The sequence below is a fragment of the Lolium perenne genome, chromosome 3, assembly GCF_019359855.2.
Source record: "Lolium perenne isolate Kyuss_39 chromosome 3, Kyuss_2.0, whole genome shotgun sequence".
Classification (NCBI taxonomy): domain Eukaryota; kingdom Viridiplantae; phylum Streptophyta; class Magnoliopsida; order Poales; family Poaceae; genus Lolium; species Lolium perenne.
Window position 1 is genome coordinate 177,117,208 of NC_067246.2, and position 72,089 is coordinate 177,189,296.

Sequence of the window (72,089 nt, forward strand, 5' to 3'; positions counted from 1 at the left end):
GCTCTGGAAGGTTTCTCGTACCGTGGCTTTTTCGTCTCGAGGTTTTAGGTCGAGGGCCCTTATATAGGCGAAGAGGCGGCGTCAGAAGGTCGAAGGGGCGCCGACACTATAGGGCGGCGCGGCCAGGGCCTGGGCCGCGCCGGCCTATGGTCTGGGGGCCCAGTGCCCCCCCTCTGGTCCTTCTCGTGTGTTCTGGATGCTTCCAGGTAAAATAGGAACCTGGGAGTTGATTTCGTCCAATTCCGAGAATATTCCGTTACTAGGATTTCTGAAACCAAAAACAGCAGAAAACAGCAACTGGCACTTCGGCATCTTGTTAATAGGTTAGTTCCAGAAAACGCATAAATATGACATAAAATGTGCATATAACATGTAGATATCATCAATAATGTGGCATGGAACATAAGAAATTATCGATACGTCGGAGACGTATCAGCATCCCCAAGCTTAGTTTCTGCTCGTCCCGAGCAGGTAAACGATAAACAAAGATAATTTCTGGAGTGACATGCCATCATAACCTTGATCATACTATTTGTAAAGCATATGTAGTGAATGCAGCGATCAAAACAATGTATATGACATGAGTAAACAAGTGAATCATATAGCAAAGACTTTTCATGAATAGTACTTCAAGACAAGCATCAATAAGTCTCGCATAAGAGTTAACTCATAAGGCAATAATTCATAGTAAAGACATTGAAGCAACACAAAGGAAGATTAAGTTTCAGCGGTTGCTTTCAACTTGTAACATGTATATCTCATGGATAGTTGTCAATGCAAAGTAATATAATAAGTGCAATATGCAAGTATGTAGGAATCAATGCACAGTTCACACAAGTGTTTGCTTCTTGAGGTGGAGAGAAATAGGTGAACTGACTCAACAATAAAAGTAAAAGAAAGGTCCTTCAAAGAGGAAAGCATCGATTGCTATATTTGTGCTAGAGCTTTGATTTTGAAAACAAGAAACAATTTTGTCAACGGTAGTAATAAAGCATATGTATCATGTAAATTATATCTTACAAGTTGCAAGCCTCATGCATAGTATACTAATAGTGCCCGCACCTTGTCCTAATTAGCTTGGACTACCGGGATTATCGCAATGCACATGTTTTAACCAAGTGTCACAAAGGGGTACCTCTATGCCGCATGTACAAAGGTCTAAGGAGAAAGCTCGCATTGGATTTCTCGCTATTGATTATTCTCAACTTAGACATCCATACCGGGACAACATAGACAACAGATAGTGGACTCCTCTTTTATGCATAAGCATGTAGCAACAATTATTTTTCTCATATGAGATTGAGGATATATGTCCAAAACTGAAACTTCCACCATGGATCATGGCTTTAGTTAGCGGCCCAATGTTCTTCTCTAACAATATGCACGCTCTAACCATAAGGTAGTAGATCGCTCTTACTTCAGACAAGACGAACATGCATAGCAACTCACATGAAATTCAACAAAAGGTAGTTGATGGCGTCCCCAGTGAACATGGTTATCGCACAACGAGCAACTTAATAAGAGATAAAGTGCATAAGTACATATTCAATACCACAATAGTTTTTAAGCTATTTGTCCCATGAGCTATATATTGTAAAGATGAAGAATGGAAATTTAAAGGTAGCACTCAAGCAATTTACTTTGGAATGGCGGAGAAATACCATGTAGTAGGTAGGTATGGTGGACACAAATGGCATAGTGGTTGGCTCAAGTATTTTGAATGCATGAGAAGTATTCCCTCTCGATACAAGGTTTAGACTAGCAAGGCTATTTGAAACAAACACAAGGATGAACCGGTGCAGCAAAACTCACATAAAAGACATATTGAAAACATTATAAGACTCTACACCGTCTTCCTTGTTGTTCAAACTCAATACTAGAAATTATCTAGACCTTAGAGAGACCAAATATGCAAACCAAATTTTAGCATGCTCTATGTATTTCTTCATTAATGGGTGCAAAGTATATGATGCAAGAGCTTAAACATGAGCACAACAATTGCCAAGTATCACATTATCCAAGACATTTTAGCAATTACTACATGTATCATTTTCCAATTCCAACCATATAACAATTTAACGAAGAAGAAACTTCGCCATGAATACTAAAAGCTAAGAACACATGTGTTCATACGAACCAACGGAGCGTGTCTCTCTCCCACATAAGCATTTATTCAAACAAAAACAAAAATAAAAGCACACAGACGCTCCAAGTAAAGCACATAAGATGTGACCGAATAAAAATATAGTTTCAAGAGAAGGAACCTGATAATTTGTCGATGAAGAAGGGGATGCCTTGGGCATCCCCAAGCTTAGATGCTTGAATCTTCTTGAAATATGCAGGGGTGAATCACCGGGGCATCCCCAAGCTTAGAGCTTTCACTCTTCTTGATCATAGTATATCATCCTCCTCTCTTGACCCTTAAAAACTTTCTTCACACCAAACTTCTCATAAACTTCATTAGAGGGGTTAGTACATAATCAAAAACTCACATGTTCAGAGGTGACACAATCATTCTTAACACTTCTGGACATTGCTCAAAGCTACTGGAAGGTAATGGAACAAAGAAATCCACCCAACACAGCGAAAGAAGCAATGCGAAATAAAAGGCAGAATCTGTCAAAACAGAACAGTCCGTAAAGACGAATTTTTAATAAATACTTCCGTTGCTCAGATCAGAAAACTCAAAACTAATGAAAGTTGCGTACATATCTGAGGAACACACACGTAAATTGGCATATTTTTCTGAGTTACCTACAGAGAAAACAGCCCAGATTCGTGACAGATAGAAATCTGTTTCTGCGCAGAAATCCAAATCTAGTATCAACCTTCGATTAGAGGCTTCACTTGGCACAACAAAACACAAAACTAAGATAAGGAGAGGTTGCTACAGTAGTAAACAACTTCCAAGACACAAATATAAAACAAAGTACTGTAGCAAAATAACACATGGGTTATCTCCCAAGAAGTTCTTTCTTTATAGCCATTAAGATGGGCTCAGCAGTTTTAATGATGCACTCATAAGAAATAGTAGTTGAAGCGAAAGAGAACATTCAGAGGCAAATTCAAAACACATTTAAGTCTAACATGCTTCCTATGCATAGGAATCTTGTAAATAAACAAGTTCATGAAGAGCAAAGTAACAAGCATAGGAAGATAAAACAAGTATAGCTTCAAAAATTTCAGCACATAGAGAGGTGTTTTAGTAACATGAAAATTTCTACAACCATATTTTCCTCTCTCATAATAACTTTCAGTAGCATCATGAGCAAACTCAACAATATAACTATCACATAAAGCATTCTTATCATGAGTCTCATGCATAAAATTATTACTCTCCACATAAGCATAATCAATTTTATTAGTAGTTGTAGTGGGAGCAAATTCAACAAAGTAGCTATCATTCTTATTCTCATCATCAAATATAGGAGGTATAGTATCATCAAAGAAAATTTTCTCCTCAATGCTTGGGGGACTAAAAATATCATGCTCATCAAAGCCAGCTTCCCCAAGCTTAGAATTTTCCATATCATTATCAACAATGGTGTTCAAAGCGTTCATACTAATATCATTGCTACTAGCATGCAAATAAGATTCCATAGGTTTTTTCATTTTCGCATTAAACCATTCATGTCTTGACTCAGGAAATAGAATAAAAAACTCACAGATGTTTTCCATTATGCCTTACTAGTGTAAACAAGAAACAAAAAGTTGCAATTGCAGGATCTAAAGGAAATAGCATTGAGTACTTACGGCGCCGGAAAATAGCTTAGTAGCCGAGATCCGGAGTGTGAGTACCTTTTACCTTTCCTCCCCGGCAACGGCGCCAGAAAATAGCTTGATGTCTACGCCCCCTCCTTTTCCTGTAGACAGTGTTGGGCCTCCAAGAGCAGAGGTTTGTAGAACAGCAGCAAGTTTCCCTTAAGTGGATCACCCAAGGTTTATCGAACTCAGGGAGGAAGAGGTCAAAGATATCTCTCTCATGCAACCCTGCAACCACAAAGCAAGAAGTCTCTTGTGTCCCCAACACACCTAATAGGTGCACTAGTTCGGCGAAGAGATAGTGAAATACAGGTGGTATAAATAAGTAGTAGCAACGGCACCAGAAAAGTGCTTTGCCCAGGACAGTAAACAAGCAGTAGTAACACAGCAGTAGTAACGTAGTAAAACAGTAAACAAGCAGCGATAGCAGTATTTAGGAACAAGGCCTAGGGATCATACTTTCACTAGTGGACACTCTCAACATTGATCACATAACAGAATAGATAAATGCATACTCTACACTCTCTTATTGGATGATGAACACATTGTGTAGGATTACACGAACCCTCAATGCCGGAGTTAACAAGCTCCACAATTCAATGTTCATATTTAAATAACCTTAGAGTGTAAGATAGATCAACACAACTAAACCAAGTACTAACGTAGCATGCACACTGTCACCTTCATGCTAAGAAAGGAGGCATAGATCACATCAACACTATCATAGCAATAGTTAACTTCATAATCTACAAGAGATCATAATCATAGCCTACGCCAAGTACTAACACAGATGCACACACTGTCACCATTACACCGTGCAGGAGGAATAGAACTACTTTAATAACATCACTAGAGTAGCACATAGATAAATTGTGATACAAAACACATTGCAATCATAAAGAGATATAAATAAGCACTTCACTATGCCATTCATAACAGTGAATAAGTATTCTGTGAAATATAGCCTAAGAGACCCACACGGTGCACACACTGTCACCTTTACACACGTGGGACAAGGAGTCTCCGGAGATCACATAAGTAAAATTCACTTGACTAGCATAACGACATCTAGATTACAAGCATCATCATATGAATCTCAATCATGTAAAGCAGCTCATGAGATTATTGTATTGAAGTACATAGGAGAGAGATGAACCACATAGCTACCGGTACAGCCCCGAGCCTTGATGGAGAACTACTCCCTCCTCATGGGAGACAGCAGCGTTGATGGAGATGGCGGTGGTGTCGATGGAGGAGCCTTCCGGGGGCACTTCCCCGTCCCGGCGGCGTGCCGGAACAGAGACTCCTGTCCCCCAGATCTTGGCTTCGCGATGGCGGCGGCTCTGGAAGGTTTCTCGTACCGTGGCTTTTTCGTCTCGAGGTTTTAGGTCGAGGGCCCTTATATAGGCGAAGAGGCGGCGTCAGAAGGTCGAAGGGGCGCCGACACTATAGGGCGGCGCGGCCAGGGCCTGGGCCGCGCTGGCCTATGGTCTAGGGGCCCAGTGCCCCCCCTCTGGTCCTTCTCGTGTGTTCTGGATGCTTCCGGGCAAAATAGGAACCTGGGAGTTGATTTCGTCCAATTCCGAGAATATTCCGTTACTAGGATTTCTGAAACCAAAAACAGCAGAAAACAGCAACTGGCACTTCGGCATCTTGTTAATAGGTTAGTTCCAGAAAACGCATAAATATGACATAAAATGTGCATATAACATGTAGATATCATCAATAATGTGGCATGGAACATAAGAAATTATCGATACGTCGGAGACGTATCACCGACGTCAACGCCCCTGGGTCGCCGAGGACCACCTGGCCGCCCTCTACTCCCGCTTCTCCCACATGAAGGTTGTTGACTGGCACCATGGCGAGTTGCCGGTGGTCGCGCTGAAGATTTTCAAGTGCCTCTGGCCCGGGGAACCGGTGCCGGATGACCTCAGCGGCCTCATGGAGCGACTCGAGGGTGCCGGCAGGCGGCTCAGCGAGTGGCGGCATTCCGCGGTGCGAGCTGGAGCTAACGCAGCGCTCCGGTTTTCATGATCTTAGTACGAAGATCTGGACTTGGACGCCCTGCAAAGCATGCGCGAGGACGCTCCTACTGACAAAGTCCCTGAGAAAACTGCCGCACGCCACGACCGTGCTTACCGGATCGCCAATTACGCCTCCTCCAGCACCTTCATCCCTCCTCCAGCCGATCTGGAAGAAGAATTTACTGATGACGAAGAGGAGGAAGAGGAAGAGGCCGGAGATGGCGAGGCTAGAGAAGAAGCCGCTCCAGATGCCCCAGAAGAACCAGCTGCCGGTAACCCCGCGCAAGCTCGTGACGCCCCTCTTGCCCCAGAACAAGCCCCTGAAGCAACCGCTGCCCCTAAACCATCCCCGGAGAGCACATCTTCGCTTTATCTGTGAACTCTGGTCCTGCCTTACCATAAACAATCATCGTAAAATTTCCCACGGTATGCCGGGGTGGGAAATGTAATATACAGTTTAAGTCATTTCTCGTTGTGGTGAACTACGTAGCTGATAGGTTTGCATGCTTTACTCTTTAAGCTTATATGCTAAAACCGGTAACTTTGTGTGATTGAAACCTTTTTGGTTCGTTTTGGTTTTATCTTGCATGGTGAAGATTCCGGATTCATTCCCGAATTCAATCCGATGCACGCTTGGTTATTTTACTTTGCCTCTGTCAACCTCTTTTGGGTGTTTGACGTATGAGGCTCAAAGTTCTTTTGCCAAGCAAGCATTTTCTCGAACTTAGAGAAAAAACTCGAAATTTTTCACAAAAATCTGGTATGACCGGGGTTAGTTAAACTTTCTTAGGATTGTTTGTTTTCGGTTTCTTTTTCATTTTTCACGTGCTCAAATCCTTCTGGTTTGTCTTGCTTGCCATGAAGCCGGGTTGCGGACAGCGGCTAAGTCGAAGATTCACCTTTAGGTTTAGCACGTTACTAAACCGGAAAGGAAAGTTTCCAACAATCAAACCGGTATGCAGGAAAAAATAAACACATTGCATGCGATTCCGGTAGACGCAGTCCCCGAGATACATTCGAGGTGCCGGCATTTTATTGATAGAAAATAAGTTACAAAAAGGAACTCCTTACATCACATCTTCAGGAATAGAAAGGGCGAAGCAAAGCTATGTTCCACGGGCGCTTGATTTCCTCTCCTGACCTGTCCTTCTTTCCTTCCTTCGGTTCCTGTGCGTCAATCAAATAGTAGGCATCATTGTGTAGAGCCTTGCTCACAATGAAAGGCCCTTCCCATGGAGTTGAGAGTTTGTGCCGTCCTTCAGTGCGCTGCACTAGACGTAGCACCAGGTCTCCTTCCCGGAATACCCTCGGGTTTACCTTCCGGCTATGATAGCGTCTGAGGTTTTGTTGATATATGGCCGATCTTGCCAGGACCAGCTCTCTTTGTTCCTGGAGCAAATCAACATCATTTTCTCGGGCCTCTTTTACCTCTTCTTCGGTGTAGAGTTGGACTCGTGGTGAGTCATGGATGATGTCGGTTGGTATGACCGATTCTGCTCCAGATACCATGAAAAATGGTGTATATCCGGTAGACTGGTTTGGTGTGGTTCTTATGCTCCACAGCACTGATGGTAACTCATCAAGCCAACATCCTGACATTTTTTCGAGTGGCTCAATAAGCCTCGGTTTGATACCGGAAAGCACAAACGTGTTTGTTCTTTCCACTTGCCCATTTGCATGCGGGTGTGCCACCGAGGATACATCCAACCGGATATTGTTATCATCGTAGAACCACTTGAACTCTCCTTGAGAAAAGTTCGTTCTGTTGTCAGTGATGATGTTGTGCGGGTAACCATACCGCAAGATGACATCTTTCAAGAATTTCACATCTATGTGCCCATCACACTTCCCGATTGGCTTAACCTCAAGCCACTTGGTAAACTTATCGACCATCACCAGGAGGTGAGTCATGTTCCCTCTCGCCGTTTTAAACGGTCCAACCATGTCCAGGAACCATACAGCAAATGGCCAAGTTATCGGTATGGTTTTTAAACCGGATGCTGGGGTATGATTTTTCTTGGCATACCTCTAGCACCAATTGCATTTCCGGACTAAGTCCTCAGCATCCTCTAGAGCCGTGGGCCAGTAAAATCCGTGCCGGAATACCTTTGCCACCAATGCCCTGGATGAGGCATGGTGACCACATTCTCCTTGGTGGATTTCTAGGAGCATCTCTTTTCCTTCTTCTGGTTCCACACATCGTTGGAGGACACCGGTAACGCCTCTCTTGTACATCTCACCGTTGATAATGGTGTACACCTTGGACCTCCTTTGGATCCTTCTCGATTCAGTTTCATCAGCTGGCAGGCCGCCATTGAATAGGAATTCCTTAATAGGTTTTACCCAGGTTGGAGCTTCCCGAACCAGAAAAACTGGCACGTCAATCTCCATGTAATCCACCATCATAGTTTCTTCCGGTTTTGATCCCGAAGTCCCTGGGTTAGATGGAGCAGTCCCCGAGTTTTCTTCATCGATGTCCATCGGCACCACATGGGATTCCGGTACGAAAATTGACTCGGATTCTGGACTCGGTTTAATTGATGGTTTCCTCAGGTGAGCCAAGGCTATTCCGGAAGGAATTTCTTTCCTGGATGAGCCTAGCTTGGACAATGTGTCCGCGACTTCATTTTCTGCACGCGGTACGTGGTGAAATTCGCACCCCTCGAAGAATCCGGCAATCTTCTGCACATGAAACCGGTATGCGACCATGTTGGCATCTTTCGCATCCCAATCTCCGTAACATTTCTGCACCACGAGATCTGAATCGCGGTAGCAAATGATCCGGTGAACGCCGATTTATTTTGCGACCTTGAGCCCATGGACCAAAGCTTCGTACTCAGCGACATTGTTTGATACCCTGAAGTGTATCTGCAGCACGTATCTCAAGTGATCCCCTTTTGGTGAGGTGAGAACCACTCCTGCACCGAGATCCTCTTTGAGTTTGGATCTGTCAAAGTGCATCCTCCAGTAATCCACTTCCGGTTTGGGCGGCTTGTATTGCATCTCAGCCCAGTCAACCAGGAAATCCACCAAAGCTTGTGATTTTATGGCATCCCTTCTTTCGTAGGTGGGTACGTAGGGTGACAGCTGAATCGCCCATTTGGCAATCCGGTGGCTGGCATCTTTATTGCCAATGATTTCCGAGATAGGTGCCTCGCTCACCACTTTCATCGGGTGCTCTTCGAAGTAGTGCTTGAGCTTAGTGGCGGCCATGAACACGCCGTAGGTAATTTTTTGGAAGTGCGGGTAGTTTTGCTTTGAGAGGGAGAGCACCTCGCTTAGGTAGTATACCGGCCTTTGCACGGTGATAACCCGTAAGTATAGGGGATGCAATAGTCTTCGCGGGAAGTAAAACCCAATTTATTGATTCGACACAAGGGGAGACAAAGAATACTTGAAAGCCTTAACAGCGGAGTTGTCAATTCAGCTGCACCTGGAAACAGACTTGCTCGCAAGAGTTTATCAGTAGTAACAGTTTTATAGCAGTAGCAGTAGCGAAATAACAGCAGCAGAGTAACAGAGACAGCAGTAGTGATTATAGTAAACAGCAGGATTAAAATACTGTAGGCACAGGGATGGATGACGGGTGTTGCATGGATGAGAGAAACTCATGTAACAATCAAAGCAGGGCATTTGCAGATAATAATAAAACGGTGTCCAAGTACAAAGCAATCCATAGGCATGTGTTCCGTATATAGTCGTACGTGCTCGCAATGAGAAACTTGCACAACATCTTTTGTCCTACCAGCCGGTGGCAGCCGGGCCTCTAGGGAATCTACTGGATATTAAGGTACTCCTTTTAATAGAGTACCGGAGCAAAGCATTAACACTCCGTGAACACATGTGATCCTCACATCACCGCCATCCCCTCCGGTTGTCCCAATTTCTGTCACTTCGGGGCCTTTGGTTCCGGACAGCGACATGTGTATACAACTTGCAGGTAAGATCATAAAACAATGCATATCATGATGAAACAATAACATGTTCAGATCTGAGATCATGGCACTCGGGCCCTAGTGACAAGCATTAAGCATAACAAGTTGCAACAATATCATCAAAGTACCAATTACAGACACTAGGCACTATGCCCTAACAATCTTATGCTATTACATGACCAATCTCATCCAATCCCTACCATCCCCTTCAGCCTACAGCGGGGGTATTACTCACACATGGATGGGGGAAGCATTGCTGGTCGATGGAGAGGCTTCGGTGGTGATGATGGCGATGATCTCCTCCAATTCCCCGTCCCGGCGGAGTGCCAGAACGGAGTTTCTGGTCCCCGAGACGGAGTTTCACGATGTGGCGGCGTACTGGAGGGTTTCTGGCGACTTCTACTTCTCTTCTCGCGTTTTTAGATCGAACCCTTTAAGTAGTCCAGAGGGGGCGTCGGAGGCCAGCCGAGGGGGGCACACACTAGGGCGGCGCGCCCCCCCTGGGCCGCGCCGGCCTGGTGTGTGGGGCCCTCGGGCCTCCACCTGGCTTGCCCTTCTGGCTCCGTGAGTCTTCTGGTAAAATAGGCCCTTTGGTATAAATTCCGAGGATTTTCCCGAAAGTTGAATTTCTGCACAAAAACAAGACACCAAAGCAATTCTGCTGAAAACAGCGTTAGTCCGTGTTAGTTGTATCCAAAATACACAAATTAGAGGCAAAACAATAGCAAAAGTGTTCGGGAAAGTAGATACGTTTTGGACATATCAACTCCCCCCAAGCTTAGCTCATTGCTTGTCCTCAAGCAATTCAGTTAACAACTTTGTGCGATAAAAGAACTTTCACGAACACATTTGCTCATATGATGTAAATATTCTCATGATATGGCTATCACTTAGGCAGTTCATAATAAGGTACATGCAATAAGATGATCTAATAGCTATGTCAATCATGGAAAGGTACCAACAATTAATAATAAGCATCATGAATCATGTCTATAAGCAGGATTGCAATGTTCATAAAAGGGTATGATAAAGTGGTATCTCGCTTGCCCGAATTTGAACAGCAAAACATAAATGCCCAGGCACCTCTGAGGTTCATAGAAAGACTAGAAATAGAGATTGTCAAAGATAAAAGGATCAAAGTTATACCACAGTCAATCATATTTTGGGACAAGCATATTATACTAAGAATGACAGTTGTGCTCTCGAGAAAGTGCTCAAAGAAAGGATGGAGACACAACATAAAAGTAAAAGATTGACCCTTCGCAGAGGGAAGCAGGGATTAACATGCGCTAGAGCTTTTCATTTTTAAAACAGGAGTAAAATCATTTTGAGAGGTGTTTGTTATTGTCAACGAATGGTAATGGGTACACCAACTACCTCGCCAACCAGACTTTCAAGAGCGGCTCCCATGAAGGACGTTATTTCTACCAGCAAGGTAGATCATCCCTCTTCTCTTTTGTTTACACATGTACTTTAGTTTTATTATGGGCGACACTCCCCCCAACCTTTGCTTACACAAGCCATGGCTAACCGAATCCTCGGGTGCCTTCCATCAATCTCATACCATGGAGGAGTGTCCATTTGCAAAATTAAGTTGCTTACTGATGAATCAGAGCAAAACATGTGAAGAGAATTATTAATGAAGTTATTAGTTGGGGCTGGGCACCCCGTTGCCAGCTCTTATTATGAAAGTCCGTCAAAAGTAAATGACAAGGTTGAAAGATAAACACCACATACTTCCTCATGAGCTATAAAACATTTACACAAATTGAGAAGCATTTTGAAGGTTTAAAGGTAGCGCATGAGAATTTACTTGGAATGGTTTGAAATGCCATGCATAGGTATTTATGGTGGACACTTTGGAACAACTTGGTTTTCAGGGGTTTGGAAGCACGAGCAGTGTTCCCGCTCAGTACAAGTGAAGGCTAGCAATAGACTAGGGAGCAACAAATCAAGAGAGCAGTCACTGTCATAATCATGCTTGCGGCAAAATAAATTAACGGAGGCATAAAAGTGATACAAGAACTCTGAAACAATGTAAATCATAGAGGCTTAATTGACTTTTGTTCAGTCATATGCATGCGTGAACATGTGCCAAGTCGATTCAAATGAATTATTCAGAGGAGGATACCACAATGTCATACCTATTTATGAATAAAACAATGCAAGCAAACATCCATGACATGCTACTCATATTAATAAATTGGAGCTAAACATGAGAGATCATGAACTACTAGACTTTCTTAAATGACATATACCTCACATGACCCAATTAAGCATGCTCACATGGATGAGTATATGTACAAAAATGAAAACACATAGAGTTCATACCAGCCTCTCACCACAGTCGAATTGTCGTAGATTGTCATTATTGCCTTTCACTTGTGTAGCTTGGATAATATGAAATGAAAACCATGCTCCAGCCACCGAAGACCATTGAACTCATAATGAACATTACAAAACCAAAGAAGAACAGCAAATATTTTTGGTGTTTTCGAATTGGAAACAAGAACAAAAGAAAACAAGCAAACAAAGCAAAATCTTTTTGGATTTTCTTATAGCAAACCAACGATAGCAAATAAAGCAAAATAAATTCAAAAAACCAAAATAAACAAATGGTGAAGAGAAACAACAGAAATATTTTTGGTCTTTTTTTGTTTTAGGAAAGAAACAAAGCAAAAACAAGAAAATGGAAACTAGAAGAGTCACATAAACACAAAGCAGCAGGAATTCGTCAAACTTGACAGCAGTACAGTAACCGATTTTTAAGAAATACTTCCGCTGCTCAAATCGAAAAGTGTTCAACTAATGAAAGTTAGCTAACAACCTAGGGAACATGCACAAAAATTTTCTTCGCAAAATAACGTTCTGGCTATTTTTGAGAATTTTTTTCGGTAACAGTCCAGAATCTGTTTTCAGGCAGCACTTCCCCCAATATCATCTCCCTCTCATTAGAAAACCACTCAAAGAAACTAAACAAGTATATACAAGTATCCAGCAACCATAATATGCAAAGAATGAGTGATGCCGGTATACCTCCCCCCAAGCTTAGGCTTTTGGCCTAAGTGGAGTTCAATCCCATGGTGCCCATGAAGTAGCACCTCCGTAGTATGAAGACGGATCATATTCCGGGTATGTGCTGGAAGAAGCACCCGGATACGTGACGGTGTAGTCATAGGAGGGCTCGGCGTCCTCGGAGTCATGCTGCTGGTGGAAGCCTTGTATCTTCATTTTCTCCTCCACCTCCTCCTTAGAGCGCGACCATGGTTTCCTGTCAATACTAAACAAATCTGGTTGGGGCAAAGGGATTTCCCTCTCATCCCCGTCAGCAAACAACATTCTATAGACCATATTGTCTGAACTAGAGTCGGCTGTAACAAATTGATGGTTCTTCATAGCAGCAATATCAAGCCTTATAGGAGTTAATGGCACATCGATAGGGTCAAGAGGAAGTTCTAGATATGCTAAAATGCGTGATGCAATAGTTCCTCCAAAAATCGGCCCCTTGTTAGACAAGCGGCGAGCAATAAGAGAACCAAGATGATAAGGTGTCTCTCCAGTAAGTGCAGCAATTAAGAAAGCAAGATGATAGCTAGAAATATTGCTAGTGTTCTCCCTACCAAGAATGCTAGTAGCAATGTAATAGGCAAAATACTTAATGGCGGGGAGTTGGATGTTTCTTATCTTGCCACGCTGAATGGTGCGGCAATCATCATTGGTGATCTCTCGATAGAGCTCCAACAAGGCCCTGGGGTTGTCCTCAATCTTCCTTGCTATACCTACAGGGGCAATACCCAATGCAACACAAAAATCTCCCAATTTCATGGTAATAGGATTACCATAGATCTTGAATGCAACTGTCGGGCGATAGTGCTTGTTGTCGAACTTGAAGCTCTCAACAAAGATTTTGGTGAGCATGAAGTATTGCTCCCTTTCATCTCCTATATAGGCGGTTAAGCCCGCCTTATTAACAAGGGTCAAGAAATCATCCAGCAACCCTGCATTACTCAAAAAGTCATAACATGGGAAAGATGAAGCGTTAGGGACTCCATTGTCTTCTTCGGGCTCGAAGCTTGGCGCGATGACATCCTCATTGTAGGATCGCCTGAATCGAGTGGCGGTCCTAGAGGGCCTTCCCGTGCTGGTCGTCTCTCTCTCAAACACTTCTCCAAAGTTGAAATTATCCATCTTCCTTTTCTGAAATTTTTCAACAAACATTATAAAATTTGATTTGGTGACATATAATTGAGGGAAACTACTATAGGAACTTGCTAGAGTACTAATCATGCATCAAAACTAGTTTATACATCTTAGAACAAGCATGCAAGCTCACTAAACATGTTACCTACAGCAGCAAAATATTCAAGATATACTCAACCAAACAAAATTCTACTTGGATAATCGGAGGAGTCACATACCAGAGAGCAAATGTGCCAAATTTCAGACAGAAATCTGGGCTGACCAAAGAGATCGAGAAATCTTGAGCTCTTGAGCAGAAACGCGAGTGAGAGGAAACTGGTGCGAGTTTTTTCGGGAGAGAGAAGAGTGTGGGAGGAAGAGATGAAAAAGTGGGCCAAAGGGGGACCCACACGCCAGGGTGGCGCGCCCCCCTTGCTGGCCACGCTGGCCTGTGGGGTTCCACCCTGGGGTGCCCCACTGGTCATCCCCAGGTGCTCCCAGGCGCGTCTTCGAAAAATAGGACCAACGGTATAATTTTTGTGAATTTTTGAAAACTTTGAAAAATGCACATTTCTGGGTATTAAGTTTATTATTACTGGACAGAAAAAGATTTTGAAATTTCTATACAACTAAGGAACTTTGCAAATCAAAAGTGCTACAGCAAGTAGAACAAGTGGAGGAAGAAAGAAATGTTGCTTACCTCCTCTATGCATATAAAAAGTATTTGTTAGCAAGGTTGATCAAGTCTTGCCACCAAATAAATTTTACATAGCATAAGAAGAAATAAACCTCAAATCAATCATGTTACCTTGAATTGTATTGATATGGATCCAATCATAAGATTTTGATATCCTTCTTTAGGATCATTTATAGGACAATCAATAGTTCCAACTTTGATAGTACTCACGTTAGAAATGGTATTAACTCCACATACTTTATCAATCCTCTTGGGAAAATAGACGGTATGCTCCTTGTCATCAACATTGAAAGTAACTTTTCCTTTATTGCAATCAATAACAGGCCCTGCGGTGTTAAGAAAAGGTCTCCCAAGAATAATAGACATATTATCATCTTCAGGCATTTCCAACACAACAAAATCAGTTAATATCAAGCAGTTATTAGTAACTTGAACAGGAACATCCTTACATATACCAACAGGAATAGCAGTAGATTTATCAGCCATTTGCAAAGATATATCAGTAGGTATCAACTTATCTAAATAAAGTCTCTTATAAAGAGAAAAAGGCATAACACTAACACCGGCTCCCAAGTCACATAGAGCAGTTCTAACATAATTATTCTTAATAGAACAAGGAATAGTAGGTATACCTGGGTCGCCCAACTTCTTTGGAACCTTGCCATTGAAAGAGTAATTAGCAAGCATAGTGGAAATCTCCTCATTGGGGATTTTCCTTTTGTTAGTGACAATATCTTTCATATATTTTGAATAAGGAGGCAATTTAATAGCATCAGTCAAAGGGATTTGCAAGAATAAAGGTTTCATCCAATCACAAAATTTATTATAGTGTTCTTCCTCCTTTGATTTTAATTTCTTAGCGGGAAAAGGCATTTGTTTTTGCACCCAAGGTTCCCTTTCATTACCATGTTTCTCAGCAATAAAATCTTCTTTAGTATACTTTTTATTCTTGGCATGCTTTTCAGGTTCATCCTCAACCTCTTATTTATCAGAAGCATCATTCTTATCATTATCATTATCATTATCATGTTCATTACCACTTTCAGTTTCAGCATCGAAAATAGAAATACTATTAGGATCATTAACAGGTTCAGAGGATTCTACAACATTTTTATGTTTCTTCTTCTTTTTCTTAGAAGGAGCACTAGTTTCAATTCGTTGAGAATCTTGTTCAACTCTTTTGGGATGCCCTTCAGGATATAGAGGATCCTGGGTAGAGACACCGCCTCTAGTTGTTACTTCATAAGCATGTTTCTCTTTAGAATTATTTTTTAACAAGTCATTTTGCACTTTAGTGAGTTGATCAATTTGAGTTTGAACCATTTGAAAATGTTTAACAAGCATCTTAACATCATTGGAGGTTCTCTCCACAATATCATGCAAATTGCTAATAGCTTGAGAATTTTCCATTAGATGATTCTCTACTCTCATATTAAAATTTTCTTGCTTAACAATGTGATTATCAAACTCATCTAAGCATTGAGCAGGAGGTTTCGGATACGGAATATCTTCCCTAGTAAAGCGTTGAAGGGAGTTTACCTTAATCATGGATGAAGGGGGAATTATCTCACATATATCTTCTATGGGAGGTAGATTCTTCACATCTTCGGATCTAATACCTTTCTCCTTAAGAGACTTCTTGGCTTCCCTCATATCTTCATCATTCAATTTAATTAAACCCATCTTCTTCAATATTGGCGTCGGAGTTGGTTCAGGTGTAGTCCAATCATCATGATTCCGGCCTATTTTAGCCAATAATTCTTCAGCTTCGTCTGGAGTTCTTTTCCTGAAAACACAACCAGCACAACTATCCAAATATGCTCTAGACTCAACGGTTAGTCCACTATAGAATATATCAAGTAAATCATGTTTTTCCAAATCATGTCTAGGTTGAGCCCTGATAAGAGAGCAAAATCTTGCCCATGCTTCAGGCAATTTCTCTCCATCTTCCTGGTCAAAGCTATAAATTTTCTGTAAAGCAGCATGTTGAGCACTAGCAGGAAAGTATTTCCGAAAGAAAACATCAAGCAAATCACCTGGACTTTTAATAGAACCAGGAGGCAAATTATTATACCAAGTTTTAGCATCATCCTTTAATGAGAAAGGGAAAATTTTAGCAACGAAATAAGTACGCATCTTGACATCATCAGAAAACAAGCTACTCATAGAAGAAAGTTCATTCATGTGTTCTACATCACTTTCTTTTTCAGTACCACAAAAGGGTGTTTTCTCAACAATAGCTATATGAGATAGATCAAGAGAAAAATCATAATCTTTATCCTTAATGCATATAGGAGATGTGGCAAATTTAGGATCAGGAGATAACTTATGTCTAACAGTATATTGTGCGAGAAACTTTTTAATTTTTCTTGCATCAGCAGTAGCATTGCATCTATTAATAAAATCATCATTAAGCTCCACATAATCCTCATCAGGATCATCACTAGAATAATCAAGTTCAGGTGAATTAACAGGTGTAGCAGCATTTTCATTAGGAGTTTCAGCATTTTCAATTTGTCTAGACCTATCAATTGTAGCATCTAGAAAGGATCCCAATGAACCACTATTATCAAGCACAGCAGAAACATCATCAATATTATGAGAGTTTTCAGATTCAGCAGAAGTACCAGCAAGTGAAGCTTGCGGTGGTGAAACAAGTTGACTTATCACAGATGGTGAATCAAGAGTAGCAGAGGTACTCAGAGTTGTACCTTTCTTGTAGTGGATGGTAATATGGCGACTTTAGGATCGCGAGATTTACCCATGATGGAGAATTTGCAGCGAACAATATCAATCCAAGTGAACTTCCAAATAAAGCTATGCTCCCCGGCAACGGCGCCAGAAAACAGTCTTGATAACCCACAAGTATAGGGGATCGCAATAGTCTTCGCGGGAAGTAAAACCCAATTTATTGATTCGACACAAGGGGAGACAAACAATACTTGAAAGCCTTAACAGCGGAGTTGTCAATTCAGCTGCACCTGGAAACAGACTTGCTCGCAAGAGTTTATCAGTAGTAACAGTTTTATAGCAGTAGCAGTAGCAGTAGCGAAATAACAGCAGCAGAGTAACAGAGACAACAGTAGTGATTATAGTAAACAGCAGGATTAAAATAATGTAGGCACAGGGATGGATGACGGGCGTTGCATGGATGAGAGAAACTCATGTAACAATCAAAGCAGGGCATTTGCAGATAATAATAAAACGGTGTCCAAGTACAAAGCAATCCATAGGCATGTGTTCCGTATATAGTCGTACGTGCTCGCAATGAGAAACTTGCACAACATCTTTTGTCCTACCAGCCGGTAGCAGCCGGGCCTCTAGGGAATCTCATCGGATATTAAGGTACTCCTTTTAATAGAGTACCGGAGCAAAGCATTAACACTCCGTGAACACATGTGATCCTCACATCACCGCCATCCCCTCCGGTTGTCCCAATTTCTGTCACTTCGGGGCCTTTGGTTCCGGACAGCGACATGTGTATACAACTTGCAGGTAAGATCATAAAACAATGCATATCATGATGAAACAATAACATGTTCAGATCTGAGATCATGGCACTCGGGCCCTAGTGACAAGCATTAAGCATAACAAGTTGCAACAATATCATCAAAGTACCAATTACGGACACTAGGCACTATGCCCTAACAATCTTATGCTATTACATGACCAATCTCATCCAATCCCTACCATCCCCTTCAGCCTACAGCGGGGGGATTACTCACACATGGATGGGGGAAGCATTGCTGGTCGATGGAGAGGCGTCGGTGGTGATGATGGCGATGATCTCCTCCAATTCCCCGTCTCGGCGGAGTGCCAGAACGGAGTTTCTGGTCCCCGAGACGGAGTTTCGCGATGTGGCGGCGTACTGGAGGGTTTCTGGCGACTTCGACTTCTCTTCTCGCGTTTTTAGATCGAACCCTTTAAGTAGTCCAGAGGGGGGCGTCGGAGGCCAGCCGAGGGGGGCACACACTAGGGCGGCGCGCCCCCCCTGGGCCGCGCCGGCCTGGTGTGTGGGGCCCTCGGGCCTCCACCTGGCTTGCCCTTCTGGCTCCGTGAGTCTTCTGGTAAAATAGGCCCTTTGGTATAAATTCCGAGGATTTTCCCGAAAGTTGAATTTATGCACAAAAACAAGACACCAGAGCAATTCTGCTGAAAACAGCGTTAGTCCGTGTTAGTTGTATCCAAAATACACAAATTAGAGGCAAAACAATAGCAAAAGTGTTCGGGAAAGTAGATACGTTTTGGACGTATCACACGGTTTTTCCTTCCTCCTCTCTTTCTACCACAACCACAACACTCACGACCCGGTTCGTTGCTGCTATGTAAAGCAACATGGGTTCCCTTTCCAAATGTGAAGGCAATACCGGGGCTGTGGCTAGCATTTTCTTTAATTCCTTGAACGCCGCGTCTGCCTGCGAGGTCCAGACGAAAGTATCCGATTTTGGCAAAGCTTTCTCGCCCAACCGGCTTATGAACCGGCTTAAAGATGCTAGGCTTCCGGTAAACTTTTGCACATCTTTAAGGCATTGAGGTAGGCCCATACGTTCGATGGCCCGAATTTTTACCGGATTAACCTCGATACCGCCGCTTGACACTAGGAAACCGAGCAGCTTTCCGGCAGGAACGCCGAAAGTGCATTTTGCCGGATTGAGTTTCATCCGGAACCTTCGCAAGTTGTCAAACATTTGCCTCAGATCATCAATCAGAGTATCTTTTAGCTTTGTTTTTATCACGACGTCGTCGACATAGACCTGCACATTTTTACTGATTTGATCGTGAATGCATTTTTGCATACAGCGCTGGTATGTTGCGCCAACGTTTCTCAAACCAAAAGGCATAGAGACATAGCAATAAGCCCCATGCGGGGTAATGAACGCAGTCTTTATTTGATCTTCCTTTTTTAGGGGAATTTGGTGGAAACCGGAATAAGCATCCAGACAATAGTTCACAACCAGCGGTGGAATCGATCACCTGATCAATCCGGGGTAGCGGGAACGGATCCTTAGGACAGGCCTTGTTCAGGTTGGTGTAGTCAATACAACACATGCGCCACGCTTTCGGAGCCTTGGTGTCCTCTTCTTTCTTCTTCTCAACGAGCACCGGATTGGCAGCCATTCGGTGTGCAGTACTTCCACGGTGAAACCGGAAACCAACAACTTTGTTACCTCTTCTCCAATGATCTTCCTCCTATCTTCAGCAAACCGGCGCAAATGTTGTCTCATCGGCTTCGCGTTCTTCCGGACATTCAGAGAGTGCTCAGCTAACTCCCTCGGCACACCCACCAAGTCATCAGTCCGATTCTCACTCAGGTCGGCACCGATACGAACGGTGCGCTCTGGGTAAGCCGGATCCAGCACAATGTCCTTTGTCTCTTTCGTCGGTTTGAAGGCCGGTGCGCCTAGCTGGCCGCAGTTTGCATTCTCCTTTTTTCTTCCGCTATGACCTGCGACTCGACCAGATTTAATCCGACGGATGCGGTTTCCAGCGAAACCTTTACACACAAGCTCCATCACACAGAAATAGGAATACAAAATATACATTTTTTTTGAAGCTATATACAAAATACACTGGTGCATAACTGATGTTATTTCTAAACCGCCAGCCAAATCGGTAGGAGACGGGAGAGAGATGGCTTGGTGCCACCTCCAGCATTGTTCCTCCAGCCGTACATGAAAACGGTACGGTGCCGACGGTTATTGCCATCGGCGTAGCAACGAAAACCGTCGGCATAGGGCTACACCGACGGTGATCCTCGGCACGACATCGTCGGCATCGCTGTCTGCCAGCATAGCCGGAAACCCGTCGATATCGTTTGGCCGTCGGCGCGCCACCGCTAACGGAGCTCATTTAATGGCGGGGAGGAGCTATGCCGACGGTATAACCGCCGGCATAGGGGGCGACGTGGCGGCTCCTGGTGGCCCGCTGCAACCGTCGATGCAGGGCCGTCGGCATAGGGAGGCGACGTGGCGGCTCCTGGCGGCCCGCAGGAACGGTCGATGCCGAGACCTATGCCGACAGGAGCGACGTAGCGGCTCCTGGTAACCCGATACGGTGCACCACAGGGTAATACTTGTTCCATCTTGTTGTTGTTTTGTTGTATGGATTTACTCCTCGTGCCGAAAAGTCTGCCTCTAGGGCCTTATGTGTGGGATGCAGTGAGGTCTGCTCCTTCCTACTTGAGTAACCTCGTGCCTGATCTTCCCAAACCGCCCATATTCTTCCCATTTGGCTGGTTGGTGGTGATTTAACTGGAGGTGTCAGTGGTTCCTCCCATTTGCTTTTTCGTTGTCCTCAACCTCACATCTTTCTTTCTTTTGGCCAGATAATTCAGCTTGTTGAAGCTTCAGATTTGGATGTTATGTGGTTGAATCAGGATGGATTTGGGAAGTATTATGTTTTGCACTCTCTTTCCTGCCGCCATCCTTTTTACGACGAAGGGAATATATTAATATCGCGAAGATACCAATTACACACAACTTTTACAAAGTTATGTTCTAATGGCAATACGGATGTACATAGCCAAAAAAAAAGAGTTACAGAAAAAAAAATCCCGCTACAGTGATCTATTCCTTATAACAGCGGACCAAACGCCACCAAGACAACACCAGAAATCCATCTTCTCCAAAAGCGACGCCTTCAATAATGAAACAGTGCATAAGCGCCGCCATCGCCCTCATTATAGATCATAGGTTTTCAACCAATAGAAAACCCACACTCACTAAACAATGCCTTCAACAAGAACATCGCCAAGCACAACCAATTAAAGCCAGACCTTGGGTTTTCAGCCCGCAAGTTTATACTCTGAATTTCTCCTATGTTGTCGCTCCCACTTGCTGGTATCGCTGCTCCAAGTCACAGATCAGCAAGCAAAAACCTCATCGCCACCAGGACTCGAACCACCATTACTATCCCTCAGATCTCGACTTTCATGCCATTCTCCATGGCTGACTTCACCATGGGACTAAAGACAGGTCCCATAATGGCAACATACTGCGAAGCTTCGGATCGCTCCCTCTAAAACCAGGAAAACATGGTTGCACACGACCGAGTCCCATTTGATTCGGCAATCTCCAGACATGTCGTCCATTATAGATCGCCGGTGAAGCCTTCCGAAACTCGACACTTCGACCAGATCAATGAAAACATGCATCAAGCAGATCTTCGTCATGGCGTGAGAGGGATCCTAGGACCAAACCCCCTTTATTCGAAGAGAGACCGGCAGTCCCCACACCACCGGCCATCATCGGCCGCTAGACCCACCAGAACTAGGCCAGAAGATCAAGGGCGGTGTATCTGGATGGGACCCAAGATCCACATCACCACCTCTTTCCCAAGATCGCACCAAAGTGCATCGTAGAGGAAGTGGATCAGCGCCGCCGCCTCGACCAGAGGACTCCGCCCCGGTCGCCGCGCACGACGGGAGGTGCTTGCGCCGCCCCAGCTGCGCTTGAACGTTGTCGCTGCACATATCATAAGTTTGGAAGGGGGAGACTGAAGCAAAACCTAGAAAAAATCATATTGCTAGAAATTTATTTGTTGAAAATATCCCAGGGAGCCGTCACTAAACAGTTAGTCGACCAAAACGAATCTCTCCGTGACTATGAACCGAAAAGACTAACAATTATTTGTGCAATTCATCCACCGCGTCGACCGACCAGCCCATGAAAACAGCTAGCCTGTGAAGCAGGGAATGGTCCATCCTTGAGCAGGATTATCGCCCAACTCACTCATTAAATGCGAAAGCTCAGTTGTTTAATCGCTAGTCCTGCAAGTAACCTAGAAGCATCAGTGTGGACTTGGACATTCACCCTAACCATACAGAATCAGCCAGCGAGCGAAATAGTAAGACGCAGCATCACCTGATCTCTTCCTTTTCTTTCTCCCTCTGTACATGTATATATATATATATGTGACCCTTTTCCTTCACCCACGGTGCTATACCCAACAAGAACACTTGGCCTCGCACTCCAAACCTCAAACAGACACAAGTAATCCTTTGGTCGAAGCAAAAGCAGCTAGCTGTGTGAGATCATGGGCGCCTTGGATCACCTCGCTGATTTGTGCAGCATGACGGAGACAAGGGAATCCCTCAAGCTCAGGAAGAAGCGGCCACAGCAGGTGAGGTTTGTGGAATTCCAAGGGCACATGATCGAGCTCTCACATATTCTTCCTTTTATATCTTCATCTTGGGAAACAGTTTCAGTTGAAGTATTATCGATCTTGTGCAGAGAGATCTATATGGGGTTTTTTCTGGCCATTTTGTTGAGCTGCTATGTATATAACTGGATTTTTGGTGTGCAGACGGTGAATATCAAGGTGAAGATGGACTGCGAGGGCTGCGAGAGGAGGGTCAAGAACGCCGTCAAATCGATCAGCGGTACTGAGATGATCTTGCAATCGAATTCTCTTGGATTGAATTTTCCTGTAAAAAATGATTGAACGACCATGAACATACAACCGTCGCCTCTGTGGGTGGTACAGGTGTGACGAGCGTGGCCGTGAACCCGAAGATGAGCAAGGTGACGGTGACGGGGTACGTGGAGCCGCGCAAGGTGCTGGAGAAGGTGAAGAGCACTGGGAAGGCGGCAGAGATGTGGCCGTACGTGCCCTACACCATGGCCACCTACCCCTACGTCGGCGGCGCCTACGACAAAAAGGCACCGGCGGGCTTCATCCGGAGCGCGCCGCAGGCCATGGCCGCCCCCGGGGCGCCGGAGGTCCAGTACATGAACATGTTCAACGACGACGACGTCAACGCCTGCACCATCATGTGATCCGATCATGTCCACACCAGCCTTTTTTTACATGATGTCCACACCAGCCTTGATACGCCTACATACATCACACTATCACAGAGCCTGTATCTGTATATATGTGTTCTTGCTGCGGAAAAATGATATGAAGAAGATGAGCTTGTTGTATACCAAGTTACAAAGTGATATACAGAGAAAGACTTTGTTGAATATACTGCGACTATGATCCCTCTCAGTCTCGAGCCTTCTCTTGTTCTATTCTACCTTTTCTTTTCTTTGATAAAGTGATATACAAGGAAAGAGTTTGTTGAATATACTACGGAGTACAACTATACCACTATACTCTCGATCTCGAGCCTTCTCATATCCTATTCCTACCTAATCATCCTTTCGTCGAAGGGACAGCGGGATACCATGGTTTCTGGATGCACACGATTTCAGATGGTCGCTCAGGATATCTTATACCTGGCTCGCTGGCGACATACTAGTAGGCTATGTTGATGTGTAGTCACAATATGTTTGGTTTTTTTCGCTGGTTAATTTTTGTATCAATCCTTGGCGACGCTTGAGTTGTATAACCTACACTAAATCTAATCACTTTTTAATAAATGGTCGTGTGCATCATCGATGCAGAAGCCGGTGTACATCCCCATTTTGAAAAAAAACCTAATCATCCGTTTCTTTCTTCTTCTCTTTTCTTTTTTTCTTTTGCAACGGGAGATTTTCTTTCAGCAAAGGCAACAAAAAGGCAATCAGGCAATACATAAGCAGAATCCACCCTCCTGGAGACCGCCATTTCCCCCTCCTCCTCTCTCTAACTGCTACAGGGTTTGAGAGTCAGCCGTCGGTGGCCGGGCCGCTCCAGGGCCTCCTCCGCCGGAATAGCCGGCCGGAGCTGGTCAGGGAAGGGCGCCGGAGTAGATAGGTGTAGCTGTAGGTTTAGATCTAGGGTTCTTCCCTGTTTTACCCAAGTGAAGTCTAGCGTTATGCCCTTAGGGGCATGGCCACGGCGGAGCTCGAGCTGCTCCCGGTGGCTGGTGGTGGTGTGGCTGCTGTCCGCGGCGCTCCGTCGGGAGGAGCCAGATCTGGACGGATCTGGCCTGGATCCTCCTCTTCATCGCCACCATGGAGGTGGAAACGAAGATGAGATCTTCGTCGGTGCCGTTCTTGGCATATCGCCGGAGGGGCATCCTGGAGCAGCAAGTCCCCTTTCAAGCGCAACACATGGCGACCGAGCTCGTCGCCATGATCCTTGGCCAGCATGGTGGCCCATCTTCAACCTCCAGATCGGAGCCCTCCGATTTTCACGCTGGTGCTCGACGCTTCCAGTAGGCTAAGTGGTGCGTCCCCGGCCTCCTGGTGGTTGCCAACGGCGGAATCTTCTCGCCGGCGTGGAGTATTCGAGCATGCAGCTCTATGAGCTCGGCGGAGACACCTGGAGCTCGCCGGCGACGGGTGGCAGAGGCACTGTCCTTGATTGCTTTTTCTTATGTTTTTACAGGGAGCTATCTGTAAAGTGCAAGGCCCTTACTTCAAATAGTTGGTTTTTTAGGACAAAGGATGACAAAGGGCTTAGCTGCAATATGTACCTTCCACATGTAATTCAATGTAATTGCTCCCCTGGGGTCTTTGACCCCGCTTTGTGTTAAAAAAAAACGAATCCATCCTCCTCCAGCTAAACGGCCAGTATCTGTTTGTTACAGGCAAAATTGAGCAATGCCTCGCTTAGAGAATGTTATTATGGTGAGCTCAAAATTATTTCCGGATGGGATGTTGCTCCTAGTTACATTTGCTTTGAGTATGCAGTTAAAAACTTTGTTGCCACTTTTTAGACGGAAGCCTCGAAGTGAGCCCGACTTTAAATTAACGAAGCCATTAACCAGCTAGGAGTTACACCAAAAATTACAACACACACGCGCCAAGCGCACAACCCAAACCACAACAAAAGACAACACAGAAAAGCAAGCCGAAGCACCATTTGATCCATGAAGAGGGAGCCTTATCTTCTGTTGCACCGGAACGATCGCGACCGTGTCCACACCAACAAACCTCCACCGCACCAAGGCTGCTACTCAAGGGAGAACTCAATGACGGGCTGCCCACCTAGCAGAGCTTGAGGAACCAAAGGAGGGAGGGTCTTGCGGCGACGCCTCCAAGAAGGTGAATGACGCAAGAATGCGTCATCGGCAGAGAAGGACCTGCAAAGTTTTCACCCAAACCCGAGAACCACCACCCATGGAGCTCAGGCTAGGTCTACACCAAACACACAACACCATCCCCTGGCGTTGGGATAGGCACACTGGCAAGAGCTACGACCAGACGCTGACCTAGCAAAGCCCCCCAAGGCGCTAAGAAGGAAATCAGCTACCGCAGCAAACCGTGCAAAAGCAGCCAGCACGATGTTGCAAGAGGGTTGCGACACCAGCGAGAGGTCACACAGTGCTCCACAAGACACTACCAGAGAAGCTTACACGAAGCGAGGCCTCCAAGAGGAGCAGATTGAGGCGGAGGGATGGAGTCTATCATGTCGAACAGGAGGGCCATCATCGGGACGCCTTCAACAAAGGAATGACACCCGCAGGTGACGTCATCGCCGGCACAGGCCAGAGCCATGCTCTGTTTTTGCCGAGGTCCAAACCTTAACAGAAATTCCGGACGCCGTCGCGAGGACGTAGAGCAAACAAGGCGGAGATCACTCCCGCGCCTCCAACCTAAGTCGCACTATGAGCTAGCCCCAACTCGACTCATCAGTAGGAAACACGTGCTGGTTGACAGAGGTTTCGGCCAGACCCAGATCTAGATGTCCAAGACCCTAGATTGGGGGCACCATGATGACCCACAAGTATATGGGGTGTATCGTAGTACTTTCGATAAGTAAGAGTGTCGAACCCAACGAGGAGCAGAAGGTGCTGACAAGCAGTTTCTATGAAGGATTCACTGTAAATGCTCACATACAAGTTTTCAGGAGGTTTTGATATAGCAGATAAATAAAATACAAGTAAGTAAAATGCAAAAATAATAATTGCAGCAAGTGGCCCAATCCTTTTTAGCACAAAGGACAACCCGGTTTGTTTACTTATGATGACCAAACGTTCTTGAGGACACACGGGAATTTAGTCTAGTGCTTTCGCTTCATATAGTTGATTAATCTTCATTATTTTGATAAGTGTTGTGTGGGTGAACCTATGCTAATGCACCGTCCTTCCTAGGACTAATACATACTTGTGATTAAACCTCTTGCAAGCATCCGCAAATACAAGAAAGTAATTAAGATAAATCTAACCACAGCCTTAAACTCTGAGATCCTGCTATCCCTCATGCATCGATATACCAACGGGGGTTCAGGTTGCTGTCACTCCGGCAACCCCACAATTAGCAAACGAATACAAGATGCATTCCCCTAGGCCCATAAAGGTAAAGTATCATGTAGTCGACGTTCACATGACACCACTAGAAGAATAACACAACAACTTAAATATCAAACCATTAAATATTACTCAACATAGTTCACTACTAACATTTAGACTTCACCCATGTCCTCAAGAACCAAACGAACTACTCACAAGACATCATATGGAACATGATCAGAGGTGATATGATGATGGATAACAATCTGAACATAAACCTTGATTCAATGGTTTCACTCAATAGCATCAATAACAAGGAGTAATCAACACCAGGAGAGTTTCCCCTATGAAATAATCAAGATTAAACCCTAGATGTTACAGCGGAGACGAGGTGCAGCGGTGGAGATGACGGTGTCGGTGGTGGAGATTATGATGATGATCCCAATGAAGTCCAGCTCGATGACGGTGACGATGGCGATGATTTCCCCTCTCCGGGAGGGAATTTCCCCGGCAGATTTCGGCATGCCGGAGAGCTCTATTCTCTCTGGTGTTTTCCGCCCCGAGGAGGCGGCTATGACTATCCTCGATGTTCCCCCGCACCTTAGGGTTTCTGGGAGATGAAGTACGCGAAAGGGCGATGGCCGAGGGGGTCGTGGGTCCCTCCCCACGTGGCGGCGCGCCAGCCCTGGTGGCCGCGCCGGCCTATGGGGAGGGCCCATGGAGGCCCTCCTCGGCCTCCCCTTTTGGCTGGCTCCGTCATCTGGAAAAATAGGAGCTTCGGTATATTTTCCGTCAATTGTTGATCTTCAGAAATATTGTATCCTGACGGTGCTTTTTCCAGCATAATTCTGACTCCGGTGAGTAATTCTCCAATAATCATGAAACATGCAAAATAGGTGAAATAACATAAGTATCATCTCTAAATATGAAATATATCAACGAATAATAGTAAATTATGATATAAAATAGTGATGCAAAATGGACATATCAACTCCCCCCAAGCTGAGACCTCGCTTGTCCCCAAGCGAAACTGAACTCAGTAAACAAGACCACATGTTTATGGAGTGAAGAGTCGATAAATAAAATACGGACAAGAAGCATCACATTCATTAATTCACACAAGACATTCTAGTAAACAACTTCCTCATATAACTCAACTTGAGACAAGTAAAGGGAAATCACAAATAAAGGTGCATAGGAAATCATAATTGGTGATGGCAAACTTCATCCTTGGTCAAAGAACAATTAACAGATTGTACTTATCTTTCGAGCAGAGCCTTTATATTAGAGCTTATATGGCAGATCTCACATGCTCAATCATAACAATCTCCTCATAATCATTGATAACCTTCAAAGTCATATTCATTCAGATAAAATTTGTACTAAACAAGGAAGAATAAAAGACATAATTAAATAGATCACAATATAAATGGTTGGATCACAACAACTCAATTGCTTGCTTCAGATAGAGGGAAATAGGTTTACTGACTCAACATAAAGTAAAAGATAGGCCCTTCGCAGAGGGAAGCAGGGATTAAATCGTGTGCTAGAGCTTTTCAAGTTTTGAAATCATATAGAGAGCATAAAAAAAAGTTTTGAGAGGTGTTTGTTGTTGTCAACGAATGGTAGTGGGCACTCTAACCCCCTTGTCAAACAGACTTTCAAAGAGCGGCTCCCATGAAGGACGTTATCTCTACCAGCAAGGTAGATCATCCCTCTTCTCTTTTGTTTACACATGTACTTTAGTTTTATTTATGGATGACACTCCTCCCAAACCTTTTTCTTTCACAAGCCATGGCTAACTGAATCCTCGGGTGCCTTCCAACATTTCACATACCATGGAGGAGTGTCTATTGCAAAATTAAGTTGCTCACTGATAAATCAGGGCAAAACATGTGAAGAGAATTATTAATGAAAGTTATTAATTGGGGCTGGGCACCCCGTTGCCAGCTCTTTTTGCAAAATTATTGGATAAGCGGATGTGCCACTAGTCCATTGATGAAAGTCTGCCCAACAAGATTGAAAGATAAAACACCACATACTTCCTCATGAGCTGTAACACATTGACACAAATAAGAGATAATAACTTTTGAATTGTTTAAAGGTAGCACATAAAGTATTTACTTGGAATGGCAGAAAAATACCACATAATAGGTAGTTATGGTGGACACAAATGGCATGGGTTTGGTTTAAGGTTTTGGATGCACGAGAAGCATTCCCTCTCAGTACAGGTCTTTGGCTAGCAAGGTTGGTTAGCAAGCATAAGAGTTGAGGGAAACAAACAAATATACATGTGATAGAAACAATCATGCATCTTCCTTGTACGCACAAAATATTTTAACTTCAGAATATTAAGCTCATTAGCTAACAAGAAAGAAAGATAATGAAATAATATATCTACATGTATTTCTCTCTTTTCTACTTAAGCTTCAAAGTATTGTTGATGTTGACCAATGCTAAGTTTGCCAAAGCCAAATAGATTTACTTGATGCTCCCAAAGTTATACCAGTACTAACAACAAGATCAATCATATAACAGAAATTGCAAACTAAAATAAGGTGTGCACAACGTAAATGATAAAACTTCTCATTAATATTCCATAACGATAACTCACACCAAGGGATACATAGATAACCAACTAAAAGAGAGATACTTCCACACTGCAACCATCTTATATGATAACTTCCCTACTCATGATATGACACTACTTGATAGTAAAAAGGTAAAAGATAGTGATGATGTGATACCGCGGCACTCCCCCCAAGCTTGGAACAAACCAAGGGGGAGCCAATACCAATGATGAATTACTCCTTCGGTGGTGGTGGTGAATTATTCCCGTCATCAAACTTCCAAGGAAGAGGCTCTCCATCAACAAACGACGTCTTGGTCTCAGGAATCCTGAAACTGGCAGCATAGCTTATGTGTTTAAACCTGTTTTCATACTCACAGTTTTGATTCTGAACATCATAAAGTTGCCCTTGGAGTTTGTTGGTAGTGTTGTGAAGCGAGAGGATATCGTCCCACAGCTTTGTAGTCTCCTTCTCGTGTTCATCAATAAGTTCGGACACAATCTTGTGGAAGATGTCCACTTCACGTTCAGCCATCTTCTTGTAGGTGAAGACCTCTTGTTCTAGCTTCTCCATCCTGTCCTCCAAGCTTCCTTCTCCTTTAGGGCCCCGGACATCTTCTATCTGCAACTCTCCATCTAGGAGCACCAATTCCTTGGGATGCATCTTCAGCTCGTTCATATACGGGTTGACGACGTTCTCAAAGAAGTTGTCCTTCGGAGTTCCCGACGAAGACATGGTGGCTCTAGATCTGAAAACAATATCTGGCAGAAAACAGCTCGAAACAAAACACGACGAGAAGACGATATACGGACCTCGGGGGATCCGGGGGATTATATAACAAAAAAATTCACGACAAAAGGAAAGTACCAGATCGAACTCGAGTGGGAGAGGGACTCCGAGGAGCCGTCCCCATATGGCCCGCGCCACGACGTGGGGACGCGCCCTCGTGCGTCTCCTCCGCTCCGATTCGATCTCGTAATTTTTCATATTTTCTAAAAATAGCAAAAAAAAGTGTTCGGAAAGTTAAACGCGGACTTTTTACTACCAAAACTGTTACCTATTCGAAGTCGAACTCTGCAGAACTATCAATTTGATTTTTGATGAAAGTTTCCGGAGTCACCACTCGAATAACATCAACATCTTCATTATAAGAATCTCTAGAAATATAATGTTTGAGTCTTTGTCCATTCACCACTTGTGTGGCATCACCTTTCAGCGAAGCAATTTTTATTGCCCCTGAATGATACACCTCCACAATGACATATGGTCCTTCCCATTTTGAGAGTAATTTCCCTACAAAAAATCTGAGACGAGACCGATACAATAGGACTTTATCTCCAACATTAAATTCTCTTTTAATAATTCTTCTATCATGCCATTTCTTAACTTTCTCCTTAAAAAGTTTAGCATTTTCATAAGCTTCACTTCTCCACTCATCTAGAGAACTCAATTGTAGCAACCTTTTCTTACCGGCAAGTTTAAAATCTTTATTAAGTTCTCTTACAGCCCAATAAGCTTTGTGCTCTAGTTCTAAAGGTAAATGACAAGCTTTTCCATAAATCATTTTATAAGGAGACATACCCATAGGATTTTTATAAGAAGTTATACAAGCCCACAACGCTTCCTTCAACTTACTAGCCCAATTTTTCCTAGATTTATTAACAGTCTTTTGCAAGATAGATTTAATTTCTCTATTTGATAATTCTACTTGCCCACTAGTTTGGGGATGATAAGCTGAAGCAATTCTATGATTAATACCATATTTAGCAAGAGTTTTTCTAAAACCACCATGAATAAAATGAGAACCTCCATCAGTCATAAGATATCTAGGTACTCCAAACCTAGGAAAAATAACATCTAAAAGCATTCTTAAAGAGGTCTCACCATCAGCACTTTTTGTGGGTATGGCTTCCACCCATTTAGTAACATAATCAATAGCAACAAGTATATGAGTGTTACCTTCTGAAGAAGGGAAAGGACCCATGAAGTCAAATCCCCAACAATCAAATGGTTCAATAACAAGAGTATAATTCATAGGCATTTCATTGCGTCTAGAGATATTACCAACTCTTTGACATTCATCACAAGATAAAATAAACTTTCTTGCATCTTTAAAGAGAGTTCGCCAATAAAAACCTGACTGTAGAACCTTTTGTGCGGTTCTATCTCTGGCGTGATGTCCTCCATAAACACTACCATGACACTTACTCAATATCTCTTGTTGTTCATATTCGGGGACACATCTTCGCATAACACCATCCACTCCTTCTTTATATAAGTGTGGGTCATCCCAAAAATAATGCCTCAAGTCATAAAATAATTTGCTCCTTTGCTGAGCTGAAAAGGTTGGAGGCAAGTACTTGGAAACAATAAAGTTAGCATAATCAGCATACCAAGGACTATCTCGCGAGCTGACCTTTATTGCAGCCAATTGTTCATTTGGAAAACTATCATTAACAGGAACAGGATCATAAGCAATATTTTCCAATCTAGACAAATTATCAGCAACAGGATTATCAGCACCTTTCCTATCTACAATATGTAAATCAAATTCTTGCAAAAGAAGCACCCATCTAATAAGCCTTGGCTTAGCATCTTTCTTTTCCATAAGGTACCTAATTGCAACATGATCAGTATGAATTGTGACTTTTGAATCAACAATATAAGGTCTAAACTTGTCACAAGCAAAAACTACAGCTAATAATTCTTTTTCAGTTGTAGCATAATTTCTTTGAGCGGCATCAAGAGTTTTACTAGCATAATGAATAACATTCAATTTTTTATCTACTCGCTGTCCAAGAACAGCACCTACAGCAAAATCACTAGCATCACACATATTCAAAAGGTAAATTCCAATCAGGAGGTTCAACTACAGGAGCAGTTGTTAAGGCTTTCTTTAGAGTTTCAAAAGTTTCCTTACAATCATCATCAAAAACAAAAGGTACATCTTTTTTAAGAAGATTAGTAAGAGGCTTTGAAATTTTAGAGAAATCTTTAATAAATCTCCTATAAAAACCAGCATGACCAAGAATACTAGGATAGGGCATCTTCTCAATTGCTTCAACTTTAGCTCTATCAACTTCAATACCTCTCTCGGAAAATTTATGTCCCAATACAATTCCTTCATTAACCATAAAGTGGCATTTCTCCCAATTAAGAACAAGGTTAGTTTCTTCACATCTCTGCATAACTTTATCAAGGTTTCACAAACAATTATCAAAAGAATTCCCATAGACAGAAAAATCATCCATGAATACCTCTACAATCTTTTCACAAAAGCCATGAAAAATAGTAGACATGCATCTTTGAAAAGTAGCAGGAGCATTACATAAACCAAAAGGCATATGCCTATAAGCATAAGTTCCATAGGGACAAGTGAAAGTGGTTTTCTCTTGGTCTTTAGCTCTAACAGCAATTTGTGAAAACCCAGAATAACCATCAAGAAAGCAGAAATGAGTATTTTTAGACAATCTTTCTAGCATTTGATCAATAAAAGGTAAAGGGTAATGATCTTTCTTAGTAACTTTATTAACCTTTTGAAAATCAATGCACATTCTATACCCTACAACTACTCTTTGAGGGATGAGCTCATCATTATCATTAGGTACAACAGTTATTCCTCCTTTCTTAGGAACACAATGCACAGGACTAATCCATCTACTATCAGCAATAGGATATATAATACCAGCTTCAAGAAGTTTTAATACCTCATTCCTTACCACATCCTTCATCTTAGGAATTAGACGACGCTGATGTTCAACAACAGGCTTTGCATCATCTTCCATGTTGATGGCATGTTGGCAAATAGAGGGAGAAATCCCCTTCAAGTCATCAAGAGTGTAGCCAATAGCTCCTCGGTGTTTCTTCAATATTTCCAATAATCTTTCTTCCTCAAAATCTGAAAGCTTAGCACTAATAATAACAGGATATGTTTTCTTATCATCAATATAAGCATACTTAAGATTATCAGGCAACGGTTTCAAATAAAAAACATGATCTTCCTTTGGTGGTGGTGTTGTACCTAGATCTTCAACCGGTAAGTCATGTTTAAGAATGGGTTGACGAAGAAAAATTTCATCAAGCTCATTCCTTTCTTCCCTAAAGACTTCACTCTCATGATCCTCCAAACGTTTCTGCAAAGGATTATTAGGAGCAAGAGCAATAGATGCAAGCTGTTCAACTCTAAAATCATCATTAGGCAATTCACCTTCATAAGGAACTTTGGCAAATTTAGAGAAATTAAACTCATAAGATTCACCAGCAAATTTAGTCACAATTTTCTCTTTCTTGCAATCTATAATAGCTCCACAAGTATTTAGAAAAGGTCTACCAAAAATGATAGGACAAGTCTTACTAGCGGCAGAACCAAGTACCAAAAAATCAGCAGGATATTTAATCTTACCACATAGAACTTCCACATCTCGAACAATACAAATAGGAGAGATAGTTTCTCTATTAGCTAGCCGAATAACCACATCAATATCTTCAAGTTCACAAGAACCAATTTCATGCATGATTTCCCTGTAAAGCTCATAAGGAATGGCACTGGTACTTGCACCAATATCGCATAAACCATAATAACAATGATCACCAATTCTAACAGAGAGCATAGGAACACTGGCTTTCCTAGACTTACTAGGATGTGAAACAATATTAGAAGCATCTTCACAGAAAATAATGTGACCATCTTCTACATTTTCAGTCACAAGGTCTTTAACTATTGCAACAACAGGTTCAACATTTATTTGTTCCTCATGTTCTATAGGTTTCTTTGCACTTTTGTTAACCACACTAGTTATAACAGAATACTCCTTCATTTTAGCAGGAAAATGAATTTTTTCAATATAAACTTCAGGAAGAATTTGATCAACAGTTTTAACTTCAATACATTTACCTATAGGTGAATCAGTTTTATCTTTGTAAGGCTAGGTTCATGATACTTATTAAAACTCTTCCTAGGCAATTCAAAATGAGAGGCAAAAGCTTTATAAAAATTTGAAACAACTTGAGAGTCAAGACCATAAGTAGCACTCATATTTCGAAATTTATCAGTATCCATAAAAGTTTCAAGGGCATTCATAATCATAATTTATACCTGACTCTCTACCTTTGTCGTCTCCCATCATTCAGTATTCTCCTGAATCCGATCAAGAAGTTCCCATTTAAACTCTTCTTTGTTGCGCGTGAATGATCCAGAGCAAGAAGTACCAGCAAGGTTTTATCTTGAAAAGAAAGTCTTGCATAAAAATTATCAATGACGATATTACCAGGAAGCTCATGAATGGGGTATTTGAGCATTAAAGACTTCAATCTCCCCCATGCTTGGGCAATACTCTCTCCATCATGAGGCCAGAAATTATATATGCGATTTCGGTCTTTGTGAATTTCACTTGGGGGATAGAATTTAGAATAAAATAGAGGCACAATATCCTTCCAATCAAGAGAATTCCCATTCTTCAGCAATTTATACCAATGCGCCGCTTTACCAGATAGCGACATAGAGAATAGTTTCTTCCTAACTTCATCCATAGAAATACCTGCACACTTGAATAACCCGCATAATTCATGTAAAAACAGTAAATGATCTCCAGGATGGACAGTTCCATCCCCTTCATAGCGGTTATCCACAACACGTTCAATAATTTTCATAGGTATTTTATATGGAATCTCTTTCTCACCTGGCGCCTCATCCACTACCTTTGCAGTAGTAGTATATTTTCCAAATAGGAATTCAAGAGAAGATCTCTCCATAATGAATTATAGCAGCAGGCAGAAATAAAAACAGCACGTACAGTAAAATTTTTCCTTACCAATTCCACTTACCAATAGCGCTTCACTCCCCGGAAACGGCGCCAGAAAATAGTCTTGATGACCCACAAGTATAGGGGGTGTATCGTAGTACTTTCGATAAATAAGAGTGTCGAACCCAACGAGGAGCAGAAGGTGCCGACAAGCAGTTTCGATGAAAGATTCACTATCAATGCTCACAGACAAGTTTTCTGAAGGTTTTGATATAGCAGATAAATAAAATACAAGTAAGTAAAATGCGAGAATAATAATTGCAGCAAGTGGCCCAATCTTTTTTAGCACAAAGGACAAGCCGATTTGTTTACTTATGATGACCAAACGTTCTTGAGGACACACGGAAATTTAGTCTAGTGCTTTCGCTTCATATAGTTGATTAATCTTCATTGTTTTGATAAGTGTTGTGTGGGTGAACCTATGCTAATGCACCGCCCTTCCTAGTACTAATACATACTTGTGATTAAACCTCTTGCAAGCATTCGCAAATACAAGAAAGTAATTAAGATAAATCTAACCACAGCCTTAAACTCTGAGATCCTGCTATCCCTCATGCATCGATATACCAACGGGGGTTCAGGTTGCTGTCACTCCGGCAACCCCACAATTAGCAAACGAATACAAGATGCATTCCCCTAGGCCCATAAAGGTGAAGTATCATGTATTCGACGTTCACATGACACCACTAGAAGAATAACACCACAACTTAAATATCAAACCATTAAATATTACTCAACATAGTTCACTACTAACATTTAGACTTCACCCATGTCCTCAAGAACTAAACGAACTACTCACAAGACATCATATGGAACACGATCAGAGGTGATATGATGATGGATAACAATCTGAACATAAACCTTGATTCAATGGTTTCACTCAATAGCATCAATAACAAGGAGTAATCAACACCGGGAGAGTTTCCCCTATGAAATAATCAAGATTAAACCCTAGATGTTACAACGGAGACGAGGTGCAGCGGTGGAGATGACGATGTCGGTGGTGGAGATGATGATGATGATGATCCCAATGAAGTCCAGCTCGATGACGGTGACGATGGAGACGATTTCCACCCTCCGGGAGAGAATTTCCCCGGCAGATTTCGGCCTGCCGGAGAGCTCTTTTCTCTCTGGTGTTTTCCGCCCTGAGGAGGCGGCTATGACTATCCTCGATGTTCCCCCGCACCTTAGGGTTTCTGGGAGATGAAGTACGCGAAAGGGCGATGGCCGAGGGGGTCATGGGCCCCCTCCCCACGTGGCGACGCGCCAGCCCTGGTGGCCGCGCCGACCTATGGGGAGGGCCCATGGCGGCCCTCCTCGGCCTCCCCTTTTGGCTGGCTCCGTCATCTGGAAAAATAGGAGCTTCGGTATATTTTCCGTCAATTGTTGATCTTCAGAAATATTGTATCCTGACGGTGCTTTTTCCAGCAGAATTCTGACTCCGGTGAGTAATTCTCCAATAATCATGAAACATGCAAAATAGGTGAAATAACATAAGTATCATCTCTAAATATGAAATATATCAATGAATAACAGTAAATTATGATATAAAATAGTGATGCAAAATGGACGTATCACACCACGATGTCACCATCCCAGCGCGCGAGCACACCTACGCAGGCACGACCAAATTGGTCGGAGGGAGAACAGACCGCAGCCGTCGGAGTAGCTGCAGTACTGAGCCGGACCAAGGACCTCGTCCCAGATAGCTAGCAAGTACGTCGCCCTAGCGACTCCAGAACGTCGGGACGTCACCCCAACGATGCCCAACCGCCGGAAGGTCAACCGAGGCAGATCGCCAAAACCAGCGCTACCGGTCCAGTCCGAGCACGACACCAACCGCGGCGGATGGTAGCAGAGGAGGTCCCTGCGTGCAGCGCACCAACAGAAAACAACCCAAATCGGCCGGCCCCGCCAGACCCAGATCTAGGCCCACGGGCCCAGATCAGCCGCCGCCACCAGGGGACACAGCAGTGTCGGTTGACGGAGGCGCTGGGCACCACCGCCGCGACCGCTCGCCTCGCCGCCAGCCACGGCGGGATCCGTGCTGGCTTGGGCCGAAGTCGGCGCCCTCCATCGCCTGTCGAGCCTGCCCCGTCGGGCTTCCCAAGCGCATGGGAGAGAAGGAACCGCTACCGCCAGCACCGCCCGGGCTTTGCCCAGCGGCTCTCGCCGGCGGCGACGGGAAGGATGGAGGAGGGAGGAGAGGGTGGGGAGGACGGGGGCGCCCCGGTCGCCCACGGGGAGGCGACGGGAGCGGGTTTTCCTTGTGAATATTCACCACTTTGTTGGCACTTTCCGGTAGGAATCTAGTTAGGAAGAGATTATAAGTACTCCAAAACAAGCTAAATATAAGTATCAGGAAGCTTTTAGCGTGAAGGAAAGTGTGGGGGTGTCGGCAGTTTACGGTCAGCGTTGCCAAAACCATGTTATCTCCTTCGCGTGCTTATCCGTCGTGTGCTCACACTGCTCTGCAAATGGTAGGACCAATCAGTCTGTAATGCCATGAGCTGATTTTTTTTTTTTTTGAACACGGAGCGCCCCGAAGGGCGTAGAAGCTTCATTTATACCAGTCGGTGGGTGTACAATTTTTACAAAGGACCCCATAAAATGAGAAAATTTTACATAGGCCCCTGGTATTTGCAGAAAAGACCCCATTAAAGATTATACAAACGCAATCGGGTCCTTCTCTTTCCCCTCCGATGAGCTGGAGATCAGCAATGTCGCCGTCGGACTCCAAAGCGGGGACTACACCACTTGCTTCAAAGCCGGCGATGGACGCGACCGCAGACCTCAAGAAGGGCCTCCGATGGAGGTTGAAGAATAGCCGGACTTCACCGGCATGGATGACGAGCGGCAGAGATGCCGTCGATGTGTTGCTCAAGAAGGTTGCTTCTGAAGAACTCCGGCGCCACCTCCTCAGCACCACCACTCCGCATCCTCCTTTGCCTGACGCCACCATGACGCCTAGATCTCGGGAGAGAAGAAGAGGAGGCAAGGTTGAAGAAGTGGCAGGGCCATACCAAAGCCACGACGGGGAGATCGGCCCGCCGTCAATCCCGAAGGGCCTGCCACGGACTCGGGGAGACGGGCGTTGATGATAGCGGCATCGGTGTACCCAGGAGAGCTTATTAATGAAGCCATCCCTGGATCTTCTCCTTCCTTCAACCGCCCACCATGGACGAGCTTCCAGAAGCAGAGGCTCCATCGTCTGGTTGCTGCTCCGACACAGCCAGATCAGATGACCGGGGGAGAAGAGAGTGGCCTTATTTCTGGAGATGCCACGCCGTCCCTTCGCCGCTTGCCGCTCCTCCTGCCACCAGAGATGCAAAGCAACGAAGAAGAAGACTTGGATGGGCCGGATCTGGCCAAGAAGACCCCGCCGCCTACTCCAATACTCCACAAGGGTAGCAGACAGAACTTGGAGACCTAGACTACTATATACATCTGGCCAGGCGCCTCTCCTTCCTCCGCTCCGCTCGGCATCACCGTCGGAGATGAATCGGGGTCGGGCCGGCAGAGGGGAAGACACGCGGCGGACTCTCAAAACAGCTGGGCTACTGTAGCGCCTTGAGAGCGTAGAAGGGGAAAAGTCGGATTGATGCCCATGAGCTGATAAATGTTTGTATTATTGGACCAAACCCATAATTCTTTTAACAACAATTTCTAGTGAAATATCTCACTAGAAATTGCTTGGTAACAACTTTGGAATTTGATTATGGCTTATAACTTGAAAACTATTGTCTAATGTTGAGTAATGAAAACTACTCCATATTATAAATGTTGAGAAATGGAAATGAGAAAAACTATTATCCAAATGCATAGGTTATTCAAAATCACTAAGATTCGATTTTAGTATACCGTTTTTTTTATGAAACCAGATTCATGGTAGTGTAAAAGTGGTTTGCGGCATGCCATTTTGAGGATATGCTCCCTCCATGCACTAATGTAAGATGTTTTAGATATTTTTGAAGTAGAGTAGATACAAATTAAAAGGAGTGAGTCTACACACTAAAAATAGATTATATACAAATAAAAGCGAGTGAACCTATATAAGATTACTAATACATTTCTGCACGAGGGAGTATATGCTATAGGGAATCAAAAAAAAAAAGGACACATCAGTTTCAGCAAAAGAAGCCCCATTTGTGGATGGTGCTTTTCTGGGCCTCTCTTGGGGCTATTTCGTATGGGCCATTAGCCATCTCATCATGGGTCGAGCTGCTTTGGAATAGGCAGAAGTGGAAGCTAGGGTTTAAGGTCCACGACGAAGTGGAAGTGTGGAAGACGGCGATGGCGACGGCGACGGCGAAAACCCTAGCGCGGGCTGGCTCCTCCCTCCTCGGCCGCTTCCTCGCCTCCCCGTCCCCATCTCTTCTGCGGGCCGGGCTTCCTCCTCCGTCGCTGCTCGCCAGGATCCAGCCGCACGTCCCGCCGCCGCCGGCGTCCGTGGACGCCCACGATGCGGAGGTGGTCGCCAGGCTGACCTCGCTCCCCGGCGAGATCTCCTTCCCCTGCGGCCTCCCTTCGCTCCGGTTCCTCATTGACGACGGTACGGCCTCTCGCCCGCTCCACCCCTTTACCCCCTTACGCCTTCCAAAATGTTCGGGGCGCCAGACATTTTGATCATTGGACTTTAGTTGTATTATTGTTGTAGCATCAATGGTGAATGGGTGATGTATAAAGTTTGGGAAATGTTACATACGATTCGCTCTCTAAATATTTGCGGAACTCCACATCAATTCTCTTGCCAGCCAAACCCCTAATGTCAACCCTAGTGCTTGTTCTCTGTAGGAATTCCTACTTCACATTCAGTGCATGATTTAGTTAACTGATTTCGTGCGCGAGCAGATTTCTGTTCTGCAAATCTCATTAAGGGCCTGTTTGTTTGGGCTGTGGCTGGCTGGCTGTGTAGGGAAAGCTGCTGCCCAGTTAAAGCTGCTGTCTAGGGAAAGCTGCTGTTCCAACTTTCACTGTTTGGCAACTTGGCTAGCTGTTTGGCTGTGAACAGATGAATTGTCTAAAATACCCTACAGTTCCAAAAAATATGTATAAAAGTTGATATATGTGTTATAAATAACATTTTACTAAAATGTGCGACACATATTTAAGGTTAGAGAGTAGTTTGTTCATAACTTTGCTAATACTGCGTAACACATTTAATACAACACCTATGCATACAATATACTTCTTCTTCTCACGTGTAGTGGCAGTGCTTACGTATCAGTTTTTATCTCTATGCATCTTTTGCTCACGAAGAAACACAAGTGAGAAGAAGTATATTCCATTGCACACGAACGAAGTGGATCAAATCATACGGCTAGACGGCAGCAGAATACGACGGAGTAGTAGCAATTAGCACGCAAACGCGGGCCGGTCGGCGCGGCACGCGGGTGGGACGTGAGCAGGGGCGAGCCAGCCGGGGGACAAACAGGAAACAGCGGGTGGGTCTCGATGGCAGTTGAAGTAAATAAACAAAACAATCAGGGCAAAGAATTGTACCGGTTCGGCTTTAAGTGGCAACTCTGCGGGAAGCCGCGCGAAGCACCCCCGGAGGTGCTTTTTCTTCTCTGCCTATTTCCTTCCTTGGCTTTGGCAAAGCCCACAGCATAGCACACCTGTTTGGTTCGTTTTGGCAGCTTTTCTTATTGGAAAGCCAGAAAAAGTCCAAACAAACACCCCCTAAGTTATTAGTACCCTCGTTTTTTCAACCAAGTACCTGTGCTCCTGGTATGAGGTGTTGGTGATAAATCGATTAGTTTATCATACACTTAGGACTTATCAGACATCTCTGGTGCATGATAATTTGAATAAATTGATGATAAGACCAGAAATTGTCCTGTTCTGTCAGTCTGTCACCCAGCTCATACGACCTAACTGGCTTGACAATCCTACTTAACCAGCGAGTATACCCTAAATTGCACGGATACGAACCCGTATCCATATCTCACCAATACGGATACGGAAATACGGCATTTTGAAAATGTGCAGATACGAGGATACGTTTTACTATTTTTTTGAAAACTAAAAATAAATGTATCGAACTACAATCATGAGAGGATCAAGGAGAAACCGAGAAAGGAGACTGCTAATTGCTACTGCTGTGCTGCTGGAGAGGAGGAATCGAGCTGGAGAAGTGGAGAGGAGGAATCGAGCTGCTGCTGCTGCTGGCCTGCTGCTGGAGATGGCCGGATCTCCGCCGGATAGGTCGCCAGTTCGCCGGCGGCGGCTGCTTGCCTGCTGCTGGAGATGGCCGGATCTCCGCCGGCTAGGTCGCCAGCTCGCCGGCGGCGGCTGCTGGATGTAGATCGAGGAGGACCGGAGCAGGCTGCTATGTCGGGAGAGGAGAGGAGGCGGCTGTGTCGGGGGAGAAGGAGGAACTGGGAAGGGAACGGGGGTCATGGACGGGGTAGAGTTTTTGGTTTTGGACTTTTGGGCTGGGCTGTATCAAAACCGTGTCCAAAACGTATCAGAACATGTATCCGAATTAAAAACAATTGTTTTAATTGCTTTAATTTACCGATACGGTCAAAACCGTAGGGATACGGTATCCGGACCGAATCCGTATCGGATACTGTATCTGACACAGACACGCCACTAGTGCACCGTATCCGTGCTGCGGAGAGTATACCTTGACTGGTAGGGTTACCCGTTCCTTATATTGAGTGTGATATGGTTTACTGGACCCATTTTCTGTACATTGCCTACATTTTTTCACAACCTATAAATGACTGAGTTTAATCAATTATTTTATTATGAAATTGCTTGCATTTGATATATTGATGTTTCATATGTTCATTTGGTGATATACCCCAGTCACCAGAAGTTCACTGATCGGTGTAATGTAGAGAATCGTACAAACATTGGAATGCATTCTGTATGAATCTTTACTACTGCAAAAATGGCAATTGGTAGTGGTAGTCCATCATCTATTCTTACCCCCTTACTTCTCTATTGATGACCTCTCCACTGACTCCCATTCATTCCTGCTATTGAAATTAGACCACAATGCTGCCCATCCATCTCAGTTCTGCTTTGTTCCTCTCTATTCAGAGCACAAAGACAAAGAACTGCAGTAACACACTGTTCAACTAATTATAAAAGCTTCTGTCAACTTTATTCTCTTATTAAGGTTTCATAGCAACACATGGGCCCCTTACTAGTTGTTTTAAATATCCATGCATGGTTACAAACCAGGACAACGGAACAGAAATTTCGACACAGTTGTCTACAGATGATGTGGAACCATGAATACTGTACAACCAACCATATTATATCAAAGTGCTTGTGGATTTTGAAGTTTTTTTGACACATGGACATGTGATTTAGGTGGGGTTGGATTCCTTGCAATATAAAGTGCTTGGAAGTACTTGAGATTACACTTGTTTTGAGTAGCGATAGCCGTTAGTAGGTTCCTTGCATGGGGCATATGGTGTGCATGTTTTGTCTTACTTTTGTTGATCATGTGTGTAATACTAGTTTTTTGGTGAATACTACATAATTGATTATTAACTACTCCCTCTGTAATCTCTGTTCCATATTAGTTTGTACTAAATCAGCGATAACTAATATGGAATGGAGGGAGAACCTTGTAGACATATGACTGATCTTGTGAGATCGAATGAAATGGTTATTTTTGCATTTTGGACATCTTCCTTGCTGATAACTGGCTATTTGTAGGAATTGATTCTGTTGTCGATGAAACACCCCTTGAGTTACTTCCCAAAAGAACTTACCAGCCCAGTACCATCAAGCGGAAAAGGACCCATGGGTTCCGAGCACGGTCTGTGTCCCGTCCCTCCCTCTTTTCTCATTTGACTAGTTAAAAGATGCTAGGTTTCATGATAATCCACTGCTTTCTTTTGTTGTGTACCTATTTTTTCTAAGCTTTTAGTTTAGCCAATGTGTTATGTGGCAGACTTTGTTTAAATTTATGTATTCTCAGTGCTCTAATATTGGTTTTCTTATTCCGTACTTTTATTCTGCAGTAAAGCAACCACGGGTGGGCGTAAGGTGATTGCTCGGAGAATCGCTAAAGGCAGACACAAAATTTCATGGTAATGAAGCATCTCCGGGAAATTTCACCTCAGCTTTGAATCACTGGTACGAACATCTAGGAAGCTTACAATACCTGTATCCTCACTGAGGAGGTAGAGTGAGGGCAGAACCAGAAGAACACCTACCTGAATTTCCTTACCAAACAAAACGTTCATTCCACCAAATAAACTTGGCAGAGTGGTGGTGGTCGAGGATTTATGCATTTGTGTATGTTCTACTGTCAGAGGTACCATCCCTGAGGTCAATTTCTGATCCTGCGTTTGTAACTTTGTTGTGGAGATTCGTCAGACTGTGCTGTTGAGTTCGCCTGTGAGCCCGCAGCCTCTAATGGATTGGTTATCCTTCCGGTTTATTGTTTCTTTCAGAAAAGTCCGCATGCCTACCTGCCGTTGCTAAATCGGTGATAATTATCTGTTAGCGTTTGGTTCTGCCACGTTGTTTGTAAGTACGTCAGATTGTTTGTAGTCACCTCAGATTGCGTTGGGCGGATTATTTGTACTCATCGCTGCCTGCTGCCTCTGTGACACCTAAGCGCTGCTAGCCTGCTACGTTTGTGCCACCGATGTTATGATGTACAAGGTGCCTTGTAGTTTGTACTCATAATCGCTCCATCTGTTGCGTTTCTAGAAGGGTGTCCTTTGTCAAAGTTCTTGTACCATGCAGAGAAAAATGGCGATATGTATGTGCACAACTCAGCATTTTCTATTAAAGAAATGCACCTCTGCTTATTCAATTATGTTTTTTCTTCTTTGGACAACGCTAACATGAGTTGTGGATGCGTTTTGCACTATAGTTTGGCCACCATGCTACCTTGAGCTCCAACTTATTTGAACCATAATAATGGGATTCCCGGTTGTTTCAGGGATCCTCAGAGTCCCTGTGTCAATAAGACAATTCTGGTAGGCTTCCGTAGAGCACGCTCTTGCTGATTCTTTACATCGTATACATGAACTTCTTTCTGTAAAGTTTCACGTACACCGCTCAAGTTGTGGCCATACGGTGAAATTGGATTTCTTCTAGGAAAAAATGCAAGTAAAAGGAATAAAATGCAAATATTGCCTTCGACCATAAATATATTTTTACATTTTTCTAAGAGTGTTTTCAGAACCTGTGAAGTGTGAACAAGAAAGAAAATACAAGATCAATGACATGAAAAATCATTCAGAGAATGAAAACTCATGAGTTGTTTTCTATGTTTTTTAAAACATTAGGCCATAGCCCTGCCCCTTAAATTAATAAGCCCGTTGCCGATAAGTTGATACAAGATGCTGAAAACCAGCTAACAGGAACCGAAAACTACAAGCAAAACAAGAAAAAGGAGTGAAACACAGCTTGAACTCTGAGACCATTGTCCAGTCTTGCGATCCGACTAGAGAGGCGTCGAAGCTGGTGAAGAAGGCCGCCATTGAGGGACTCGCACCATTGTCAACCTCCAGAGGCCAAGCAAAGCCCAGGAACCATCCATTTCCACCTCCAAAAAAAGCTCCCTGCTTTCTCGCCCCGGATCGGACGACACCGTACCTGTCGGAGGTAGATCGCTCTCCCTGAGCACGCATGGATATTGGAAGTTACATCGGGGAGAAAGACTCCGAGCACTCGCCTCGCCGTGCCGCCACCCACGAACATCACAGCCACCCGCAGCACACACCACCGAACCGGACCAAGCTGCCAGGAGTAAGCGAGGACGATGCATACCAACCTCCGTCGAGCTCATCCACCCAAACCCACAATCTCAAAACAGCGTCTCCAACGAGGGAACGACACCACCTGGGCGCCGCCACCGTCCAAACCAAAGCTTTGGGTTTTCACCCGAGATAGATAGGGCATGGAGGGAGGGGATATCACCCCGATGTCGCCTTCAGGAAGGAGAACGACGCCGTCAGCGTTGTCGACGTCGCGGCCACCACTGTCGGCCAAGGGTTTCCCCCGATACAGAGCCCACATCCGACCACCCCCAGCCACCGAAGGAAGTCCGAGGCCGGGGAGTTGCGACGAGCACCGCAGGGAGGAGGAGCTGATACGCGTACAGCACGCGTCCGTTGGGAACCCCAAGAGGAAGGTGTGATGCGTACAGCAGCAAGTTTTCCCTCAGTAAGAAACCAAGGTTTATCGAACCAGTAGGAGCCAATAAGCACGTTGAAGGTTGATGGCGGTGAAGTGTAGTGCGGCGCAACACCAGAGATTCCGGCGCCAACGTGGAACCTGCACAACACAACCAAAGTACTTTGTCCCAACGTAACAATGAGGTTGTCAATCTCACCGGCTTGCTGTAACAAAGGATTAGATGTATAGTGTGGATGATGATTGTTTGCAGAAAACAGTAGAACGAGTATTGCAGTAGATTGTATTCGATTAAAAGAATGGACCGGGGTCCACAGTTCACTAGAGGCGTCTCTCCGATAAGAATAAGCATGTTGGGTGAACAAATTACAGTTGGGCAATTGACAAATAAAGAGGGCATGACCATGCACATACATGATATGATGAGTATAGTGAGATTTAATTGGGCATTACGACAAAGTACATAGACCGCTATCCAGCATGCATCTATGCCTAAAAAGTCCACCTTCAGGTTATCATCCGAACCCCTTCCAGTATTAAGTTGCAAACAACAGACAATTGCATTAAGTATGGTGCGTAATGTAATCAACACATACATCCTTAGACATAGCATCGATGTTTTATCCCTAGTGGCAACAGCACATCCACAACCTTAGAACTTTCTGTCACTGTCCCAGATTTAATGGAGGCATGAACCCACTATCGAGCATAAATACTCCCTCTTGGAGTTACTAGCAAAAACATGGCCAGAGCCTCTACTAACAACGGAGAGCATGCAAGATCATAAACAACACATAGATAATAGATTGATAATCAACATAACATAGTATTCTCTATCCATCGGATCCAAACAAACACAACATGTAGCATTACAGATAGATGATCTTGATCATGTTAGGCAGCTCACAAGACCCGACAATGAAGCACAATTAGGAGAAAACGACCATCTAGCTACTGCTATGGACCCATAGTCCAGGGGTGAACTACTCACACATCACTCCGGAGGCGACCATGGCGGTGAAGAGTCCTCCGGGAGATGATTCCCCTCTCCGGCAGGGTGCCGGAGGTGATATCCTGAATCCCCCGAGATGGGATTGGTGGAGGCGGCGTCTCTTGAAGGTTTTCCGTATCGTGGCTCTCGGTACAGGGGGTTTCGCGACGAAGGCTTTAAGTAGGCGGAAGGGCGGAGTCAGAGGCCTGACAGGGGGGGCACACAGTAGGGCGGCGCGGGCCCCCCCTTTGCCGCGCCGCCTTAGTGTGTCGGCGCCCCGTGGCCCCACTTCGTCTCTCCCTCGGACTTCTGGAAGCTTCGTGTGAAAATAGGCCCCTGGGCGTTGATTTCGTCCAATTCCGAGAATATTTCCTTACTAGGATTTCTGAAACCAAAAACAGCAGAAAACAAAGAATCGGCTCTTCGGCATCTCGTTAATAGGTTAGTGCCGGAAAATGCATAAATATGACATAAAGTATGCATAAAACATGTAGGTATCATCAATAAAGTGGCATGGAACATAAGAAATTATCGATACGTCGGAGACGTATCAGCATCCCCAAGCTTAGTTCCTGCTCGTCCCGAGTAGGTAAACGATAACAAAGATAATTTCTGGAGTGACATGCCATCATAATCTTGATCATACTATTGTAAGCACATGTAATGAATGCAGCGATCAAAGCAATGGTAATGTAACGAGTAAACAACTGAATCATATAGCAAAGACTTTTCATGAATAGTACTTTCAAGACAAGCATCAATAAGTCTTGCATAAGAGTTAACTCATAAAGCAATAATTCAAAGTAGAGGTATCGAAGCAACACAAAAGAAGATTAAGTTTCAGCGGTTGCTTTCAACTTATAACATGTATATCTCATGGATATTGTCAATGTAAAGTAATATAACAAGTGCAATATGCAAGTATGTAGGAATCAATGCACAGTTCACACAAGTGTTTGCTTCTTGAGGTGAAGAGAGATAGGTGAACTGACTCAACATAAAAGTAAAAGAAAGGCCCTTCACAGAGGGAAGCATTGATTGTTGTATTTGTGCTAGAGCTTTGGTTTTGAAAACAAGAAACAATTTTGTCAACGGTAGTAATAAAGCATATGTATCATGTAAATTATATCCTACAAGTTCAAGTCTCATGCATAGTATACTAATAGTGCCCGCACCTTGTCCTAATTAGCTTGGATTACCTGGATTATCATCGCAATACATATGTTTTAACCAAGTGTCACAAAGGGGTACCTCTATGCCGCCTGTACAAAGGTCTAAGGAGAAAGCTCGCATTGGATTTCTCGCTTTTGATTATTCTCAACTTAGACATCCATACCGGGACAACATAGACAACAGATAATGGACTCCTCTTTAATGCATAAGCATTTAGCAACAATTAATGTTCTCATATGAGATTGAGGATATTTGTCCAAAACTGAAACTTCCACCATGAATCATGGCTTTAGTTAGCGGCCCAATGTTCTTCTCTAACAGTATGGATGCTCTAACCATTCAACAAGTGGTAAATCTCCCTTACTTCAGACAAGACGGACATGCATAGCAACTCACATGATATTCAACAAAGAGTAGTTGATGGCGTCCCCAGGAACATGATTATCGCACAACAAGCAACTTAATAAGAGATAAAGTGCATAAGTACATATTCAATACCACAATAGTTTTTAGGCTATTTGTCCCATGAGCTATATATTGCAAAGGTGAAGAATAGAAATTTTAAAGGTAGCACTCACGCAATTTACTTTGGAATGGCGGAGAAATACCATGTAGTAGGTAGGTATGGTGGACACAAATGACATAGTGGTTGGCTCAAGGATTTTGGATGCATGAGAAGTATTCCCTCTTGATACAAGGTTTAGGCTAGCAAGGTTATTTGAAACAAACCCAAGGATGAACCGGTGCAGCAAAACTCACATAAAAGACATATTGTAAACATTATAGGACTCTACACCGTCTTCCTTGTTGTTCGACCCTTACTAGAAATTATCTAGACCTTAGAGAGACCAATTATGCAAACCAAATTTTAGCACGCTCTATGTATTTCTTCATTAATAGGTGCAAAGTATATGATGCAAGAGCTTAAACATGAGCACAACAATTGCCAAGTATCAAATTATCCAAGACATTTTACCAATTACCACATGTAGCATTTCCCGTTTCCAACCATATAACAATTTAACGAAGAAGATTCAACCTTCGCCATGAATACTATGAGTAAAGCCTAAGGACATATTTGTCCATATGCAACAGCGGAGCGTGTCTCTCTCCCACACAATGAATGCTAGGATCCAACTTTATTCAAACAAAACAAAAACAAAAACAAACCGACGCTCCAAGCAAAGTACATAAGATGTGATGGAATAAAAATATAGTTTCACTAGAGGAACCTGATAATGTTGTCGATGAAGAAGGGGATGCCTTGGGCATCCCCAAGCTTAGACGCTTGAGTCTTCTTGAAATATGCAGGGGTGAACCACCGGGGCATCCCCAAGCTTAGAGCTTTCACTCTCCTTGATCATATTGTATCATCCTCCTCTCTTGATCCTTGAAAACTTCCTCCACACCACACTCAAAACAACTCATTAGAGGGTTAGTGCATAATCAAAATTCACATGTTCAGTGGTGACATAATCATTCTTAACACTTCTGGACATTGCACAAAGCTACTGAAAGTTAATGGAATCGAAAAATCCATCAAGCATAGCAACACAGGCAATGCGAAATAAAAGGCAGAATCTGTCAAAACAGAAAAGTTCGTAAAGACGAATTTCTAAGAGGCACCAGACTTGCTCAAATGAAAATGCTCAAATTTAATGAAAGTTTCGTACATATCTGAGGATCACTCACGTAAATTGGCATAATTTTCTGAGTTACCTACAGAGAATTAGGCCCAGATTCGTGACAGCAAAGAAATTTGTTTCTGCGCAGTAATCCAAATCTAGTATGAACCTTACTATCAACGACTTTACTTGGCACAATAATGCAACAAAATAAGATAAGGAGAGGTTTCTACAGTAGTAACAACTTCCAAGACTCAAATATAAAATAAAAGTGCAGTAGTAAAATCATGGGTTGTCTCCCATAAGCGCTTTTCTTTAACGCCTTTCAGCTAGGCGCAGAAAGTGTATATCAAGTGTTATCAAGAGACGAAGCATCAACATCATAATTTGTTCTAATGATAGAATCAAAAGGTAGCTTCATTCTCTTTCTAGGGAAGTGTTCCATACCTTTCTTGAGAGGAAATTGATATATAATATTAGCTTCCTTCATGTCAATAACAGCACCAACAGTTCGAAGAAAAGGTCTTCCCAATATAATGGGACAAGATGCATTGCATTCAATATCCAAGACAACAAAATCAACGGGGACAATGTTATTGTTAACGGTAATGCGAACATTATCAACTCTCCCCAAAGGTTTCTTTGTAGAATTCGAATGAAGCCCGGTGATCAGGGGGATACGTGAGCACCCCCTGACTAGTCAACACGTGTCTAACGGCATCCACTACTCCGTTAACGCTCTCCAAAAAAATTTCAGTTTTTCTACTTAAGAATGCATGTGACCGATTCCTGGGAGAGAGAATAGAAAAATAGGCAGTATTCAACATCTTGTTGTTTTGTCTGTTATCATCAAAACTCTTTTGGCAGAGTCCTCTTTCTCTCTCCAGCAGAGATGGGGTGCGGTGTGGTGGCCGGACGTCCGCCGTGGCCTCGGCCAAGAAGACAGTGGGCTGATTGGGGCGTGATTCCGGCGTCAGGAAACCACCACCAACGAGGCCAGGTCCTGAGGCGGGGCCATGGGGGCGGCGTTGCTCGAGCGCGAGGACGACTTGCTGCAGCACCTCGCGTTGCCGCCTTCCGCGCCGCTCATCCCGCGGCCATGTTGTGCCTCACGTCGGCGTTAGGCAACCACCGCCAACGAGTCTGGGTCCTGAGGCGGCGGGGCCATGTTGCTCGAACGTGGGGACGACTTGATGCGGCTCGCGCCGCGGCCTCGCTGTGCCTCACTTGTTGGGGGGGCCGTCTACTGCCGAGCACGAACAGCCATGAGCGGAACGACGAGTAGCGCGTGGCCGGCCATGTCCGCGTCATGACGTTTTCTTCTGCCCTCGAACGCGGGCCCTGCCGCGTCATGCCCAGGCGACGGCGAGCCAGCGAGGTGCTTCTGGGAGAGCTAGCCCTGCCCACCCCTGGCTCCACAGCCCCCAAATCTGCTCCAGCACCTGCTCAGAAAGAGAAAGAATCACAAAGAAACCAAATAATTTTGTCATGTAGTGCTCGTATCTCTCCAAAATCCAAACACAACACAATTGAGCTGGAACGGATCCGAATTGAGGCCGGTGCGATCTGGCTGCAGTGAATAAGCTACTCCAATAGTACTAGTTTGCAGCCTAGAGCAAAAGTGAGACGGAGACGGAAAGATGACCGGGGAGATCGTGCATGCCGGATTTCCCGGAGCCTTTGCTGGAGCCGCCGGGGCTACTGCAGGTAGATCGATGGCCCAAATCGGGGCTCAAGGGCGCGGCCATGGCAACCCAAATCCTTCTACCGTGCACTTGAGAATTTCAGGTTGTGGCTCCCTAAAAAAACTCAGATTGTGGTTTTGTTATCACCAGATTTTGGTCGAATCCAGAGGTGGGCCGTAAGAGAGATGGGCTTGGAAGATTACACGTGGAAGATCTTTGAAGCGGCCTTGCACGGAGAATTTGGGCTAGTTTGCCCGTGTATCTTTAATTATAGTAGGTTATATCTTAGATCAAAAGTTAGAGTTTGTATCGTGCACGGTGGGATATTCCCACGTTAGAAAGTCCGCTGGACTATAAATATGTATCTAGGGTTTATGGAATAAACAACAACACAACGTTCACCCCAAAAACAAACCAATCTCGGCGCATCGCCAACTCCTTCGTCTCGAGGGTTTCAATCAGGTAAGCGACATGCTGCCTAGATCGCATCTTGCGATCTAGGCAGCACAAGCTCCACGTTGTTCATGCGTTGCGCGTACTGAAGCGTCTTTGATGGCGCGCAACGTAGTTATCATAGATGTGTTAGGGTTAGCATGGCTCTTCGTATAAACATGCTTACGTAGTGCAACCCTTGCATGTCTAGCCGCCCTCACGCCTATCTCAGGCGTGGGGGCGGCACCCTGCTTGTTCATCATCTAGTAGATCTGATCCGTTACGATTGCTCCTTGTTATGCAAGGATTAGTTTAATATCTGCAATAGTTAGGCCTTACAAAGGGGGGGAGGATCCAGTGGCACGTAGGGTGGCGTTCGCAAGTCCTAAACAGGATGTTCCGCGGATCAACTTCATTGTTGGTTCTTTGGCCTTGTTTAGGATCGGCTTATGAGCACCGTGCGTGGCCGCGAGGCCCAACCTGGAGTAGGATGATCCGATTATGCGGTGAAAACCCTAAATCGTCGTAGATCTAATTAGCTTCATCTTGATCAAGCAGGATCACCAAGTATTCGTGCACCCCGTACGGATCATGGGTGGATCGGCTCTTTGAGCCGATTCACAGGATAACCTGAGAGCCGATCGAGGCTCGTATTTAATGTTTACGTGTATGCCATGCAGGAACTAAGCGAGGCATCCCCATCACCTTCACGACCAGGTATAGGTCAGGTGGCACGCCCTTGCACTTCGCATCGCCGCGTGTGACCAGAAGAGCATTGCGGGCCGTCGCTCGGAGGGGTCTCAGCCAGCCGCAGCTCTAGGCTCTTCCCGGCTCTACCGTGTTGACAGGCCGCTGCCCGCCGGTGGGTTTTGGCGATCAACACATTCTGGCACGCCCGGTGGGACAATCGTCTACATCAACCACATCGCCATCTACATCTGAGATGGCGACGGACGGCACGCCAGTCACCTACGAGGAGCTGCCTGCTGAGCTCAAGAAGAAACATGACGAGATCAAGGCCACCCTCGAAGCCGACCTCATCGGCTCTTTTCAGAGAACCCGTACCCATGGCATCAGATGGAAGGGGTTCTCACCACAAGGTGCACTCGATGGGATAGATCTCTCTGCCCCGTCGGAGGAACGCACCAGGGCCTGCGGCGGAGATCAACTACTTGGTGGCTCACTCGCTACACCGCCACTACGAAAACTTGGTCAACGTGTTGGAGCGTCTCGCTCTGCGCGTGATCCAGGAGATCATGAGCCACCAGTACTCGCCGTCAGGACCAGCTCTCAGGACGCACCAAGGAGAGTTGCCACTCCAGTCCCGTCCACCGCTGCCATATGCGTTGGCAGCACCACCTGAAGTGCCGGCTACACCGGCATTCGTCGTCTACAAGATCGGTGGTGACCCTAGTGACTACCAGTTCTTGGCTGAGGCGCCTAAGGAGATCCCTCAAGGATACGCGTGCACGTATGTGCCAGATTGTGGCAACTGGGCACTCTCAAACCAGGCCACAACGTCAGGGACTCCGGCGCAGACAGGAGGGACGTCAGCGACAGAGCTTGAGAAGCAGACGTGGCTAACTAAGTACGCCACCCCGACGAAACTCCAGAGCCCAGCTCCTGCAGTTGGCTCAGAGCTGGAAAAGCAAACATGGCTGGCTAAGTACGCCACCCCGGCGAATCTTCAGAGTGCATCTCCTGCAGCCAGCACGGCGGATCAGATCAGTACCATACTGAGAGACCAGTTCGACATTATGCCGAAAAGGAGGGCAATCGGCTATTCCAAGCCGTACCCCGACGAGTACGAGATGATCCCGCTGCCACCTAAATATCGGCTCCCTGACTTCTCCAAATTCAGTGGATCAGATGGCTCCAGCTCCATCGAGCACATCGGCCGATATTTGGCGCAACTAGGACCGGCTTCAGTGTCGGATCAGCTACGTGTGAGGCTCTTTTCACAGTCCCTCACAGGATCGGCTTTTGGATGGTATACCTCTTTGCCAGCAAACTCCATCCAGTCTTGGAAGCAATTGGAAGAACAGTTCCATATGCAATATCATTCAGAAGCTTCCGAGTCTAGCATTGCCGATCTAGCACAATTACGTCAGAAGCGCGGAGAAACGGTGACAGAGTACATCCAGCGCTTCAGGAATCTTAGGAACCGATGTTATTCGGTTCGTATAACTGAAAAGGAAGCAGTCGAGTTGGCAGTAGCTGGCCTTGCAACACAGCTCAAGGACATGGCCTCCCAAGCAGATTATCCTCGTTGGCGCACATGGTTCAGAAACTATCAGCATATGAACAGGCGCCACCCGGACACTGTACCAAGACAAGTTCAAGCGTGCGATAGTCATGGTCGATACAGAGGAAGGTGAAGTGCTGCGGGAGACCAAGAAGTAGCAGTGGCTGAATGGACTCGGGGAGGAACCCCTGTGTCCTGCAAATGGGTAAAGCCACCAGGGCCGCCCAGGGGATTTGATTTTGACGTGACCAAGACTGAACAAATCTTCGACCTCCTGCTCAAGGAGAAACAGTTGACGATTCCTGAAGGTCTCAAGTTCCCTACGGCGCAAGAGCTAAACGGAAAGCCATACTGCAAGTTCCACAACTCGCTTTCCCATGCCACCAACGACTGCAGGGTGTGGCGTCAGCACATCCAAGCGGCGATAGAGAAGGGGCGTTTAATTTTCAACCAGTACGCCATGAAGGTAGACACCCAGCCCTTCCCCGCCGTTAACATGGTAGAAGTCATCTACCCTGAGGGTTGCCAGCCAGGTCCCACGTTCAGCATCAACATGGTAGGACCTGGGAACCACTCTGGCAAAGATGGAGATGAGGGCAGCTGCTCTCATAGCAAGGACACAGAGGAGGCCGCTCCACGCGATCGGCTCCATCATGATGGCAAGCGCTACGTCACGGAGGGCGAAGTGAAGAACATAAGATATCAACGACCTCTCTCTGATCACCTCCTCAACAAATGTGTGAGACAGTATGACCAACGCCGACGGTCCAACTATGATGATGAAGAGGATCGTCTGGCTAGAGAAGCCAGAAGACATCGTCGGCAGGATCGCTATGAGGAGGAGCACGAGCGCCGTGCCACAGACAAATCAAGGGAGCAAGATGACAACGACAGACACTGGGACTGCCCTTTCTTCAGACACTGCTGGGATTCAGGAATGAGCCGATTGCCCACAATCGGCAATTGCCCAGAATGCAACAAGAAGAAGAAGGAGGCAGCCAACGTGTCTGTGTTTGAGCGCTTAGGGCCTCTCCCACCAACAAGCAAACGTGCTGAGTCACTTCGTTGGGCAGATCTTGAGGATTCCGAAGACGAAGGACTTGAAGAAGAAGAAGACAGGTGCCACCGTCCAAGGTGGTGCCCTGACGGACTCAGCCGTTCACAGAAACGCAGGGTTCAGCGGTTGCGTGGCCTGGAGGAAGCCGAAAGGTTATACCTGCACACGTTAAGGAAAGCACGGCCTGATCTGGCCGCAAAGGTTCAGCGAGCCCTGGATGAAAAGGGTCGCCCACGGAGAATGGAGTGGCGTCCCAAGCAAAAGAAAGCCGATGATGAAACATCGGCTGGCACAAACATGGTGCTTGTCTTGCCGACAGAGCTTAGTGCTCCACGATTGTACGATGCACTCAAGGTGGACGACAGCAGGCGCATCAAGTCAGAAGTTGGGTTGGTCTTATCCAGCCTAACCGAGTAGCAAGATTAAACCAATGAGCAAACCGTGCGAGGCTGATCCTTGTGATCGGCCCCGAAAAGCTTATGGAGGGACATTACAAAACCTTCATCGAACAAGCAGTGTGGAGGCCGATTCCAGCAATCGGCCAAAATTATCTTCTGCACATATTCTGTTTATGGTCAGCAACGATCTATTGGGCAGCGGCCACGTCGGCAGATGAAAGTCAGCAAGTGCAGCGCCCTGACTAACCATGAAAGCCGATATCTGCAGTCATTTGACAGATTCGGCTCGGGGGGCATATAGTCAGATAAACATGTGCAGGTAACACGTGCAGGCGTGCGTGCAGTGGAACATTGGGGGGGCCGATTAAGAAAAATCGGCCAAACAAAAAAAAAATTTCGCAAGAAGCAAAGCCGATGCGCAGCCATCGACTTTAGTACAGTTACGCAAGATCACGACCTACTGACTATGTACTCAAGGTTTGCATCAACGTCGACGTTCAGTAGAAGAAAGATGGTCAGCGACCTGTGCATCCTTGCCGGTGTTCTTGCCTTAATTAAGGCTCGGGGGGCAGCTCACCATGAAGGTTCTCTGCTCTGGAGAGCCGATTTTGCTGAAATCGGCTGGTTCCGCATCATGACTTGGAAACCGATGGCGACACATTTGGTCAGTCCACTGATATGCTCGCCTTGATAAAGGCTCGGGGGGCAACTGATGGCGCAGAGTTTGCCGTTCTTAAGAAGCCGATTGAGATTTCATCAGGCTGAAAACCCAGTGGTATCGACTTCAGGATCAAGTCGTTTTCGGCAGCAATTCTGGGGCTCTCGTGAGAACGACGATTTGCATAGTTGTCCGCCAGAGCTCAAAGGGGTGGGGCATTGAGATACTGGTGCGTTGTTATCGGCTCGTTGGGCATTGGCTAAGTGACGATCGGCAGGGTCAGCGGAAGAGGGAATCGGCTCGATTAAACTCCGAAGAAATCGGCAAACTCAAATTGGGGAAAAGTTCTTCATTGATAAACCAGATTTCTTACATAGAAGAGCTGATTGCTCTCAAAAGGGAGTACTAAGGGGATACATTGCCCCGTCATCGTTGCTGATCCTATTCTAGAGGACCTATTCTACGGGCCGTCACTGCCCTCGTCGTCGCCATCGTCAGCGCTGTCGGCGCTGCTCCCGGCGAGCTCGTCGTCGCTGCTGTAGCGGCCGCCGGCAGGACCTTCGTTGTCCTCGTCCTCCACGTCGTCGTCGTCGTCGCTATCATAATCACCGAGATTCCACGGCCAGGGGCAATGGCGCTTGGCCGGCGGCTCGTCGGAGAGGCTGTCGTCGTCGTCCTCCTCTTCCTCTTCCTCTTCCTTCACCTCGGAGGAGGTAAAGTCATCCCAGGAGAAGCGATCGTCATCGCTCTCCTCTTCCGATTCCCCGTTGGCGAGGAAGCGGAGGTCGCTCTCCCCGTCCGTCGAGGATTGGTCGTCCTCGGACCAGATGGAGAAGTCATGGTCTGACTCCTCCCGGCCTCAATGGCGCGGCGGATGTTGGCCGCATGGACTTCTTGTGGGCTCGGCTGGCATCGGCTCGGGAGAAGAGGACTCGAAGGAAAGTCCCGACGAGGCAGAGGAAGAAGAGGACATGGTGCGTGAAGGGTTTTTTGGGAGTGCCGATGGCTGGAAGAGAGGAAGGGGATAAAGATGACTATTCAGTCGGCACGGTTAAATAATGAGAAACCTGGTGGGAATTACTGCCATCACAGTTTCCGAAGGGGTAATGTCAGAGCTGTCAAATTTTGCAGAGAAGCTGAAAGGACAGGGCATAATGATGACGGAGGCTGCAAATGGCTCTGTTCTGCCACGACATGACCCTTCGAGAGGAAAATATAATGATTTTGGAAAAATTATTTCCAAAACCAGGGGGGCATGTGTTATCACCAGATTTTGGTCGAATCCAGAGGTGGGCCGTAAGAGAGATGGGCTTGGAAGATTACACGTGGAAGATCTTTGAAGCGGCCTTGCACGGAGAATTTGGGCTAGTTTGCCCGTGTATCTTTAATTATAGTAGGTTATATCTTAGATCAAAAGTTAGAGTTTGTATCGTGCACGGTGGAATATTCCCACGTTAGAAAGTCCATTTGGACTATAAATATGTATCTAGGGTTTATGGAATAAACAACAACACAACGTTCACCCCAAAAACAAACCAATCTCGGCGCATCGCCAACTCCTTCGTCTCGAGGGTTTCAATCAGGTAAGCGACATGCTGCCTAGATCGCATCTTGCGATCTAGGCAGCACAAGCTCCACGTTGTTCATGCGTTGCGCGTACTGAAGCGTCTTTGATGGCGCGCAACGTAGTTATCATAGATGTGTTAGGGTTAGCATGGCTCTTCGTATAAACATGCTTACGTAGTGCAACCCTTGCATGTCTAGCCGCCCTCACGCCTATCTCAGGCGTGGGGGCGGCACCCTGCTTGTTCATCATCTAGTAGATCTGATCCGTTACGATTGCTCCTTGTTATGCAAGGATTAGTTTAATATCTGCAATAGTTAGGCCTTACAAAGGGGGGGAGGATCCAGTGGCACGTAGGGTGGCGTTCGCAAGTCCTAAACAGGATGTTCCGCGGATCAACTTCATTGTTGGTTCTTTGGCCTTGTTTAGGATCGGCTTATGAGCACCGTGCGTGGCCGCGAGGCCCAACCTGGAGTAGGATGGTCCGATTATGCGGTGAAAACCCTAAATCGTCGTAGATCTAATTAGCTTCATCTTGATCAAGCAGGATCACCAAGTATTCGTGCACCCCGTACGGATCATGGGTGGATCGGCTCTTTGAGCCGATTCACAGGATAACCTGAGAGCCGATCGAGGCTCGTATTTAATGTTTACGTGTATGCCATGCAGGAACTAAGCGAGGCATCCCCATCACCTTCCTGACCAGGTATAGGTCAGGTGGCACGCCCTTGCACTTCGCATCGCCGCGTGTGACCAGAAGAGCATTGCGGGCCGTCGCTCGGAGGGGTCTCAGCCAGCCGCAGCTCTAGGCTCTTCCCGGCTCTACCGTGTTGACAGGCCGCTGCCCGCCGGTGGGTTTTGGCGATCAACAGGTTTGTCAATCAGCCGAGCTGACTGCGCTTGCTCGCGTACGGGATGGGCGGAGGCAACGCTGGGCTATCGCTCGATGCGAACCGGAGGTAGGGGAAGGGGATAGATCGAAGGCCGGGATGGGAGAGGAGACCGCTCCATCTTTTTTCTTGAGATTGAGAGCACACAGCCCAGCGCCCGATACATCCCGCCCCGCTGCCTCCAAGTGCTCAACGGAGCTGCAGCGCCCATGCCGTCTGCCGCATCCGCCTGCCACATCTGGCCGCTCCGCTCGGACGCCTTGCTGCGGTGGCGGCGCCGGGGACTACGGCGAAGCAGCGGGAGCAGGCGCACCGTGGTCGTCCCCTCGCCCGCGCTCGATGCAGGCTTGGTGCCCTCTGAGTGGTGGTGCGGGCACAGGGATGGCCGGAGCAGGAGCAGCGCGCGGCCTCGCGTCTGGGCAGGAGGAGTAGGGCGGCGCGCGGGCCTCTCGTCGGTGAGGGATGAGCAAGGTGGGCGCGACGGCGAGCAGGGGACGTGCGGTGGTCAGAGCAGAGCACGAAAAGTAGGGGGCGCTCGTTTCTAGCAAACAACAGCTGAAAAAGGCAGTAACGTCGTATGTTGGCCGTGAGTCAGAAGTTGAATCTCAGCGTTGATCCAACGGCAGCTAGGGGGTGCTCACGTATCCCCCTGATCACCGAATCCACTCTCTTGTAGAATTATCAGCAAGATTAACATCCAAATAACAATTTTTCAATGGTGGCAAGTCAAGCATATTATAGATTTTCTAATGCATAACGGAAATACTTGCACCAAGATCACATAAAGCATTACAATCAAAGTTATTGACCTTCATCTTAATGATGGGCTCCCAACCATCCTCTAGCTTCCTAGGAATAGAAGCTTCGCGTTCTAGTTTCTCTTCTCTAGCTTTTATGAGAGCATTTGTAATGTGTTTCGTGAAAGCCAAGTTTATAGCACTAGCATTAGGACTCTTAGCAAGTTTTTGTAAGAACTTTATAACTTCAGAGATGTGGCAATCATCAAAATCCAAACCATTATGATCTAAAGCAATGGGATCATTATCCCCAATGTTGGAAAAAAATTCAGCTGTTTTATCACAGGCAGTTTCAGCAGTTTTAGCAGTTTCAGGCAGTTTTTCACGCTTTGCATTAGAAGTAGAAACATTGCCAACACCAATTATTTTACCATTAATAGTAGGAGGTGCAGCAACATGTGGAACATTAGCATTGCTAGTGGTGGTAATAGTCCAAACTTTAGCTATATTATCTTCTTTAGCATTTTCTTCTTTTTCCCCCCTAGCACGCAATTCGGCCATCAATCTTATATTCTCATTAATTCTAACTTGGATGGCATTTGCTGTAGTAACAATTTTGTTATTATGATTTTCATTAGGCATAACTTTCGATTTCAAAAGATCAACATCAGCAGTAAGACTATCGACTTTAGAAGCAAGTATATCGATTTTCCCAAGCTTTTCTTCAACAGATTTGTTAAAAGCAGTTTGTGTACTAATACATTCTTTAAGCATGGCTTCAAGTTCAGGGGGTGTGTTTCCTATTATTGTTGTAAGAATTCCCATAAGAATTACCATAACCGTTACCATTATTATAAGGATATGGCCTATAGTTGTTACTAGAATTGTTCCGATAAGCATTGTTGTTGAAATTATTATTCTTAATGAAGTTTACATCAATATGTTCTTCTTGAGAAACCAATGAAGCTAACGGAATATTATTAGGATCAACATTAGTCTTATCATTCACAAGCATAGACATAATAGCATCAATCGTATCACTCAAGGAAGAGGTTTCTTCGACAGAATTTACCTTCTTACCTTGTGGAGCTCTTTCTGTGTGCCATTCAGAGTAATTAATCATCATATTATCAAGAAACTTTGTTGCGTCGCCTAGAGTGATGGACATAAAGGTACCTCCAGCAGCTGAATCCAATAGGTTCCGCGAAGAAAAATTCAGTCCTGCATAAAAGGTTTGGATGATCATCCAAGTAGTCAGTCCATGGGTTGGACAATTTTTAACCAAAGATTTCATTCTTTCCCAAGCTTGTGCAACATGCTCATTATCCAATTGTTTAAAATTCATTATGCTACTTCTCAAAGAAATAATTTTAGCAGGAGGATAATATCTACCAATAAAAGCATCCTTGCATTTAGTCCATGAATCAATACTATTCTTAGGCAGAGATAGCAACCAATCTTTAGCTCTTCCTCTTAATGAGAAAAGAAACAATTTTAATTTTATAATGTCACCATCTACATCCTTATACTTTTGTATTTCACATAGTTCAACAAAATTATTGAGATGGGCAGCAGCATCAACAGAACTAACACCAGAAAATTGCTCTCTCATAACAAGATTCAGTAAAGCAGGTTTAATTTCAAAGAATTCTGCTGTAGTAGCAGGTGGAGCAATAGGTGTGCATAAGAAATCATTATTATTTGTGGTTGTGAAGTCACACAACTTAGTATTTTCAGGAGTACCCATTTTAGCAGTAGTAAATAAAGCAAACTAGATAAAGTAAATGCAAGTAACTAATTTTTTTTTTTGTTTTTGATATAGCAAACAAGATAGCAAATAAAGTAAAACTAGCAACTAATTTTTTTGTATTTTGATATAATGCAGCAAACAAAGTAATAAATAAAATAAAGCAAGATAAAAACAAAGTAAAGAGATTGGAGGTGGAGACTCCCCTTGCAGCGTGTCTTGATCTCCCCGGCAACGGCGCCAGAAAACAGTCTTGATATGCGTACATCACGCGTCCGTTGGGAACCCCAAGAGGAAGGTGTGATGCGTACAGCAGCAAGTTTTCCCTCAGTAAGAAACCAAGGTTTATCGAACCAGTAGGAGCCAAGAAGCACGTTGAAGGTTGATGGCGGCCAAGTGTAGTGCGGCGCAACACCAGGGATTCCGGCGCCAACGTGGAACCTGCACAACACAACCAAAGTACTTTATCCCAACGTAACAGTGAGGTTGTCAATCTCACCGGCTTGCTGTAACAAAGGATTAGATGTATAGTGTGTATGATGATTGTTTGCAGAAAACAGTAGAACGAGTATTGCAGTAGATTGTATTCGATTAAAAGAATGGACCGGGGTCCACAGTTCACTAGAGGTGTCTCTCCGATAAGAATAAGCATGTTGGGTGAACAAATTACAGTTGGGCAATTGACAAATAAAGAGGGCATGACCATGCACATACATGATATGATGAGTATAGTGATATTTAATTGGGCATTACGACAAAGTACATAGACCGCTATCCAGCATGCATCTATGCCTAAAAAGTCCACCTTCAGGTTATCATCCGAACCCCTTCCAGTATTAAGTTGCAAACAACAGAAAATTGCATTAAGTATGGTGCGTAATGTAATCAACACATACATCCTTAGACATAGCATCGATGTTTTATCCCTAGTGGCAACAACACATCCACAACCTTAGAACTTTCTGTCACTGTCCCAGATTTAATGGAGGCATGAACCCACTATCGAGCATAAATACTCCCTCTTGGAGTTACTAGCAAAAACTTGGCCAGAGCCTCTACTAACAACGGAGAGCATGCAAGATCATAAACAACACATAGATAATAGATTGATAATCAACATAACATAGTATTCTCTATCCATCGGATCCCAACAAACACAACATGTAGCATTACAGATAGATGACCTTGATCATGTTAGGCAGCTCACAAGACCCGACAATGAAGCACAATTAGGAGAAGACGACCATCTAGCTACTGCTATGGACCCATAGTCCAGGGGTGAACTACTCACACATCACTCCGGAGGCGACCATGGCGGTGAAGAGTCCTCCGGGAGATGATTCCCCTCTCCGGCAGGGTGCCGGAGGCGATCTCCTGAATCCCCCGAGATGGGATTGGCGGCGGCGTCTCTGGAAGGTTTTCCGTATCGTGGCTCTCGGTACTGGGGGTTTCGCGACGAAGGCTTTAAGTAGGCGGAAGGGCGGAGTCAGAGGCCTGACAGGGGGGCCACACAGTAGGGCGGCGCGGGCCCCCCTTTGCCGCGCCGCCTTAGTGTGTCGGCGCCCCGTGGCCCCACTTTGTCTCTCCCTCAGACTTCTGGAAGATTCGTGTGAAAATAGGCCCCTGGGCGTTGATTTTGTCCAATTCCAAGAATATTTCCTTACTAGGATTTCTGAAACCAAAAACAGCAGAAAACAGCAACTGGCTCTTCGGCCTCTCGTTAATAGGTTAGTGCCGGAAAATGCATAAATATGACATAAAGTATGCATAAAACATGTAGGTATCATCAATAAAGTGGCATGGAACATAAGAAATTATCGATACGTCGGAGACGTATCAGCATCCCCAAGCTTAGTTCCTGCTCGTCCCGAGTAGGTAAACGATAACAAAGATAATTTCTGGAGTGATATGCCATCATAATCTTGATCATACTATTGTAAGCACATGTAATGAATGCAGCGATCAAAGCAATGGTAATGTAATGAGTAAACAACTGAATCATATAGCAAAGACTTTTCATGAATAGTACTTTCAAGACAAGCATCAATAAGTCTTGCATAAGAGTTAACTCATAAAGCAATAATTCAAAGTAGAGGTATCGAAGCAACACAAAAGAAGATTAAGTTTCAGCGGTTGCTTTCAACTTATAACATGCATATCTCATGGATATTGTCAATGTAAAGTAATATAACAAGTGCAATATGCAAGTATGTAGGAATCAATGCACAGTTCACACAAGTGTTTGCTTCTTGAGGTGGAGAGAGATAGGTGAACTGACTCAACATAAAAGTAAAAGAAAGGCCCTTCGCAGAGGGAAGCATTGATTGCTGTATTTGTGCTAGAGCTTTGGTTTTGAAAACAAGAAACAATTTTGTCAACGGTAGTAATAAAGCATATGTATCATGTAAATTATATCCTACAAGTTGCAAGTCTCATGCATAGTATACTAATAGTGCCCGCACCTTGTCCTATGTTTTAACCAAGTGTCACAAAGGGGTACCTCTATGCCGCCTGTACAAAGGTCTAAGGAGAAAGCTCGCATTGGATTTCTCGCTTTTGATTATTCTCAACTTAGACATCCATACCGGGACAACATAGACAACATATAATGGACTCCTCTTTAATGCATAAGCATTTAGCAAGAATTAATGTTCTCATATGAGATTGAGGATATTTGTCCAAAACTGAAACTTCCACCATGAATCATGGCTTTAGTTAGCGGCCCAATGTTCTTCTCTAACAGTATGCATGCTCTAACCATTCAACAAGTGATAAATCTCCCTTACTTCAGATAAGACGGACATGCATAGCAACTCACATGATATTCAACAAAGAGTAGTTGATGGCGTCCCCAGGAACATGATTATCGCACAACAAGCAACTTAATAAGAGATAAAGTGCATAAGTACATATTCAATACCACAATAGTTTTTAGGCTATTTGTCCCATGAGCTATATATTGCAAAGGTGAAGAATAGAAATTTTAAAGGTAGCACTCAAGCAATTTACTTTGGAATGGCGGAGAAATACCATGTAGTAGGTAGGTATGGTGGACACAAATGACATAGTGGTTGGCTCAAGGATTTTGGATGCATGAGAAGTATTCCCTCTCGATACAAGGTTTAGGCTAGCAAGGTTATTTGAAACAAACACAAGGATGAACCGGTGCAGCAAAACTCACATAAAAGACATATTGTAAACATTATAAGACTCTACACCGTCTTCCTTGTTGTTCGACCCTTACTAGAAATTATCTAGACCTTAGAGAGACCAATTATGCAAACCAAATTTTAGCACACTCTATGTATTTCTTCATTAATAGGTGCAAAGTATATGATGCAAGAGCTTAAACATGAGCACAACAATTGCCAAGTATCAAATTATCCAAGACATTTTACCAATTACCACATGTAGCATTTCCTGTTTCCAACCATATAACAATTTAACGAAGAAGATTCAACCTTCGCCATGAATACTATGAGTAAAGCCTAAGGACATATTTGTCCATATGCAACAGCGGAGCATGTCTCTCTCCCACACAATGAATGCTAGGATCCAACTTTATTCAAACAAAACAAAAACAAAAACAAACCGACGCTCCAAGCAAAGTACATAAGATGTGATGGAATAAAAATATAGTTTCACTAGAGGAACCTGATAATGTTATCGATGAAGAAGAGGATGCCTTGGGTATCCCCAAGCTTAGACGCTTGAGTCTTCTTGAAATATGCAGGGGTGAACCACCGGGGCATCCCCAAGCTTAGAGCTTTCACTCTCCTTGATCATATTGTATCATCCTCCTCTCTTGATCCTTGAAAACTTTCTCCACACCACACTCAAAACAACTCATTAGAGGGTTAGTGCATAATCAAAATTAACATGTTCAGAGGTGACATAATCATTCTTAATACTTCTGGACATTGCACAAAGCTACTGAAAGTTAATGGAATCGAAAAATCCATCAAGCATAGCAACACAGGCAATGCGAAATAAAAGGCAGAATCTGTCAAAACAGAACAGTTCGTAAAGACGAATTTCTAAGAGGCACCAGACTTGCTCAAATGAAAATGCTCAAATTTAATGAAAGTTGCGTACATATCTGAGGATCACTCACGTAAATTGGCATAATTTTCTGAGTTACCTACAGAGAATTAGGTCCAGATTCGTGACAGCAAAGAAATCTGTTTCTGCGCAGTAATCCAAATCTAGTATGAACCTTACTATCAACGACTTTACTTGGCACAATAATGCAACAAAATAAGATAAGGAGAGGTTGCTACAGTAGTAACAACTTCCAAGACTCAAATATAAAATAAAAGTGCAGTAGTAAAATCATGGGTTGTCTCCCATAAGCTCTTTTCTTTAACGCCTTTCAGCTAGGCGCAGAGAGTGTATATCAAGTGTTATCAAGAGACGAAGCATCAACATCATAATTTGTTCTAATGATAGAATTAAAAGGTAGCTTCATTCTCTTTCTAGAGAAGTGTTCCATACCTTTCTTGAGAGGAAATTGATATTTAATATTACCTTCCTTCATGTCAATAATAACACCAACAGTTCGAAGAAAAGGTCTTCCCAATATAATGGGACAAGATGCATTGCATTCAATATCCAAGACAACAAAATCAACGGGGACAAGGTTATTGTTAACGGTAATGCGAACATTATCAACTCTCCCCAAAGGTTTCTTTGTAGAATTATCAGCAAGATTAACATCCAAATAACAATTTTTCAATGGTGGCAAGTCAAGCATATTATAGATTTTCTTAGGCATAACGGAAATACTTGCACCAAGATCACATAAAGAATTACAATCAAAGTCATTGACCTTCATCTTAATGATGGGCTCCCAACCATCCTCTAGCTTCCTAGGAATAGAAGCTTCGCGTTCTAGTTTCTCTTCTCTAGCTTTTATGAGAGCATTTGTAATGTGTTTCGTGAAAGCCAAGTTTATAGCACTAGCATTAGGACTCTTAGCAAGTTTTTGTAAGAACTTTATAACTTCAGAGATGTGGCAATCATCAAAATCCAAACCATTATGATCTAAAGCAATGGGATCATTATCCCCAATGTTGGAAAAAAATTCAGCAGTTTTATCACAGGCAGTTTCAGCAGTTTTAGCAGTTTCAGGCAGTTTTTCACGCTTTGCATTAGAAGTAGAAACATTGCCAACACCAATTCTTTTACCATTAATAGTAGGAGGTGCAGCAACATGTGGAACATTAGCATTGCTAGTGGTGGTAATAGTCCAAACTTTAGCTATATTATCTTCTTTAGCATTTTCTTCTTTTTCCCACCTAGCACGCAATTCGGCCATCAATCTTATATTCTCATTAATTCTAACTTGGATGGCATTTGTCGTAGTAACAATTTTGTTATTATGATTTTCATTAGGCATAACTTTCGATTTCAAAAGATCAACATCAGCAGCAAGACTATCGACTTTAGAAGCAAGTATATCGATTTTCCCAAGCTTTTCTTCAACAGATTTGTTAAAAGCAGTTTGTGTACTAATACATTCTTTAAGCATGGCTTCAAATCCAGGGGGTGTGTTCCTATTATTGTTGTAAGAATTCCCATAAGAATTACCATAACCGTTACCATTATTATAAGGATATGACCTATAGTTGTTACTAGAATTGTTCCGATAAGCATTGTTGTTGAAATTATTTTTCTTAATGAAGTTTACATCAATATGTTCTTCTTGAGCAACCAATGAAGCTAACAGAACATTATTAGGATCAACATTAGTCCTATCATTCACAAGCATAGACATAATAGCATCAATCGTATCACTCAAGGAAGAGGTTTCTTCGACAGAATTTACCTTCTTACCTTGTGCAGCTCTTTCCGTGTGCCATTCAGAGTAATTAATCATTATATTATCAAGAAACTTTGTTGCGTCGCCTAGAGTGATGGACATAAAGGTACCTCCAGCAGCTGAATCCAATAGGTTCCGCGAAGAAAAATTCAGTCCTGCATAAAAGGTTTGGATGATCATCCAAGTAGTCAGTCCATGGGTTGGGCAATTTTTAACCAAAGATTTCATTCTTTCCCAAGCTTGTGCAACATGCTCAATATCCAATTGTTTAAAATTCATTATGCTACTTCTCAAAGAAATAATTTTAGCAGGAGGATAATATCTACCAATAAAAGCATCCTTGCATTTAGTCCATGAATCAATACTATTCTTAGGCAGAGATAGCAACCAATCTTTAGCTCTTCCTCTTAATGAGAAAGGAAACAATTTTAATTTTATAATGTCACCATCTACATCCTTATACTTTTGCATTTCACATAGTTCAACAAAATTATTGAGATGGGCAGCAGCATCATCAGAACTAACACCAGAAAATTGCTCTCTCATAACAAGATTCAGTAAAGCAGGTTTAATTTCTAAGAATTCTGCTGTAGTAGCAAGTGAAGCAATAGGTGTGCATAAAAAATCATTATTATTTGTGGTTGTGAAGTCACACAACTTAGTATTTTCAGGAGTACCCATTTTAGCAGTAGTAAATAAAGCAAACTAGATAAAGTAAATGCAAGTAACTAATTTTTTTTGGTGTTTTTGATATAGCAAACAAGATAGCAAATAAAGTAAAACTAGCAACTAATTTTTTTGTATTTTGATATAATGCAGCAAACAAAGTACTAAATAAAATAAAGCAAGACAAAAACAAAGTAAAGAGATTGGAGGTGGAGACTCCCCTTGCAGCGTGTCTTGATACGCGTACGTCACGCGTCCGTTGGGAACCCCAAGAGGAAGGTGCGATGCGTACAGCAACAAGTTTTCCCTCAGTAAGAAACCAAGGTTTATCGAACCAGTAGGAGCCAAGAAGCACGTTGAAGGTTGATGGCGGCGAAGTGTAGTGCGGCGCAACACCAGGGATTCCGGCGCCAACGTGGAACCTGCACAACACAACCAAAGTACTTTGTCCCAACATAACAGTGAGGTTGTCAATCTCACCGGCTTGCTGTAACAAAGGATTAGATGTATAGTGTGGATGATGATTGTTTGCAGAAAACAGTAGAACGAGTATTGCAGTAGATTTATTCGATTAAAAGAATGGACCGGGGTCCACAGTTCACGAGAGGCGTCTCTCCGATAAGAATAAGCATGTTGGGTGAACAAATTACAGTTGGGCAATTGACAAATAAAGAGGGCATGACCATGCACATACATGATATGATGAGTATAGTGAGATTTAACTGGGCATTACGACAAAGTACATAGACCGCTATCCAGCATGCATCTATGCCTAAAAAGTCCACCTTCAGGTTATCATCCGAACCCCTTCCAGTATTAAGTTGCAAACAACAGACAATTGCATTAAGTATGGTGCGTAATATAATCAACACATACATCCTTAGACATAGCATCGATGTTTTATCCCTAGTGGCAACAGCACATCCACAACCTTAGAACTTTATGTCACTGTCCCAGATTTAATGGAGGCATGAACCCACTATCGAGCATAAATACTCCCTCTTGGAGTTACTAGCAAAAACTTGGCCAGAGCCTCTACTAACAACGGAGAGCATGCAAGATCATAAACAACACATAGATAATAGATTGATAATCAACATAACATAGTATTCTCTATACATCGGATCCCAACAAACACAACATGTAGCATTACAGATAGATGATCTTGATCATGTTAGGCAGCTCACAAGACCCGACAATGAAGCACAATTAGGAGAAGACGACCATCTAGCTACTGCTATGGACCCATAGTCCAGGGGTGAACTACTCACACATCACTCCGGAGGCGACCATGGCGGTGAAGAGTCCTCCGGGAGATGATTCCCCACTCCGACAGGGTGCCGGAGGCGATCTCCTGAATCCCCCGAGATGGGATGGGCGGCAGCGTCTATGGAAGGTTTTCCGTATCGTGGCTCTCGGTACTGGGGGTTTCGCGACGAAGGCTTTAAGTAGGCGGAAGGGCGGAGTCAGAGGCCTGACAGGGGGGCCACATAGTAGGGCGGCGCGGGCCCCCCTTGGCCGCGCCGCCTTAGTGTGTCGGCGCCCCGTGGCCCCACTTCGTCTCTCCCTCGGACTTCTGGAAGCTTCGTGTCAAAATAGGCCCCTGGGCGTTGATTTCGTCCAATTCCGAGAATATTTCATTACTAGGATTTCTGAAACCAAAAACAGCAGAAAACAGCTACTGGCTCTTCGGCATCTCGTTAATACGTTAGTGCCGGAAAATGCATAAATATGACATAAAGTATGCATAAAACATGTAGGTATCAACAATAAAGTGGCATGGAACATAAAAAATTATCGATACGTCGGAGACGTATCAGGAGCCTCCGTCTTCAGATTTGGTACCAGAGGCCCATCGGGGTGACCTCCGCACCATGCCCACACCCGCCGCCCCCTTCACCGCCCGCGCGGCCGAAGAGAGCCGACTGCAGCATCGGGCACCCGCCTGCGCGGCCGAAGAGAGCAGTTGTTTTCTATGTCTCCCTCTTTTAAAGAAATCTTAAGAAACTTGAATGCAAACAAATTACATACGCATATACTGTACGAACTATTTTTAGTGATCTAATACGGCTACTCTGAAGAAAAGAAAATTGAACCAAACGCTAATTGCAGTCACAGCATCGCTATAAAGTGCTAAAAGCCTAAAACCCCAGCGAAGCACCACACGCATGGTCAGATACTCAGATGGCTTCCTCCTACCGTCTCCCACCCATCCCCGGCTCCAAGAGGACGCGCACCAGCGCCGAGGCAGGAGTCTCCGGAGAAGAAGCAATGACACGGGAAACGGCGGTTGTGAAGCGAGAGGTGAAGCCGGAGGAGGAGGATGAGGCGTGGGCGTGGCCGCGCCCGATGGAGGGGCTCGGCGAGCCGGGGCCGGCGCCGTTCGTGGCTAAGACGTACGAGATGGTGGCGGACGCAGCCACTGACGCTGTGGTGTCGTGGGCAGACAGTGGGAGCAGCTTCGTGGTCTGGGATCCGCACGCGCTCGCCGCCGCCGTTCTCTCCCGCTTCTTCAAGCACGCCAACTTCGCCTCCTTCGTCAGGCAGCTCAACACCTACGTATGTATCATCAACAGCCCTATTCGCGCCCCGTCCTCTCTCCTTTTTAGGCACATCTGTTGTTGCAAATTACAGTTTATCCACCGTGTCTCCGCGATACAGTTCTAACTGCTGCCCTGTGCGTGTTGTTTGCAAGGTGAGAGGTATATGACCATTGTTGCCTGCTGATTGAGAGTGTTTAGAAATCGATTCCAATTTGATTTATAATTATGAACTGTCTGAATGTTGTGAGTTACTGAGTTCTGACTGTGATGTGCACACAAATGTGCGCACTCCTCGATGTGCTAATTTGGGCATTCTGTTTTATCAAGAAAATTGCCACAGGCGTGGCAGCACGCTTGTTTGCTGGAAGTTTACGCACATTATAAATCACGCGCAATTGGGCCAATATAAGAGTTAATAGTTTTTCTTATCGAAACCATGTAAGAGTTAAATGTGTGTTAGAGTTTTACACTTTTATTTCACGTTTGCCTTCAAAAAATTATGGTTGTTGCTTGTTTTGGTCTGTTGTGATCAATTCTCTGCTTACGCGTTTGTGGTTTGTGATAATTTACTTATTTTAGTATTCATCAACTTCACTATGCTCGATATGACATGTACTCAGTTTATTCGCAATGCAATCTAAGATGCTCCCTTCTGGGCCTTACAGGTGTCCAAGTAGCTCATAAGTCGTACCCAATTTTTGTTCTACCACTTCAAGAACTAAAACCTCGTGATCTGTCCATCCTTTAATTGTTAAGAAGTGAAAGGTGATGTTAACATGGTTTAGTTTAACTCTGTTCCTTTTTTTGGTGGTTTTGTTGACGTGAACCCGATGATTTTTGTACGGACCTAGCCTTTTCTTATTCCAGCGCTTACCACAAACCGCCTTTGTTGCTGTAACCATTACATCTTGCCAGCATGTTCTGGGCTTCTCAATGCCTTTCTAATAGTTTTTTTTTCCTTGATAAAATTTCAACTGCAGATAGATATTGCAGGTTAGGTCACCATTGATTTAGTCTGGTAGCTAAAACAGTTACAGATATGCTTGAGATTTTTCTTTCTTATATTATGTTCTTACTAAAGGAGGGAGTTAGATTTACTTGATTACTGCTGGATTCTGATTGGCTGCAATTATAGACTATCCCCTTTATCGATAAAAAGTCGGTCCTACTGACTATTCTGAACTGCTGACTGTCACCATACTGGCATACTGCAAATGTTTCTAACTTCTACGTGTGTTTCTGTGCAGGGATTCCGAAAGGTCAATCCAGGTCGGTGGGAATTTGCGAATGAAGCCTTCTTAGCTGGTCAGAAGCATTTACTGAAGGACATCAGGAGGCGACGTCCTTCCAAGCATCAGATGGAATCACAACTCAGAAACGGAAATGTTTGTCATCGACAGCCTGAATATCTCAACGAGGTTGATAGTTTAAAGAGAAACAGTGCAGCTCTAAGAGCAGAAGTTATCACACTTAAGCGGAAATATGACATCTGTAGATCTCAGCTCATTGCCATGGAGCAGAGGGTCCTAAACAATGAAAGGAAGCAACAGCAGATCATCACTTTCTTTGCCAAGGCACTCAGTAACCCAGGCTTTGTGCAGCAGATTTTGCTCAGTTGTGCAGATAAGAAAGAGCTAAGAAACACCGCCAAAAGACAAAGGCTGGTGGAAAATGAAGAACTACAAGTTGTCGATGTGCCATTGAAGAAGGGTACGACTGCAGGTAGCAGTGACAGTGGCACAGCTGCGAACAACCAGCCTCTGCCCAAGGGTAGTGATCAGAACATAGGCGACATGTGCGATGATGTATGGGAAGAGCTGGATGCAATACCTGGAACTCAAATTAAACAATAAGGCAAGGGTGATATCGGCTTCGATATTGAGGAGTTCACCGGAAGGCCTTGTGGTTGGGTTGATGACTGCCCATATCTAGTTGAGCCAATGCAGTTTGTGGAACACTAGAGGTATGCAAACAACAGAATCTGCCAGTGAAAAAGTGGAGTTGTTCATATTACGTTGTGCCATCTCATATCTGTACATCAGTTAGCCCACTTCTCTGTCATTGCACATTTACCTCGAAAGAACATTGAAAAAAAATAGCAGCAGTTCTCTCTGATAATGAAAACCAGGGATCTGCGCAAGTTTGATGGTGAGTTCTAAATTTTGATGTATGCACCTAAGCATCGTGATATTATTTTGCCTGTTTGCACCATGCAACTGGGTTGAAAATGTGTGTTGTTTGAGTCTATGAATAGAAGGGAACATGGATGTATGATGTTCCTTTAGTTCTTACTCACGGAAAAATTTTATGTACTCCCTCCATCTCATGAAAATTGTCAGAATTTTGTTTAAATTTGGATATATCTACATACCAGATAGTGTCTAGGTACATCCATTTTTTGTCAAATCGAGGAAAACTTTCATGGGTTGGAGGGAGTACATAAAAAAAGATGCTTACTGTTTTCATCTCAAATTGGTCTATAGTTGTTTCTCCTCAACCGGCCATAATATTATCTTGGATGATCCATCATATGTCCCATACTTTAAACAGACTTTAAATTAATAAAACCCTCAACCGACCAGGATTATAACACAACCCCAATACACACATCGATGCCGCTGAGGTTACCAGCTTACAATACACACACACATATGAGGGCGAAAA

At 44.4% G+C, this 72,089-nt stretch overlaps 3 protein-coding genes across 3 annotated transcripts; all 3 read left to right on the top strand.

Annotated features, from left to right (window-relative positions):
* The first annotated feature begins 22,517 nt into the window (after positions 1 to 22,517).
* On the top strand, positions 22,518 to 23,568 carry LOC127342694 (heavy metal-associated isoprenylated plant protein 20). The gene is made up of 3 exons (XM_051368691.1): positions 22,518 to 22,721; positions 22,905 to 22,980; positions 23,085 to 23,568. The coding sequence occupies exons 1-3, from the start codon at positions 22,635 to 22,637 to the stop codon at positions 23,375 to 23,377; spliced, it is 456 nt and encodes a 151-aa protein (XP_051224651.1). The 5' UTR covers positions 22,518 to 22,634; the 3' UTR covers positions 23,378 to 23,568.
* Positions 23,569 to 39,301: 15,733 nt separating this feature from the next.
* LOC127342695 (uncharacterized) lies at positions 39,302 to 43,484 on the top strand. Its single transcript, XM_051368692.1, has 3 exons — positions 39,302 to 39,626; positions 42,755 to 42,857; positions 43,063 to 43,484. Exons 1-3 carry the CDS (start codon positions 39,368 to 39,370, stop codon positions 43,133 to 43,135), a joined length of 435 nt encoding a protein of 144 aa, XP_051224652.1. The 5' UTR covers positions 39,302 to 39,367; the 3' UTR covers positions 43,136 to 43,484.
* A 25,566-nt stretch (positions 43,485 to 69,050) lies between these two features.
* LOC127342697 (heat stress transcription factor A-6a) lies at positions 69,051 to 71,714 on the top strand. The gene is made up of 2 exons (XM_051368693.2): positions 69,051 to 69,441; positions 70,673 to 71,714. The coding sequence occupies exons 1-2, from the start codon at positions 69,067 to 69,069 to the stop codon at positions 71,276 to 71,278; spliced, it is 981 nt and encodes a 326-aa protein (XP_051224653.1). The 5' UTR covers positions 69,051 to 69,066; the 3' UTR covers positions 71,279 to 71,714.
* Positions 71,715 to 72,089: the final 375 nt, after the last annotated feature.

Bases quoted from the DNA above. Each gene is read 5' to 3' on its own strand.
- LOC127342697 (XM_051368693.2), top strand. From the start codon at position 69,067: ATGGCTTCCTCCTACCGTCTCCCACCCATCCCCGGCTCCAAGAGGACG. The intron at 69,442-70,672 runs GTATGTATCATC...GTTTCTGTGCAG, and splicing joins TCAGGCAGCTCAACACCTAC to GGATTCCGAAAGGTCAATCC.
- LOC127342694 (XM_051368691.1), top strand. From the start codon at position 22,635: ATGGGCGCCTTGGATCACCTCGCTGATTTGTGCAGCATGACGGAGACA. The intron at 22,722-22,904 runs GTGAGGTTTGTG...TTTGGTGTGCAG, and splicing joins GGAAGAAGCGGCCACAGCAG to ACGGTGAATATCAAGGTGAA. The intron at 22,981-23,084 runs GTACTGAGATGA...TGGGTGGTACAG, and splicing joins CGCCGTCAAATCGATCAGCG to GTGTGACGAGCGTGGCCGTG.
- LOC127342695 (XM_051368692.1), top strand. From the start codon at position 39,368: ATGGCGACGGCGACGGCGAAAACCCTAGCGCGGGCTGGCTCCTCCCTC. The intron at 39,627-42,754 runs GTACGGCCTCTC...GGCTATTTGTAG, and splicing joins CCGGTTCCTCATTGACGACG to GAATTGATTCTGTTGTCGAT. The intron at 42,858-43,062 runs GTCTGTGTCCCG...TTTATTCTGCAG, and splicing joins ACCCATGGGTTCCGAGCACG to TAAAGCAACCACGGGTGGGC.